Source organism: Bos indicus, chromosome 13 (genome assembly GCF_029378745.1).
Source record: "Bos indicus isolate NIAB-ARS_2022 breed Sahiwal x Tharparkar chromosome 13, NIAB-ARS_B.indTharparkar_mat_pri_1.0, whole genome shotgun sequence".
NCBI lineage: Eukaryota > Metazoa > Chordata > Mammalia > Artiodactyla > Bovidae > Bos > Bos indicus.
Genome location: NC_091772.1, coordinates 363,860 through 435,948, shown reverse-complemented (window position 1 = coordinate 435,948; position 72,089 = coordinate 363,860). Strand labels below are relative to the sequence as shown.

The window sequence follows — 72,089 nt, the reverse complement described above, 5'->3', positions numbered from 1 at the left end:
GTCAGATAAAAATAGACTTTGAAATAAAGGCCTTGAAAAGAGACAAAGAAGGACAGTACATAATGAGCAAAGGATCAATACAAGGAGAAGATACAATAATTATAAATACATATGTACAGAATCCCAGGGACGGGGGAGCCTGGTGGGCTGCCGCCTATGGGGTCGCATGGAGTCAGACATGACTGAAGCGACTTAGCAGCAGCAGTAGCAGTATACTGTTGGAGAAGGCCATGGCACCCCACTGCAGTACTCTTGCCTGGAAAATCCCATGGATTGAAGGGCTGGTGGGCTGCAGTCCATGGGGTCGCTAGGAGTCGGACACAACTGAGCGACTTCACTTTATTTTTTCACTTTCATGCATTGGAGAAGGAAATGGCAACCCACTCCAGCATTCTCGCCTGGAGAATCCCAGGGACTGGGAAGCCTGGTGGGCTGCCGTCTATGGGGTCGCACAGAGTCGGACACGACTGAAGCGATTTAGCAGCAGCAGCAACATTGGAGCACCACAATATGTAAGACAAATGCTAACAAGTATGAAAGGGGAAATTAACGGTAACACGATAATAGTGGGAGAATTTAATACCCCACTCACACCTATGGATAGATCAACTAAACAGAAAATAAGCAAGGAACATAAACTTTAAATGATACAATGGACCAGTTAGACCTAATTGATATCTATAGGACATTTCACCCTAAAACAGTGAATTTCACCTTTTTCTAAAGTGCTTATGGAAACTTCTTCAGGATAGATTACATTCTGGGCCAAAATCTAGCCTTGGTAAATTAAAAAAAAAAAAAAAAACAAAACTGAAATAATCTCAAGTATCTTTTCTGATCACAATGTGGTAAGATTAGATGTCAACTATAGGAAAAAGATCACTGCAGATGGTGACTGAATGACTGAACTGAACGGAACAGGAAAACAACAACAACAACAACAAACTATTAAAAATACAAAACATATGGAGGTTAAAAAACATGCTTCTGAATAGCCAATAAATCACAGAAGAAATCAAAATATACACAGAAACAAATGAAAATAAAAATACAACAACACAAAACCTATGGGATTCAGTAACAGCAGTGCTAAGGGGAAGATTCATAGCAATACAAGCCTACCTCAAGAAACAGAAGAGAAATCAAATAAATAACCTAACTCTACACCTAAAGCAACTAGAAAAAAGAAGAAATGAAGCACCCCAGAATTAGTAGAAGGAAAAAAATCATAAAAATCAGGGCAGAAATAAATGCAAAAGAAACAAAGGAGACCATAGCAAAAATCAACAAAGCTAAAAGCTGGTTCTTTGAGAAGATAAATAAAATAGACAAACCATTAGCCAGACTCATCAAGAAACAAAGGGAGAAGAATCAGATCAACAAAACTGGAAATGAAAATGGAGAAATCACAACAGACAACACAGAAATACAAAGGATCATAAGAGACCACTATCAGCAACTATATGCTAATAAAATGGACAACTTGGAAGAAATGGACAAATTTTTAGAAAAGTATAACTTTCCAAAATTGAACCAGGAAGAAATAGAAAATCTTAACAGACCCATTACAAGCACAGAGATAGAAACTGTAAGCAGAAATCTTCCAAACAAACAAAAGCCCAGGACCAGATGGCTTCAAAGCTGAATTCTACCAAAATTTAGAGAGGCAATGGCACCCCACTCCACTACTCTTGCCTGGAAAATCCAATGGATGGAAGAGCCTGGTAGGCTACAGTCTATGGGGTCGCTAAGAGTCGGACACGACTGAGCAATTTCACTTTCACTTTTCACTTTCATGCATTGGAGAAGGAAATGGCAACCCACTCCAGTATTCTTGCCTGGAGAACCCCGGGGATGGGGGAGACTGTTGGGCTGCCATCTAGGGGGTGGCACAGAGTCGGGCAACACCTATCCTACTCAAACTCTTCCAGAAAATTGCAGAGGAAGGAAACTTCCAAACTCATTCTATGATGCCACCATCACCCTAATACCAAAACCAGACAGAGATGCCACACAAAAAAGAAAATTACAGGCCAATATCACTGATGAACATACATGCAAAAATCCTTAACAAAATTCTAGCAAACAGAATCCAACAACATATGAAAAAGATCATACATCATGACCAGGTGGGCTTTATCCCAGGGATGCAAGGATTCTTCAATATTTGCAAATCAATCAATATGATACACCATATTAACAAATTGAAGGATAAAAACCATATGATTTTTTCAATAGATGCAGAGAAAGCCCTTGACAAAATTTAACACCCATTTATGATAAAAAGGAGAAGGCAATGGCATCCCACTCCAGTACTCTTGCCTGGAAAATCCCGTGGATGGAGGAGCCTGGAAGGCTGCAGTCCATGGGGTTGCTGAGGGTCAGACACAACTGAGCGACTTCACTTTCGCTTTTCACTTTCATGCATTGGAGAAGGAAATGACAACCCACTCCAGTGTTCTTGCCTGGAGAATCCCAGGGACGGGGGAGCCTGGTGGGCTGCTGTCTATGAGGTCACACAGAGCGGACACGACTGAAGTGACTTAGCAGAATGATAAAAACCCTCCAAAAAGCAGGAATAGAAGGAACATACCTCAACATAATAAAACCTATATATGACAAACCCACAACCAACATTATTCTCAATGGTGAAAAATTGAAAGCATTTCCTCTAAAGTCAGGAACAAGACAAGGGTGCCCACTTTCATTACTATTCAACATAGTTTTGGAAGTTTTGGCCACAGCAATCAGAGCAGAAAAAGAAATAAAAGGAATCCAAATTGGAAAAGAAGAAGTAAAACTCTCAGTGTTTTCAGATGATACGATCCTCTACATAGAAAACCCTAAAGACTCCACCAGAAAATTACTAGAACTAATCAATGAATACATTAAAGTTGTAGGGTATAAAATTAATACAGAGAAACCCCTTGCATTCCTATACACTAATAATGAGAAAACAGAGAAATTAAGGACACAATTCCATTCACCATTGCAATGAAAAGAATAAAATACTTAGGAATAAATCTACATAAAGAAACAAAAGATCAATATATAGAAAACTATAAAATGCTGATGAAAGAAACCAAAGATGATGCAAATAGATGGAGAAATATACCATGTTCATGGATCAGAAGAATCAATATAGTGAAAATGAGTATACTCCCCAAACAATCTATAGATTCAATGCAATCCCTATCAAGCTACCAATGTCATTTTTCAGAGAACTAGAACAAATAATTTCACAATTTTTATGGAAATACAAAAAACCTCGAATAGTCAAAGCAATCTAGAGAAAGAAGAATGAAACTGGAGGAATCAACCAGCCTGACTTCAGGCTCTATTACAAAGCAACAGTCATCAAGACAGTATGGTACTGGCACAAAGACAGAAACATAGATTAACGGAACAAAATAGAAAGCCCAGAGATAAATCCATGCATCTATGGACACCTTATCTTTGACAAAGGAGGCAAGAATATACAATGGATTAAAGACAATCTCTTTAACAAGTGGTGCTGGGAAAACTGGTCAACCACTTGTAAAAGAGTGAAACTAGAACACTTTCTAACACCATACACAAAAATAAACTCAAAATGGATTAAAGATCTAAATGTAAGACCAGAAACTATACAACTCCTTGAGGAAAACATAGGCAAAACAATCTCTGATGTAAATCTAAGCAAGATCCTCTATGACCCACCTCCCACAGAGTAATGGAAATAAAAGCAAACAAATGGGACCCAATTAAAATTAAAAGCTTCTGCACAACAAAGGAAACTAGAAGCAGGATGAAAAGACAGCTTTCAGAATGGGAAAAAATAATAGCAAACAAGGCAACTGACAGAGAATTAATCTCAAAAATATACAAGTAACTCCTGTAGCTCAATTCCAGAAAAATAAACAACCCAATCAAAAAATGGGCCAAAGAACTAAACAGACATTTCTCCAAGGAAGACATACAGATGGCTAACAAACACATGAAAAGATGCTCAACATCACTCATTATTGGAGAAATGCAAATCAAAACCACAATGAGGTACCATCTCACGTCAGAGAGAAATGCTGCTATCAAAAAGTCTACAAACAATAAATGCTGAAGAGGGTGCAGAGAAAAAGGTACCCTCTTACACTGTTGGTGGGAATGCAAACTACTACAGCCACTATGGAGAACAGTGTGGAGATTCCTAAAAAAACTGGAAACAGAACTGCCATACGACCCAGCAATCCCACTGCTGGACATACACACCGAGGAAACCAGAATTGAAAGAGGCACGTGTACCCCAATGTTCATTGCAGCACTGTTTACAATAGCCAGGACATGGAAGCAACCTAGATGTCCATTGGCAGATGAATGGACAAGAAAGCTCTGGTATGTATACATAATGGAATATTACCCAGCTATTAAAGAGAAAGCATTTGAATCAGTTCTAATGAGGTGGATGAAACTGGAGCCTATTATACAGAGTGAAGTAAGTCAGAAAGAAAAACACCAGTATAGTATATTAAGGCATATATATGGAATTTAGAAACATGGTAACAATGACCCTATATGTGAGACAGCAAAAGAGACACAGATGTAAAAAATAGACTTTTGGACTCTGTGGGAGAAGGTGAGGGTGGGATGATTTGAGAGAATAGCAGTGAAACATGTATGTTACCGTATGTGAAATAGATCGCCAGTGCAGGTTTGATGCATGAGACAGGGTGCCCAGGGCTGGTGCACTGGGAAGACCTAGAGGCATGAGACGGGAAGGGAGGTGGGACAGGGGTTCATGATGGGGAACACATGTACACCCATGGCTGATTCATGTGAATGTATATCAAAAACCACCACAATATTGTAAAGTAATTAGCCCCCAATTAAAATAAATATTTTTTTAAACAAAAAGAAATGGAAGCATTGATCCAATCTATTACAAAAGCCAAATAAGGAAGTGGATAAAAGCTTATGTAACAGAAAAAGGGCATTTTTATCTATGGATATTATCTCCTGTACTAAGCTTAAGCTAATCTCTCAACCCAGTTGGACAATGGAAGCAGCTTATGTATTAAAATAAGAATAAATATTCTCCAATAATAAAATCCTCACATGGGGGTTTCTTCACTTAAAAACTCGGTGCCTTGACTGAGATACTCACCAGCACTTGGCTTTGGGGAAAGAGAACCTGTTATATTAGAGGAAGATTTTATTGAAGTCTCTAGATTGTGAGTTTAGCAAGATCTTCAACTCTTTGAGTGCATGACATCTTTGTTTTTTTTTTTTTCCTTCTGAAAGAATGAGTTGGTTGAGAGATGGAAAGTGGAGATTTTAGGAAAATTCTGGAACCCCAAAATTATTTTTTGAAAAAAAAATTTATTTTGAAATCATTTCAAACTTACAGAAAAGTTGCAGGACGAGTACACAGGACTCCTATATATCCAACCAGATTCCTCAAGTTTTAGTATTTTGCCACATCTACCTTATCATCCTTATTGTAATTCTCTCTCTCTGTATATATGTAGACATATTTATTTTTTCCTGAGCCATTTAAAAGTTAGGTTGCACACAATGCTCCATTAATACATCAGTACTACCCTTTAATACTTTACTGTGGATTTGCTCCACCGTACAACCAATCAACAAATCAGAAAATTAACATTGGAGCAATTTACCTATGTAATTTATATGCCCCACTCACATCACTATTATTCTGATATCTTCTATAGGTCCAAGATCCAATCCAGAATCATGCATTTAGTTGTTACATCTCTTTATTCTCTTTCAATATGCAACAACTCTTTGGTCTTTCCTTGCTTTTTATCATCTTGACATTTTTTTTAAAGAGTGCAGATGCACACTCTAGAGCCCATTCTCTGCAACAAGAGAAGCCACCGCAATGAGAAACCTGAGCACAGCAATGGAGAGTAGACCCTGCTCACCACAACTAGAGAAAGCCCATGAGCATCAATGAAGACCCAGCACAGCCAAAATAAATAATTTAAAAAAGAAAGAAAATTGAAATAATGGAATAAGACAAAAAAATTACAAAGGAAAGCATAGGACTGACTTTTACCAAAGATTTTGAGTGGAAACGTTTATATTTTTGCAGGCAGAGATTTCTGAAAAAAAAAAAAGTACCCATACTGACTTCAGTTCAGTTCAATCACTAAATTGTGTCCGACTCTCTGCGACCCCACGAATTGCAGCACACCAGGCCTCCCTGTCCATCACCAACTCCTGGAGTTCACTCAGATTCACATCCATTGAGTCAGTGATGCCATCCAGCCATCTCATCCTCTGTCGTCCCCTTCTCCTCCTGCCGCCAATCCTTGCCAACATCACAGTCTTTTCCAATGAGTCAACTCTTCACATGAGGTGGCCAAAGTACTGGAGTTTCAGCCTTAGCATCCTTCCTTCCAAAGAAATCCCATGGCTGATCTCCTTCACAATGGACTGGTTGGATCTCCTTGCAGTCCAAGGGACTCTCAAGAGTCTTCTCCAACACCACAGTTTAAAAGCATCAATTCTTCGGTGCTCAGCCTTCTTCACAGTCCAACTCTCACATCCATACATGACCACAGGAAAAACCATAGCCTTGACTAGACGGACCTTTGTTGGCGAAGTAATGTCTCTGCTTTTGAATATGCTATCTAGGTTGGTCATAACTTTTCTTCCAAGGAGTAAGCGTCTTTTAATTTCATGGCTGCAGTCACCATCTGCAGTGATTTGGGAGCCCAAAAAATAAAGTCTGACACTGTTTCCACTGTTTTCTCATCTATTTCCCATGAAGTGATGGGACCAGATGCCATGATCTTCATTTTCTGAATCTTGAGCTTCAAGCCAACTTTTTAACTCTCCACTTTCACTTTCATCAAGAGGCTTTTGAGTTCCTCTTCACTTTCTGCCATAAGGGTGGTGTCATCTGCATATCTGAGGTTATTGATATTTCTCCCAGCAATCTTGATGCCAGCTTGTGTTTCTTCCAGTCCAGCGTTTCTCATGATGTACTCTGCATATAAGTTAAATAAGGTGACAATATACAGTCTTGACGTACTCCTTTTCCTATTTGAAACCAGTCTGTTGTTCCATGTCCAATTCTAACTGTTGCTTCCTGACCTGCATACAGGTTTCTCAAGAGGCAGGTCAGGTGATCTGGTATTCCCATCTCTTTCAGAATTTTCCAGTTTATTGTGATCCACACAGTCAAAGGCTTTGGCATAGTCAATAAAGCAGCAATAGATGTTTTCTATTTGTTTTATATAACTCTATATAGTTATATTATATAACTATAATCTACCTACATATATATATATATATATAACTGGCAGGAATCCACCAAATATTACCAGTGGTTTTCTTTTCATGGAAGATTACATAGGATTTTAATTTTCTTCTTCATAGTCTAGATTTCAGTCATTCTACAAAGAATATGATTTTCATAATAAAAATGCAATGACTTTTTAAAGTATATCAGTGTTCTATTAAGATGTCAAGGTGACTGGAAAATAAACAACATTAGTGTAGACATCAGAAGGCGGCAGAAAGTGTGCCCCCTGCTAGTTTTTAGTGGGATGTTATATAACTACTATAAGTGAAGTCGCTCAGTCGAGTCCGACTCTTTGCGACCCCATGGACTGTAGCCCACCAGGCTCCACGGTCCATGGAATTCTCCAGACAAGAATACTGGAGTAGGTTGCCATTTCCTTCTCCAGGGGATCGTCCCGACTCAGGGTCAAACCCAGGTCTCCTGCATTGTAGGCAGAGGCTTTACCATCTGAGCTACCAGGGAAGCTAGGCTGCTATTTAGAGAAAGGGAATGTCTCAAAATAGAGACTGGCACCAGGCCTTTCACCCACAACATGCATTTTGAGATAACATTGACGCAAGGTGAGTCTTCCTGGGCCATAAAAAGATTGACATGACTCTTGAAAGGCAGGTTTCCAAGTAAACATACAGTTTCATTAACATATATTAGGAGAACAATGTGTGAGTAAAACAAACTGTTTTGTTGAGCCCTTATCAGTTCTGAGTCTTAAGTAGAACCCACTTGAAGAAAGACAGTTCAGTTCAGTCCAGTTCAGTTGCTCAGTCGTGTCAACTCTTTATGACCCCATGAATCCCAGCACGCCAGGCCTCCGTGTCCATCACCAACTCCCGGAGTTCACTGAAACTTATGTCCATTGAGTCAGTGATGCCATCCAGCCATCTCATCCTCTGTCGTCCCCTTTTCCTCCTGCCCCTAATCCCTCCCAGCATCAGAGCCTTTTCGAATAAGTCAACTCTTCGCATGAGGTGGCCAAAGTACTGGAGTTTCAGCTTTAGCATCATTCCTTCCGAAGAATACCCAGGTCTGATCTCTTTTATTTATTTATTTCTGTTTTTGTTTTTTTTTTTTTCCTGGTCTCCTTCAGAACGGATTGGTTGGATCTCCTTGCAGTCCAAGGGACTCTCAAGAGTCTTCTCCAACACCACAGTTCAAAAGCATCAATTCTTCGGGACTGTGCTTTCTTCACAGTTCAACTCTCACATCCATACATGACGATTGGAAAAACCATAGCCTTGACTAGATGGACCTTTGTTGGCAAAGTAATATCTCTGCTTTTGAATATGCCATCTAGGTTGGTCATAACTTTCCTTCCAAGGAGTAAGCGTCTTTTAATTTCATGGCTGCAGTCACCATCTGCAGTGATTTTGGAGCCCCCCAAAATATGTCTGACACTGTTTCCCCTGTTTACTCATCTATTTGCCATGATGTGATGGGACCAGATGCCATGATTTCATTTTCTGAATGTTGAGCTTTAAGCCAACCTTTTCACTCTCCTCTTTCACTTTCATCAAGAGGCTTTTTAGTTCCTCTTCACTTTTTACCATAAGGGTGGTGTCATCTGAATATCTGAGGTTATTGATATTTCTCCCGGCAATCTTGATTCCAGCTTGTGCTTCTTCCAGTCCAGCGTTTCTCACGATATACTCTGCATATAAATAAAATAAGCAGGGTGACAATGTACAGCCTTGACGTACTCCTTTTCCTATTTGAAACCAGTCTGTTGTTCCATGTCCAGTTCTAACTGTTGCTTCCTGACCTGCATACAGGTTTCTCAAGAGGCAGGTCAGGTGGTCTGGTATTCCCATCTCTTTCAGAATTTTCCACAGTTTATTGTGATCCACACAGTCAAAGGTTTTGGCATAGTCAAAAAAGCAGAAATAGATGTTTTTCTGGAACTCTCTTGCTTTTTCCACGACCTAGCAGATGTTGACAATTTGATCTCCGGTTCCTCTGCCTTTTCTAAAACCAGCTTGAACATCTGGAAGTTCACAGTTCACGTATTGCTAAAGCCAGGCTTGGAGAATTTTGAGCATTACCTTACTAGCATGTGAGATGAGTTCAATTGTGCAGTAGTTTGAGCATTCTTTGTCATTGCCTTTCTTTGGGATGGGAATGAAAACTGACTTTTTCCAGCCCTGTGGCCACTGCTGAGTTTTCCAAATTTCCTGACATATTGAGTGCAACACTTTCACAGCATCATCTTTCAGGATTTGAAGTAGCTCAACTGGAATTCTTTCACCTCCACTAGCTTTGTTCGTAGCGATGCTTTCTAAGGCCCACTTGACTTCACATTCCAGTATGTCTGGCTCTAGGTGGTCGTGAAGCTCTTTTTTGCACAGTTCTTCTGTGTATTCTTGCCACCTCTTCTTAATATCTTCTGCTTCTGTTAGGTCCATACCATTTCTGTCCTTTATCGAGCCAATCTTTTCATGAAATATTCCCTTTATATCTCTAATTTTCTTTAAGAGATCTCTAGTCTTTCCCATTCTGTTGTTTTCCTCTATTTCTTTGAATTGATCTCTAAGGAAGGCAGAGTCTAGGGTTAATACATAGTTCATGAACATAGTTTAAGAAAAACATTTCCATAAGAAAAACACATTGGTTAACTCAAGGTTTGAGAAACGTTAAGTTCAGGTGGAACCATATGTCCTCATGGCAACACAAAATTTTAATAGAAACCTCCTTTTAATTTTGTATAGAGAAGGGAAAAAATTTGACACTTGTAGTTTGTTTCCTCCTGCCACTTAAAGAGAGAGAGATAAAAAATGTCTGACACTTGCAGCCTATTTCCTACATTTGGAGACCCCTAGCCTTCCTGCCTGTTACTCTCTCAAAAGCAAACCACAAAATCCATATGAACTTTTAAGAAACTTGGGGTCTGTGAAAGGCTGCTTTAGGCTATGCTCTTAATATCACTGCCTTTACCAATAGGTTAGAGCAAAGACCCAGCCTCCACACTGCTGACACTTGGTCCAGCTCATTCTTAGTTGTGGCTGGCAGGGGCAGGGGTCAGAGGGCTGTCCTCTGCATTAAAAGTTCAGCATCCTTGGCCTCCACCCACTAGATGCTAGTTCAGTTCAGTTCACTCAGTTGTGTCTGACTCTTTGCAACCCAATGAATTGCAGCACACTAGGCCTCCCTGTCCATCACCAACTCCCGGAGTCCACCCAAACCCATGTTCATCGAGTCAGTGGTGCCATCCAGCCATCTCATCCTCTCGTCCCCTTCTCCTCCTGCCCCCATCCCTCCCAGCATCAGTCTTTTTCTTTTTTTTTTTTTTAATTTTATTTTATTTTTAAACTTTACAATATTGTATTAGTTTTGCCAAATATCAAAATGAATCCGCCACAGGTATACCTGTGTTCCCCATCCTGACCCCTCCTCCCTCCCCATACCCTCCCTCTGGGTTGTCCCAGTGCACCAGACCCAAGCATCCAGTATCGTGCATCGAACCTGGACTGGTGACTCATTTCATACATGATATTATATATGTTTCACTGCTATTCTCCCAAATCTCCCCACCCTTTCCCTCTCCCACAGAGTCCATAAGACTGATCTATACATCAGTGTCTCTTTTGCTGTCTCGTACACAGGGTTATTGTTACCATCTTTCTAAATTCCATATATATGCGTTAGTATACTGTATTGGTGTTCTTCTTTCTGGCTTACTTCACTCTGTATAATAGGTTCCAGTTTCATCCATCTCATTAGAACTGATTCAAATGTATTCTTTTTATGGCTTAGTAATACTCCACTGTGTATATGTACCACAGCTTTCTTATCCATTCATCTGCTGATAGGCATCTAGGTTGCTTCCATGTCCCGGCTATTATAAACAGTGCTGCGATGAACATTGGGGTACACGTGTCTCTTTCCCTTCTCTTCAGCATGAGGTGGCCAAAGTACTGGAGTTTCAGCTTTAGCATCGTTCCTTCCAAAGAAATCCGAGGGCTGATCTCCTTCAGAATGGACTGGTTGGATCTCCTTGCAGTCCAAGGGACTCTCAAGAGTCTTCTCCAACACAACAGTACAAAAGCATCAATTCTTTGGCGCTCAGCCTTTTTCACCGTCCAACTCTCACATCCATACATGACAACAGGAAAAACCATAGCCTTGACTAGACGGATCTTTGTTGGTAAAATAATGTCTCTGATTTTGAATATGCTATCTAGGTTGGTCATAACTTTTCTTCCAAGGAGTAAGCATCTTTTAATTTCATGGCTGCAGTCACCATCTGCAGTGATTTTGGAGCCCAGAAAAATAAAGTCTGACACTATTTCCACTGTTTTACCATCTATTTCCCATGAAGTGATGGGACTGCATGCCATGATCTTCGTATTCTAAATGTTGAGCTTTAAGCCAACTTTTTCACTCTCCTCTTTCATTTTCATCAAGAGGCTTTTGAGTTCCTCTTCACTTTCTGCCATAAGGGTGGTGTCATCTGCATATCTGAGGTGATTGATATTTCTCCCGGCAATCTTGATTCCAGCTTGTGTTTCTTCCAGTCCAGCGTTTCTCATGATGTACTCTGCATATAAGTTAATAAGCAGGGTGACAATATACAGCCTTGTCGTACTCCTTCTATTTGAAACCAGTCTGTTGTTCCATGTCCAGTTCTAACTGTTGCTTCCTGACCTGCATACAGGTTTCTCAAGAGGCAGGTCAGGTGGTCTGGTATTCCCATCTCTTTCAGAATTTTCCACAGTTTATTATGGTCCACACAGTCAAAGGTTTTGGCATAGTCAATAAAGCAGAAATAGATGTTTTTCTGGAACTCTCTTGCTTTTTTGACGATCCAGCAGATGTTGGCAACTTGATCTCTGGTTCCTCTGCCTTTTCTAAAACCAGCTTGAACATCTGGATTTCAAAGTTCACGTATTGCTGAAGCCAGGCTTGGAGAATTTTGAGCATTACTTTACTAGCATGTGAGATGACTGCAATTGTGCAGAATGAAAACTGACCTTTTCCAGTCCTGTGGCCACTGCTGAGTTTTCCAAATTTGCTGGCATATTGAGTGCAGCTCTTTCACAGCATCATGTTTCAGGATTTGAAAGAGCTCAACTGGAATTCCATCACCTCCACTAGCTTTGTTCGTAGTGATGCTTTGTAAGGCCCACTTGACTTCACATTCCAGGATGTCTGGCTCTAGGTCAGTGATCACACCATCGTGATTATCTAGGTCGTCAAGAACTTTTTTTGTACAGTTCTTCTGTGTATTCTTGCCACCTGTTAATATCCTCTGCTTCTGTTAGGTTCATACCATTTCTGTCCTTTATTGAACCCATCTTTGCATGAAATGTTCCCTTGGTATCTCTAATTTTCTTGAAGAGATCTCTAGTCTTTTCCATTCTGTTGTTTGCCTCTATTTCTTTGCATTGATCGCTGAGGAAGGCTTCCTATGTCTTCTTGCTATTCTTTGGAACTCTGCATTCAGATGCTTATATCCTTTTCTCCTTTGCTTTTCACTTCTCTTCTTTTCACAGCTATGTGTAAGGCCTCCCCAGACAGCCATTTTGCTTTCTTGCATTTCTTTTCCATAGGGATGGTCTTGATCCCTGTCTCCTGTACAATGTCATGAATCTCTGTCCATAGTTCATCAGGCACTCTATCTATCAGATCTAGGCCCTTCAATCTATTTCTCACTTCCACTGTATAATCATAAGGGATTTGATTTAGGTCATACCTGAATGGTCTAGTGGTTTTCCCTACTTTCTTCAATTTCAGTCTGAATTTGGTAATAAGGAGTTCATGATCTGAGCCACAGTCAGCTCCTGGTGTTGTTTTTGTTGACTGTATAGAGCTTCTCCATCTTTGGCTGCAAAGAATATAATCAATCTGATTTCGGTGTTGACCATCTGGTGATGTCCATGTATACAGTCTTCTCTTGTGTTGTTGGAAAAGGGTGTTCGCTAGGACCAGTGCATTTTCTTGGCAAAACTCTATTAGTCTTGGCCCTGCTTCGTTCCGTATTCCAAGGCCAAATTTGTCTGTTACTCCAGGTGTTTCTTGACTTCCTACTTTTGCTTTCCAGTCCCCTATAATGAACAAGACATCATTTTTGGGTGCTAGTTCTAAAAGGTCTTGTAGGTTTTCATAGAAGCGTTCAACTTCAGCTTCTTCAGCATTACTGGTTGGGGCATAGACTTGGATTACTGTGATATTGAATGGTTTACCTTGGAAATGAACAGAGATCATTCTGTCATTTTTGAGATTGCATCCAAGTACTGCATTTCAGACTCTTTTGTTGACCATGAATCTATTCCATTTCTTCTGAGGGATTCCTGCCCGCAGTAGTAGATATAATGGTCATCTGAGTTAAATTCACCCATTCCAGTCCTTTTTAGTTCGCTGATTCCTAGAATGTCAACATTTATACTTGCCATCTCTTGTTTGACCACTTTCAATTTAAGTTGATTCATGGACCTGACATCCCAGGTACCTATGCAATATTGCTCTTTACAGCATTGGACCTTTCTTCTATCAACAGTCACATCCACAGCTGGGTCTTCTTTTTGCTTTGGCTCTATCCCTTCATTCTTTCTGGAGTTATTTCTCCACTGATCTCCAGTAGCATATTGGGCACCTACTGACCTGGGGTGTTCCTCTTTCAATATCCTATCATTTTTGCTTTTTCATACTGTTCATGCGGTTCTCAAGGCAAGAATACTGAAGTGGTTTGCCATTCCCTTCTCCAGTGGACCACATTCTGTCAGATCTCTCCACCATGACCTTCCTATCTTGGGTGTTATCTTAGTATAGTGTATTTTGTTTTAAAATATTTGAAGCTGGGGGAGGAGCTAAGATGGCAGAGGAGTAGGATGGGGAGAACACTTTCTCCCCCACAAATTCATCAAAAGAACATTTACACGCTGAGTAAATTCCACAAAACAACTTCTGAATACCGGCAGAGGACATCAGACACCCAGAAAAGCAACCCAAGTCTTTGAAAGGAGGTAGGAAAAAATATAAAAGACAAAAAAAGAGACAAAAGAGGGAGGGACGGAGTTCCTTCCCAGGAAGGGAGTCTTAAAAATAGAGAAGTTTCTGAATACCAGGAAACCTTCTCACTGCCGAATCTGTGCCGAGCCTTGGAAGCACAGAGGGCAACATAACAGGGAGGAAAAATAAATAAACAATTAAAACCCGCACATTGCGAGCCCTACAGTAACTCCCCCAGCGGAGAAGCAGTGCAGACACCTGCATCCGCCATTAGCAAGCGGGGGCTGGGCAGGGAGGAGCGGCGTGGGCTGCATTGCAAGGATCTGGCCTGAATACCCCGAGCGCTATCTGAGGAAATAATTTGGGCTGGCAAACCAGACTGTGGGATATCTACCACGCGAAAAGCCAGCCCTAACCTAAGACACCGCCAGGCCCGTGCATGGAACAAAGGACTGAACAGAGATAGCCGGCGGCAGACCATCCCCCTCTGGTGATAGGCAGCCAGAGCCGGAAGGGGACATTCGCAGCCCCAGAGAGACATTATCTATAAAACTGTAATCAGGCTTCTTTCTTAACTAAAACTTCTTGGGGGTCGGGACGGTCAACATCTGTCTGAGAAGGTGGGCTGGTGCACACCTTGATAACTGAGCAGTGGGGAGGCGATAAGTCGCAGCAATTGGGCACACCAAACACCTCATCACCTGAGCTGCTCGGATCTGGGAAGACGCAGGCCCAACTGAGAGTCTGAGCCTCTGAGGACTACCCGAGTGCCTGAACCTGAGCAGCTTGGACCTGGGAAGTACAGGCAACCCAGGGCCGGCCACGGATGGTTCCCGGCGGAGCAACCTAGAGCCTGAGCAGCGTGGGCAGGGAGGCTACACGCGCCGTGAACGGGGGTCAGACCCAGTGTGGCTGAGGCACTGCGAGCACACGCCAGTGTTATTTGTTTGCAGCATCCCTCCCTACCTCCCTTCAGCGCGACTGAACAAGTGAGCCTAAAAAAAAAAAAGTGTCCTCCACCACCCCCTTTGTGTCAGGGCGGAAACCAGACACTGAAGAGACCAGCAAATAGAAGAAGCTATAACAGAGTGAATTGCCTTGGAAGCTACAGACAATAGATTAAAACCCTGTGGTTAGTACTACAGACAATAGATTAAAACCCTGTGGTTAGTACCAACTACATAGGGAGGGGCCTACAGAACTTGAGAAATATAAGTCGGACCGAGGAACTAGCCAAAAATGAACTGAACCTGCAATACTCACAACAAAACCGGAGAAAGTCCTAGATATATTTTTACTATTTGTATGATCATTCTTTCTTTGTTTATTTATTTATTTTTTTAATTAAAAAAATTTTTAAGTCCTCTATTATTCCTTTAATTTTCACTTTTATAACTGATTACTTTGCAAAAAAAAAAGAAGTCCCTATTTTTTTTTAAAGCAAACTTCATATATATATCTTTTATAATTTTTTGACCTTTTTTTTTTTTTCCTTATTTTCTTTAACATTGTATTTTTGAAATTCCAAACTCTACTGTAGATTTTTAATTTTAGCTTTTTGGTATTTGTTATCAATTTTATACCTATAGTTTTTTTTTTTTTTTTATAATTTCTGTGACCCATTTTATTTTTTCTTTTTCTTTTTCTCTGTTTCTTTCTCTTCTTCTTTTAAATAACATTGTGTTGGGGGCCAGCATGAGGTACTCCGCCCATGGCAAAGGTCATGAGGAAGGAGGGTCGACATACGCAAAGGCGGGATTGAGTCTCAGGAGTCCCCCTGGAAATCCTCGAGCATCTACCCCCATTAACCAGAGCCTGCCTACTTTACTATTTTGTGCTCTCACCTACACCTCTGACTTTACGGGGGGCTGTCCCCCACCACCTCTTTCGGAGAAGGAGTTAACTTAGAGCTCCAGTTAATAATAATTCCTGGGCATGATAAGAGTGTTTTAACCTACAAACTCCTCTGAAGGTTCTCTAGCCTGCCTGACAGGCTTGTCTGGCCACATGTGATTGCTCACAGCCTCCCAACCATGAGAGGCACGAAATGTTTTAAACCTTCTAAAAAACAGGTTCCTTAGAAAAGTTAGAAAACTATTAGTATAAGTATAATGGGCTGATTATAAATTGTATTGGTGAAGGGTTTTTCATTTGTTCAGCCAATGTTTGTTGCTAAGACTCCACATCCCCTGCCCTTACACACATTAATGAATATATAGAAGAAATAAGTATTAACCTTTGATATTAATCATGTTAGACCTTAGGCTAAGTAAATTCTTTCCTAAAACCCACTACACCCTCACCCTATAGGAATGTAACTTTATTTGGGTGGCGTCTGTTTTAAGAATAATCACCCTTGGAGAAAAAAGTGTTCTGGTTGACTGACCACTGTCACAAGCAGAGGGTCATAAATTGTCAGCAGGCCCCCCTGGCCAGAAGATGATGTAACACCCCTAAGACCTCTGTATACATTTGTATGAAACACCTGACTTTAATAAAAGTCAAGACTGCTGTCCCCACGTGACTTTTGTATAACATCTCAGTGTATAAAAACAGACTCTAAAAAACTAAAGAATTGGGATCAGTTTCTTGAAATACTGGTCTCCCCATGTCGCTCTGTCTCTCACTCTGGCTGAGTCTCCATCTGGAATGCGGAACCCGCCATGCTTACTAATTATGCCTGGGCTTCTAAGATCTGACTGGGGAGGCCTCAGTGTCTCCTCTCCTTCGGGAGAACAGAAGGACACCTGCGGCCTAGGTAAGTGGTGCAAGCTTCTTGTCTTGAAGTTTTATTGGTCTCCCGCGTAAACCAAGCTACTCAGCCTCTTTTCTCCACTGAATTTTCCTACTGAGCTATCCTCATTCTATTACTCTTTATATCTTTGATGAATATTTAAATAGTCGCCTAAGCCGTCTCCCCTTCGAATACCCTGGATCAGCCGGGGCAGGACCCCGGCAAATTGTATATCTGAAATTCCAAACTCTACTCTAGATTTTTAATTTATGCTTTTTGGTATTTGTTATCATTTTTGTACCTGTATTTTCTTTATAACTTATATGACTTTGTTTGTTCTTGTTTGTTTGTTTGTTTGTTTTCTCTTTCTTTTTCTTCTTCTTTTTTTAACATTGTATTTTTGAAATTCCAAACTCTACTCTAGATTTTTAACTTTTGCTTTTTGGTATTAGTTATCAATTTTGTACCTATATTTTCTTTATAATTTTCACGACCTTGTTTGTTTTTGCTTGTTCATTTTTTCTCTCTTTCTTTTCCTTCTTCTTTTCTTTAACATCGTATTTTTGAAGTTCCAAACTCTACTCTAGATTTTTAATTTTTGCTTTTATGTATTTGTTACCAATTTTGTACCCTTAAGAACCCAATCTTCAGTACCCATTTTTCACTAGGGAGCGAGATTACTGGCTTAACTGATCTCTCTCCCTTTGGACTCTCCTGTTTCTCCACCAGGTCACCCGTGTCTCCTCCCTAACCCCTCTCTATTCTACCCAACTCTGTGAATTTCTGTGTGTTCCAGACGGTGGAGAACACTTAGGGAACTGATTACTGGCTGGATCTGTCTCCCTCCTTTTCATTCCCCCTTTTTATCCTCCTGGCCACCTCTGTCACCTCCCTCCTTCTTCTCTTCTATGTATAACTCGGTGAACAACTCTGAGTGGTCCAGTTGTGGAGTGCACATAAGGAAGACATTACTGGATAGCCCACTCTCTCATTGATTCCACCTCATCTCATTCGGGTCACCTCTAACTCCCTCCTCCTTCTTCTCTTCTCAATATAACACTGTGAACATCTTTGGGTGATCCTCACGGTAGAGAAACTTTTCATCTTTAACGTAGATGTTTTATCAATGTGCTGTATAGAAGGAGAAGCTCTGAAACTACTGTAAAAATAAGACCAATAACTGGAAGCAAGAGGCTTAAGTCCAAACCCTGACTCCAGGGAGCTCCTGACTCCAAGGAACATTAATTGACAGGAGCTCATCAAATGCCTTCATACCTGCACTGAAACCAAGCACCACACAAGGGCCAACAAGTTTCAGGGCAAGACATACCAAGCAAATTCTCCAGCAACAAGGAACACAGCCCTGAGCTCCAAGATACAGGCAGCCCAAAGTCACCCCAAAACCATAGACATCCCATAACTCTTTATTGCACATTTCATTGCACTCCAGAGAGAAGAAATACAGCTCCACCCACCAGAACACCGACACAAGCTTCCCTAACCAAGAAACCTTGACAAGCCACCTGTACAAACCCACAGAGAGTGAGGAAATGCCACAATAAAGAGAACTCCACAAACTGCCAGAATACAGAAAGGACACCTCAAACTCAGCAATTTAAACAAGATGAAGAGACAGAGGAATACCCAGCAGATAAAGGAACAGGATAAATGCCCACCAAACCAAACAAAAGAGGAAGAGATAGGGAATCTACCTGATAAAGAATTCCGAATAATGATAGTGAAATTGATCCAAAATCTTGAAATCAAAATGGAATCACAGATAAATAGCCTGGAGACACAGATTGAGAAGATGCAAGAAAGGTTTAACAAGGACCTAGAAGAAATAAAAGAGAGTCAATATATAATGAATGATGCAATAAATGAAATTAAAAACACTCTGGAGGCAACAAATAGTAGAATAACAGAGGCAGAAAATAGGATTAGTGAGTTAGAAGATAGAATGGTAGAAATAAGTGAATCAGAGAGGATAAAAGAAAAACGAATTAAAAGAAATGAGGACAGTCTCAGAGACCTCCAGGACAATATTAAACGCTACAACTTTCGAATCTTAGGGGTCCCAGAAGAAGAAGACAAAAAGAAAGACCATGAGAAAATACTTGAAGATATAATAGTTGAAAAGTTCCCTAAAATGGGAAAGGAAATAATCACCTAGTCCAAGAAACCCAGAGAGTCCCCAATAGGATAAACCCAAGGCGAAACACCCCAAGACACATATTAATCAAATTAACAAAGATCAAACACAAAGAACAAATATTAAAAGCAGCAAGGGAAAAAAAAAACAAATAACACACAAGGGAATTCCCATAAGGATAACAGCTGATCTTTCAATAGAAACTCTTCAAGCCAGGAGGGAATAGCAAGACATACTTAAAGTTATGAAAGAAAATAACCTACAGCCCAGATTATTGTACCCAGCAAGGATCTCATTCAAATATGAGGGAGAAATCAAAAGCTTTTCAGACAAGCAAAAGCTGAGAGAATTCAGCACCATCGAACCAGCTCTACAACAAATACTAAAGGATATTCTCTAGACAGGAAACACAAAAATGGTGTATAAAATCGAACCCAAAACAATACAGTAAATGACAACGGGTTCATACTTATGAGTAATTACCTTAAACGTAAATGGGTTGAATGCCCCAATCAAAAGACAAAGACTGGCTGAATGGATACAAAACCAAGACCCCTACATATGTTGTCTACAAGAGACCCACCTCAAAACAGGGGACACATACAGACTGAAAGTGAAGGGCTGGAAAAAGATTTTCCATGCAAATAGGGACCAAAAGAAAGCAGGAGTAGCAATACTTATATCAGATAAAATAGACTTTAAAACAAAGGCTGTGAAAAGAGACAAAGAAGGTCACTACATAATGATCAAAGGATCAATCCAAGAAGAAGATATAACACTTATAAATATATATGCACCCAACATGGGAGCACTGCAATATGTAAGACAAATGCTAACAAGTCTGAAAGGAGAAATTAACAATAACACAATAATAGTGGGAGACTTTAATACCCCACTCACACCTATGGATAGATCAACTAAACAGAAAATTAACAAGGAAACACAAACTTTAAATGATACAATAGACCAGTTAGACCTAATTGATATCTATAGGACATTTCATCCCAAAACAATGAATTTCACCTTTTTCTCAAGCGCACATGGAACCTTCTCCAGGATAGATCACATCCTGGGCCATAAAGCTAGCCTTGGTAAATTCAAAAAAATACAAATCATTCCAAGCATCTTTTCTGACCACAATGCAGTAAGATTAGATCTCAATTACAGGAGAAAAACTATTAAAAATTCCAACATATGGAGGCTGAACAACACGCTGCTGAATAACCAACAAATCACAGAAGAAATCAAAAAAGAAATCAAAATTTGCATAGAAACGAATGAAAATGAAAACACAACAACCCAAAACCTGTGGGACACTGTCAAAGCAGTCCTAAGGGGAAAGTTCATAGCAATACAGGCATACCTCAAGAAACAAGAAAAAAGTCAAATAAATAACCTAACCCTACACCTAAAGCAACTAGAAAAGGAAGACATGAAGAACCCCAGGGTTAGTAGAAGGAAAGAAATCTTAAAAATTAGGGCAGAAATAAATGCAAAAGAAACAAAAGAGACCATAGCAAAAATCAACGAAGCCAAAAGCTGGTTCTTTGAAAGGATAAATAAAATTGACAAACCATTAGCCAGACTCATCAAGAAACAAAGGGGGAAAAATCAAATCAATGAAATTAGAAATGAAAATGGAGAGATCACAACAGACAACACAGAAATACAAAGGATCATAAGAGACTACTATCAACAACTATATGCCAATAAAATGGACAACGTGGAAGTAATGGACAAATTCTTAGAAAAGTACAACTTTCCAAAACTTGACCAGGAAGAAATAGAAAATCTTAACAGACCCATCACAAGCGCGGAAATTGAAACTGTAATCAAAAATCTTTCAGCAAACAAAAGCCCAGGTCCAGACGGCTTCACAGCTGAATTCTACCAAAAATTTAGAGAAGAGCTAACACCTATCCTGCTCAAAGTCTTCCAGAAAATTGCAGAGGAAGGTAAACTTCCAAACTCATACTATGAGGCCACCATCACCCTAATACCAAAACCTGACAAAGATCCCACAAAAAAAAAAAAAGAAAACTACAGGGCAATATCACTGATGAACATAGATGCAAAAATCCTTAACAAAATTCTAGCAATCAGAATCCAACAACACATTAAAAAGATCATACACCATGACCAAGTGGGCTTTATCCCAGGGATGCAAGGATTCTTCAACATCCGCAAATCAATCAATGTAATACACCACATTAACAAATTGAAAAATAAAAACCATATGATTATGTCAATAGATGCAGAGAAAGCCTTTGACAAAATTCAACATCCATTTATGATAAAAAAAAAAAACTCTCCAGAAAGCAGGAATAGAAGGAACATACCTCAACATAATAAAAGCTATATATGACAAACCCACAGCAAACATTATCCTCAATGGTGAAAAATTGAAAGCATTTCCTCTAAAGTCAGGAACAAGACAAGGGTGCCCACTTTCACCATTACTATTCAACATAGTTTTGGAAGTTTTGGCCACAGCAATCAGAGCAGAAAAAGAAATAAAAGGAATCCAAATTGGAAAAGAAGAAGTAAAACTCTCACTGTTTGCAGATGACATGATCCTCTACATAGAAAACCCTAAAGACTCCACCAGAAAATTACTAGAACTAATAAATGATTATAGTAAAGTTGCAGGATATAAAATCAACACACAGAAATCCCTTGCATTCCTATACACTAATAATGAGAAAACAGAAAGAGGAGTTAAGTAAATAATTCCATTCACCATTGCAACGGAAAGAATAAAATACTTAGGACTATATCTACCTAAAGAAACTAAAGACCTATATATAGAAAACTATAAACCACTGGTGAAAGAAATCAAAGAGGACACTAATAGATGGAGAAATATACCATGTTCATGGATTTGAAGAATCAATATAGTGAAAATGAGTATACTACCCAAAGCAATCTATAGATTCAATGCAATCCCTATCAAGCTACCAATGGTATTCTTCACAGAGCTAGAACAAATTATTTCACAACTTGTATGGAAATACAAAAAACCTCGAATAGCCAAAGCTATCTTGAGAAAGAAGAATGGAACTGGAGGAATCACCCTACCTGACTTCAGGCTCTATTACAAAGCCACAGTTATCAAGACAGTATGGTACTGGCACAAAGACAGAAATATTGATCAATGGAACAAAATAGAAAGCCCAGAGATAAATCCACGCACATATGGACACCTTATCTTTGACAAAGGAGGCAAGAATATACAATGGATTAAAGACAATCTCTTTAACAAGTGGTGCTGGGAAAACTGGCCAACCACTTGTAGAAGAATGAAACTAGAACAGTTTCTAACACCATACACAAAAATAAACTCAAAATGGATTAAAGATCTCAACGTAAGACCAGAAACTATAAAACTCCTAGAGGAGAACATAGGCAAAACACTCTCCGACATACATCACAGCAGGATCCTCTATGACCCACCTCCTAGAATATTGGAAATAAAAGCAAAAATAAACAAATAGGACCAAATTAAAAGCTTCTGCACAACAAGGGAAACTATTAGCAAGGTGAAAAGGCAGCCTTCAGAATGGGAGAAAATAATAGCAAATGAAGCAACTGACAAACAACTAATCTCAAAAATATACAAGCAACTCCTACAACTCAACTCCAGAAAAATAAATGACCCAATAAAAACATGGACCAAAGAACTAAATAGACATTTCTCCAAAGAAGACACACAGATGGCTAACAAACACATGAAAAGATGCTCAACATCACTCATTATCAGAGAAGTGCAAATCAAAACCACTATGAGGTACCATTTCACACCAATCAGAATGGCTGCGATCCAAAAGTCTACAAGCAATAAATGCTGGAGAGGGTGTGGAGAAAAGGGAACCCTCTTACACTGTTGGTGGGAATGCAAACTAGTACAGCCACTATGGACAACAGTGTGGAGATTCCTTAAAAAACTGGAAATAGAACTGCCTTATGATCTAGCAATCCCACTGCTGGGCATACACACTGAGGAAACCAGAAGGGAAAGAGACACGTGTACCCCAATGTTCATCGCAGCACTGTTTATAATAGCCAGGACATGGAGGCAACCTAGATGTCCATCAGCAGATGAATGGATGAGGAAGCTGTGGTACATATACACAATGGAGTATTACTCAGCCATTAAAAAGAATACATTTGAATCAGTTCTAATGAGGTGGATGAAACTGGAACCTATTATACAGAGTGAAGTAAGCCAGAAAGAAAAACACCAATACAGTATACTAACGCATATATATGGAATTTAGAAAGATGGTAACAATAACCCTGTGTACGAGACAGCAAAAGAGACACTGACGTATAGATCAGTCTTGTGGACCCTGTGAGAGAGGGAGAGGGTGGGGAGATTTGGGAGAATGGCATTGAAACATGTGTAATATAATGTATGAGACAAGTTACCAGTCCAGGTTCGATGCACGATGCTGGATGCTTGGGGCTGGTGTACTGGGACGGCCCAGAGGGAGGGTATGGGGAGGGAGGAGGGAGGAGGGTCAGGATGGGGAGCACGGGTATACCTGTGGCGGATTCATTTCGATGTTGGGCAAAACTAATACAATACTGTAAAGTTTAAAAATAAAATAAAGTTAAAAAAAATTTGAAGCCATGAGATAGTTCAGAGGAAACATTACTCTGAAGTGTAAACATTTAATGTAGGTAGGAGCCCAGCCACTGTGTTTGAAAGGAACAGAGTCTCTATGTTGTCTCCTTCAAACCCCAGTTCGCTAATAATGTGCCATAGCTACCTCATTCTCTAGATGAGAAAACTGAGGCCCAGATTACTGAACAATGTAGCAACATAATCTAGGAGTGAGAGGGACAACCTGTAATAAAACCCAGCTTTCCTGATTTCCAAGAACAGGTCCTTTCTACTTCATTTGTGCTATTAAAATATTTGAAATTCTTAGACTGGAGATGAGAGTGATTGAAGCTAAGTTACATTGTATATTTGCAAATAAAGTTGTAGAATTTGTTTAGTAAGAGGGATAATCGTAAGAGTGGGTCTTAGGTGTTTACAGGAGTCTTAGAGACTGTGTAGTTTGCATCCCCATTTAAAGCAATCATCTCTAACAGAGGTCCAGCAAGACAGGCTCTGCTTAAATATCCCTTGCAAAGAGACCTTGGCTAATGAAGCACTTGTCTTACCATCTCATCATCCAACTGTGGTAACAATTGCGTTTAGTCAATGGAGGCCACTATTCACTTCTTCAGTGGTATAAGGCAAAGACTAAGAATTTGTATTTTAAAATGAGATGACATGGATTTGTAATTTCCACTCTTTTTAACTGAGATCCTCAATGGGCCTAAATCTGTTTCCTCATCCTCAAGATGAGATGTGCGACAGTACCCTGTCCCAAGTGATATGAAAATAAATGTAATAATGCAAATAGCAGACAAAACACCTTGCTGTTACATAGTGAGTGCAAAATAGATTAGTTTCTTTGTTAATATTTTTCTTACACTTTAGAATCTTTGGCTTTATCTGGATGCACCCCTTTACAAGAAAAAAAAAAAAAAAAAGAAGAAAGGATTTATGTTGACTCAGGCTCATCTGCTGGGATGAGGCTAACCAAGTTGAATCTGGGTCTTCTTTAAGCAAAGAAAGAGATTTAAGCTTTTGTTTTCTTTAATCAGCATTTTTGGAAACTAGAATCTTGGGAGGTTAGTTAAAGGTTATAAATCATGGTTTCAGAATTATATTTATAATAAACACATACTCTTCATTGTAGTCTCATCATTGAATTTTATTGTGGAATTATTGAATAATATAAGCACAGGAAGCATAAATTTGCCTCTCTGCATTGTCATAGTATAGAAATTATTGAATTTTCAATATCTCTTTCATATTGAGTACTCAACATTATATAAAATGAGCAATATAGGTTGTTGTTGGTATTGATTTTGATCCAGAAAAACCTGGACTTGTACTTTGCTTCAGTGTTTATTATCTTTGGGAACTTGCTGTCATTTTTTTCACCCATTTTTGCCTCAGTATCTTATCTCTAAAATGAAGAAAATGCTTCGTGGGGTAGTCTAGTGCCTGATACACAAGAGAGATTTATTGAGTAGTCACAGTGCAATAATAATCCAATTTGATAGGAAGATGAAAAGAGTATAGTTCTTAATAAGTGGAGAGGCCTTGGGATGTGACCTACCTGCTTTACAGACTCTTCAACTAGAATATTCTAGCGATCAACAAGAATATGAAGCAAAAGAGCTGAAATAAAATGTTCTTCGGTTACTAGGTATGTCCAGTGATACATTAAGATCAGCTTCCTAGCTTGGGGTTCCTAAAAGGCAGCAGCTGAGAGGACTTGTGTGTAGGTAGTTCATTCTGGAAAAGAAAATGAAGACAGTGAACGGGGGAGAGTGAAACAGGGGAGGAGCAAAACTGAGTCTTAGTTGTGCTAGTCTGGTTACCATTTATCCACTGGCTCCTATTGACTGGTGATCTAGGATTTCCTAACGGTATGTTAATTCTCCATATCATCACATGGTTGACGTCCCAGGGTGATGAAGCAGGGTCTTCTAAGTGTCTCAAGCAGCAAGGGTCAGAAAGGCAAGAGATACACTGGTGAAAGGTGTTGTATGGGGAATGACAAGGATCAAGGTGTTATCAGGATACGATTGTTTGCAGCAAGTTGCTGCACTGATGGCTGAAGGAAAAGGTAAGTCAAGAGGGTGTGAGAGAGAGTCCAAAAAATAAAAATCCCAAATTAGTAATAATTACTAATTTAGAACAATATTCTTTTGTAGATTTTCCAGCTCAGAGAGATAAGTTTACATCAGCCCATAGTAAATGGGGAATCCCAACAATGTGACATAATTCATTGTTTTGGGCATTGTAAAGAATCCAGAGCTGCAGAAAATACTCTCTGCTGTGTTTCTAATCATGTCTGTGTCCACCATTTTGGGAAACCTCCTCATTGTGGTAACTGTGGTCACAAGTCAGAGCCTGAGATCACCCGTGCATTTTTTCCTTATGTCCTTCTCCCTCACGGATGTTACCTACTCTTCCATTATTGCCCCCAAGTTGATTGTGGACTCCCTCTCTGAGAGCACTGCCATCTCCCTCAAAGGCTGCATGGCCCAGCTCTTCATTGACCACTTCTTCTGTGGAGTGGGGATCATCCTTCTTACTGTGATGGCCTACTACTGCTACATGGTCATCTGTAAGCCCCTTCACTACATGACCATCATGAGGCCTTGGATGTGCTGCCTACTACTGAGAGGGTCATGGTTGGGAGCACTTACCCATGCAACAGTACAGCTTCTCTTCATGTATCAAATTCATTTCTGTGGCCCTAATGTTATTAATCATTTTATATGTGATTTGTTTTCGTTGCTGAAACTGGCCTGCATGGACACCCACACCCTGGGCCTCTTAGTCATCCTCAACAGTGGAGTGATGTGTGTGGCCATCTTCCTCTTCATCATCACTTCCTATGTGGTCATTCTCTGCTCCCTGAAGTCCTGCAGCTCCGAAGGGCAGCATCTCCACCTGTGGCTCCCACCTCATGGTGATCTTCATGTACCTCGTGGTGATCTTCATGTTCTTTGTGCCTTGTATTTTCTTTTAGGTGAGGCCTGTGGCCACCTACCCCATAGACAAGGTGATGGCTGTGCCCTTTACCATCATTGCTCCCATGTTAAATCCCCTGATCTACACTTTGAGGAACATGGAGGTGAAAAATGCCATGAAGAAACTGTGGGTGAAACAAGGGGCCTTGTGTGATCATTAGCTTACATGCTAAGAGCAATTCTTTGTTACAAGGACAATGCGCTTTTACCCTCCCATTCATTCCGAACTGCTGAGGATACAGTAGTCACTGGCATCATTTAATCATGAAAATCAGGCTAAGACTCTGTAACCCTGTTACTCCCCACCTCTCCAGTGCAGTTTGTGTTCCATTCCTTTTCTCACAAGGCTCTGCCCACCTTCTCTTTCTCTCTCTACATTTTTCTCCTGCCTTTTGAATAATTCAAGCCTTTTATAGTTTGTGGCTTTTGCTTTTCTTACTCTGCCCACTCCTGAAATTCTCTTTCCCAGAGTTCTTCTTCTTTGGCTCTATTTTTTTTCTTCTTCTTTCAGATGAACTGTCATCTCCTTAGGCATTTTTCCTGATGATTTTCTTCTAGGTAACTCTTTAACTCTTCATCTGATTATATCTTTAGTATCAATGTCAGAAACTAAACTTTACCAATTATTTCTTGGCTTTTATTTTCTCTTTTCCCTCCAACAAATTTGTAATCCCGATAAGGTCAGATATTGTGTTTATTGCTTCATACTGTGCTTAACAAATATTGTTGAATGAATATAAGTCTAAAAGTAACTTGTTTTTTCTTAATACAAATTAATGCTAAAAAGTAGGGGTATGTGTGTGTGTGTGTATATATATATATATATATATATATATATATATATATACACACTCCTATATATATATAGGAGTTGGAATTATCTGATTTCATGTTTCCAAGTGTCTTTTCTGGAAACATTTGGAAGCAAGTACAATCTCAGATTAGTACTTTACTTAGTAGTTTACTATTTAAAAAGGACTACAGCACTGCCAAAATTCTCTGCTGCTGTTATTTCTCCCTTAAAGAGGCAGAATAAGAATCACTCACACTGGGAGTCAACATACTTTAGAATCTAGTGTCTATAGTTATGCCCTTTATGAGAAAAAGGTAACTCTATAGAGACCTAAATTTTTCTTTAACTGTGGGAAATTTTTTTCTTGCTGTTACATCATGGAGTTGGATTTGAAAATCCAAACGGTATTCCTTTTCCTCCAGATTTTGCTTTGTCTGTCACTAGAGAGGTACTGATCCCTTTTAAACTGTCTCCCTCACCTCCCTCACCTACATATGGGAAATCTAATGTCTTAGACTAAATTAGCATTCTGTTATAGTTTACTTAATTTAAAAAATACATAGTATAAATGATAGAAATAATTACAATATCAGTCAGTATTTGAAGTAAGGACAATATTTAAGCCAGTATTTATTTGTATACACAAAAACATGTGTATAAGGTACATATATCATGTTAATTATCCTCAGCTATTTTTGAAAACTATGAGGTCCATTTATTTACTGAAGAATATTTGCTTACTTTGTTAGAAGTGTCAGATACTCTTTAAGATCAGGGTACACATCCATGAATAAGGTGATGCTTCTCTTTTACCTTGGGGTTTACATTATAGTACAGGAGACAATACATTGATATGAAAATAGTCATGAAGTGTTAACTGATTGTCAGAAACTATAGTGGAATGGTGTATATGTGACCAGACAACTTTAATTAGGTGGACAAGGAAGCTTTTCTGAGAGGTTACTTCTAAACTGAGACCTAAATGATGAGACAGAATCATCCTTAAACACATCAGTGAGAAGAGCATTTCAAGGGACTACTGAAAAGCTTGTGAAAAACTTGTAAGTTAGAAGCCAGCTTGAATAGAAGAAGGTCAAGATAATCAGAAATGATTATCTGACCGGTTCTGACCAAGAAAAATGCCAAAAAGCAAAATGGTTGTCTAAGGAGGCCTCACAAATAGCTGGGAAAAGAAAAGAAGTGAAACGCAAAGGAGAAAAGGAAAGATATGCCCATTTGAATGCAGAGCTCCAAAGAATAGCAAGGAGAGATAAGAAAGCCTTCTTCAGTGATCAATGCAAAGAAATATAGGGAAAAAATAGAATGGGAAAGACTAGAGATCTATTCAAGAAAATTAGAGGTACCAAGGGAACATTTCATTCGAAGATGGGCTCAATAAAGGACAGAAATGGTGTGGACCTAACGGAAGCAGAAGATATTAAGAAGAGGTGGCAAGAATAAAAAGACTTACTGTACAAAAAATATCTGCATGACCCAGATGATCACAATGGTGTGATCACTCACCTAGAGCCAGACATGCTGGAATGTGAAGTAAAGTGGGCCTTAGGAAGCCATCACTACAAACAAAGCTAGTGGAGGTGATGGACTTCCAGTTGAGCTATTTAAAATCCTAAAAGATAATGCTGTGAAAGTGCTGCGCTCAATATGCCAGCAAATTTGGAAGACTCAGCTGTGGCCACGGGACTGGAAAAGAACAGTTTTCATTCCAATCCCGAAGAAAGGCAATGCCAAAGAATGCTCAAACTACCACACAATTGCACTCATCTCACATGCTACCCAAGGCATGCTCAAAATTCTCCAAACCAGGCTTCAACAATATGTGAATTGTGAACTTACAGATGTTCAAGCTGGTTTTAGAAAAGGAAGAGAAACCAGAGATCAAACTGCCAACATCCACTGGATCTTCAAAAAAGTGAGAGATTTCCAGGAAGAAAAAAAAAAAAAAAAGGAACAAACATCTATTTGTGCTTTTTTGACTATGCCAAAGCCTTTGACTGTGTAGATCACAATAAACTGGAAAATTCTGAAAGAGATGGGAATACCAGACCACCTGACCTGCCTCTTGAGGAACCTGTATGCAGGTCAGGAAGCAACAGTTAGAACTGGACATGGAACAACAGACTGGTTCCAAACAGGAAAAGGAGTACGTCAAGGCTGTATATTGTCACCCTGCTTATTTAACTTATATGCAGAGACGCTGGGCTGGAGGAACACAAGCTGGAATCAAGATTGCTGGGAGAAATATCAATAACCTCAGATATGCAGATGACACCACCCTTATGGCACAAAGCGAAGAAGAACTAAAGAGCCTCTTGATGAAAGTGAAAGAGGAGAGTGAAAATGTTGGCTTAAAGCTCAACATTCAGATAACTAAGATCATGGCATCCAGTCCCATCACTTCATGGCAAATAGATGGGGAAACAGTGGCTGACGGTATTTTTGGGGGGGGGGGTCCAAAATCACTGCAGATGGTGAGTGCAGCCATGAAATTAAAAGATGCTCACTCCTTGGAAGGAAAGTTATGGCCAATTTAGACAGCATATTAAAATGTAGAGACATTACTTTGCCAACAAAAGTCCATCTAGTCAAAGCTATGGCTTTTCCAATAGTCATGTATGGATGTCAAAGTTGGACTATAAAGAAGGCTGAGCACCAAAGAATTGATACTTTTGAACTGTGGTGTTGGGGAAGACTCTTGAGAGTCTCTTGGACTGCCAGAAGATCCAACCAGTCCATACTAAAGGAGATCAGTCCTGGGTGTTCATTGGAAGGACTGATGTTAAAGCTGAAACTCCAAAACTTTGGCCACCTCACTCAAAGAGCTGACTCATTTGAAAAGACCCTGATGCTGGGAAAGATTCAGGGCAGGAGGAGAAGAGGACAACTGAGAATAAGATGGTTGGATGGTATCACCAACTCAATGAACTTGAGTTTGGGTGAACTCCAGGAGTTGGTGATGGACAGGGAGGCCTGGCCTGCTGCTGTTAATGGGGTTGCAAAGAGTCGGACACAACTCAGTGACTGAACTGAACTGAAGATAATCAGTAGAGAGGAGGGAATGTGATGCAAGGCAAGAAGTGAAAATTTAACAGATGTCTTCTAATCAAGAAATCTGTTTTTTTGACTTTTAAATTCAAAATGAATTATCAGCATCAGAATAATTTTGATTAGAAGAATAATTAAAAATAAAATCCTTCATGTGTTTATGAATAACTCAGCAATTTGGCATCAAACATCTTTGAAAATGGGTTTCCCAGATGCTGCTGTGGTAAAGAACACGACTGCCAACACAGAAGACATAAGAGACGCTAGTTCAATCCTTGGGTCAGGAAGATCCCCTGGTGGAAGGCGTGGCAACCTACTCCAGTATTCTTGCCTGGAGAATCCCATGAATAGAGGAACCTACTGAATATAGGCTCCCATGAATATGGAGCCTGGTGGGCTCCATAGGGTCATAAGTAGTACAACATGACTGAAGCAACTTGGTATGCATGCATGCATCTTTGCACAGAGTGTCCATTTGATTTTGCTACATCATAACAGAGCATAATGTTGACTGGCTCCCTACAATATCTTAAAATTGAACATCTGGATTCACCTAATAATTATTTTTCTTGCCTCATGTCAAAGAAGAAAAAGCTGCTGACAATTTGTAAATGTTGATCTCTGTAAGAACTTTCTGATGATCATTTTTACTATTTTAATTATGAGAATTGGAAGGTTCATAATGAGATCCCTAAAGCTAAATAATATTTTTGGTAATTCTCCAGCATCAAAGTAGGTCCAGAATTTACATTTTCTGTTACAAAGTTAAGGCCATTCTGACCATTCTTGCTGAAGTTACTACCTGCAATTATACTCCACAAATCTCTTCTCTCTTCTGTAGGTCTCCCTAATTTCTTCACATGAAATAGCTTTATTCATTAAACATATCACTTTTCAGCTCACTGATCACCTTTTTTGTTTGGTTCTTTAATGCTCTTGTTTTGAAGCAAATCTTGGTCTTGCTGCTTTTTTTTAAAGAAACTCACTGTGGATAATTGACTGTAAATAATCTAACCTGTGTATAAGAATAGAAAATTTCACTACTATTTATGATACAAAGACATTACAAAGTAGGAATAAGGTAGCATTTTAATTTGAAGGAGAATATTGGTATAAAAAAAAAACAACAGTTGCAAACATTCAACTTCTTTGGAGACATTAAATAAGCTTACTTCTTATTTCACTCTGAAAATGTAAGCAATCTGAAGGGAACTTCCTTAGACTGTTACAACTATATCTACCAATTTCCAGCACCCATTCAGCTACCTTCTTAACTACTCTTAAAAGTGAATTTGTTAGCTATGCTCCTATGCAAAGCAATCAACCTCTTTATTGTACACTAGACATTATTTCCTTGTTTGCATGAGGTCTAAAAATAGCTTCTATATCTATTTTATCTACATTTCACTTTTTATTTGATAATTTTACATCAGCAAAGAAGCAAATCTGTTACATCCTTCATCTTTCAAGTAAAATCTTCCATTGATTCCTTTTCCTTCATCAGGTACTCTTTCATTTCATTCTCTCCTCTTTCTTACAAATCACAAGAGATTCTCTAACACTTGTCTCCCATTTCTCTTCTTCTGTTCTGTTTAAACCCTTTCAGCCACACTTCAGTTAAATTTTTCTTTTTTGGGTCACCAGTGACCTCTATGTTATTCAACATAAGTGTCATCACTCACTTCTCATCTTACAGAATCCACCAGCTGTGTTTCATCCCATCTTTCATGGCACACTTTCTTTGAGCAAAGATTCTTTGAGTTTGAGACCTGGAAATCCAAATTCTTCCATGGTATTTCCACTTGAATGACTAATAGCTTTCTTACACTGGTCCCAATGACAAAACATATTTTCATGGAAATTAATATAAAAATTCTAAAATTATATGCATGTGTGCCTGTCTTTAAATAAGTTTGGTGACAAAAGAAAAGAAGAATAGGAAACTAGATAGGAAACTAGATTTACTAATTGTAAGAACATGTCACAAAGCTTTAGTTTGTAAACTTTTTGCTATATTCCCATGAATAGAGAATCCTAAAGAACAGGATAAATGGTCCAGACTTGAGTCCTCTATATTTGTAGATTTAATGTAAGTGCTATAATGTAATTAATTAATGATCAGGATAGAATTTTAATCCCTCAGGAAGCAGGGACTACTGGATAAATTCTGAAAGAGCCATATGGTCACTTAACTCCCCCCCCACATCATCCTCTCATTTCACACAATCTTTGTGCTTTTTGCTCCTTGTGTCCTTCTCCCTTTTCTGATTTGTACAGTCTTTCTGAATTTACCCTCTTTCTATAACATACCTGTTACATTATCTGCCCCACCCCATCATCACAATATTATTTCTTATCCCACTCACTTCCTCTAGCTGAAGCAAATAATAAAGGATTAAACAAATCAGGACTTGGAATAAAGTAGAAGATGCTACGTGCATTTTGAAGTAGGAACCAGGGTTTCAGGATTAATTGCTGGAGTCCTGTTGTTGAGTCATAATTTAAAAAATATCCCCTCCAGGAGAGTGGTCCATGTCAGACGGCTATTCCATGTCAGGAAAAACATCTAAAATATCATTGAAAATATAATAGCATTTGTCCCTTAATACCATATGCAAATGAAATGTAGGCAATTATTAATATTTACCCTTCTGATGGATCACTGCAATACTGCTTCTTTCTGGGGTGTGTGACTAAGCATTAAAAATAGGTAGAATACAAGAGTGTATAGAGGGGCACACTCATTGATATAGACTTTCTGCAGGGACCTCATGAGCAATTTTCCCTCCAGCTTCAATTGCAATGCTACATCCCATCAGAGTAAACAAACTGTCAATATTTCTCTAAAAAAAATTTGAAAAGAGAAAAATTTCTTTAAGGTCTGGAAATTGTACGTTTAATTTTAAAATTATGGCATATCAAGATCAAATACTGAGAGAAGAAAAGCAGATTATGGATTAATGTATACATTTTTGCATGAAAAACATTCACACATAAAAGTTGTTACTGTTTAGTAAGCATGACTGTTGCTCTAGTTCCCACACAGTACATGCCTTTATGGATTGATGCTGTGTCTTATCCCAGAACTCATCTTTTGCATTTAGTAAATAAACAGACATTTCACCACAGTCTGCAAAGGGACTATGTTCTGTCCTAATTTATACAGTTTCTCTTTCTGAATATGAAGGGAATTGAAAGCACCTACAAATAGAAGCCCAGAAGAAGCCAAAAAAAAAAAAAAAAAAACCCTAACTGATTGGGGTCATAAAATTTTTACAAACACTTGAGTAAGTCAAACCATAAATAACTGTGTCTTGGAAAATTGTAATGATGGGAAATTTCCATACCCTGAAGGAAACTGAGATTCAATCCTAAGGTTCATGACCTCTCAGGGAAACCTCTTTAAATTCCACTTAAAGGTCAAGGAGGAAACTTTTGCACCTTTATGTTTTCATTGAGACCATGGTGAAGACAATGTTTGAGAATCAGTAGGGAAAATCCTTTACCAATCTCCCAGAATTGTAACATCTCTCTTAGATGTAGAAGTAAGACTTAGAAATTTTATATTTCACGTTTTGACCAGCTGTTGAATGGGTGTTTCTCCATAGAGAGAAGGATATTACCATTACCAGAATTTTCAAGAGACTGACACATGGTGAGATTTATAATTCACATTTTTGCATATTCACAGGTGACTTTAAATTGTAATGTAGTATGTAAAATTATGGGCATTTTGATGCAGGCTACCATGTTTAAGGCAAGCTGTGGTCTATCACTTGGTTATGTACATTTGGGCGAGTTCTATAAACCTTTTTGCCCTCAGAATGTTTATTTTTAATGGAGATTATATGTTCACATGGCCAAAGGATTTGGAAACAAATAAAATAATACATGTGAAATTAATTAGATAGGACTTGAAATAATTTAAGTGTTGAATATATAGCAGCTGTTTGAATACAAATATTTTTGGAGGGTTATGTGTTCCTATTCAAGTCTAATGAAATTATAGCTATCATCAGTTTTTTATCTTCAAGTTAAATCCAAATAACTATAAAATGCAACATCTGATTATTTTTGTTAGAGCTAGTTGATAGCATTTTATTTACTGTTTCTTGATATGTTATCATTTATCATTATTGTTTCTTAATTTGTTATCATTTAATTATTGTTTCTTTATATGTTATATTTATCATTCATTTACCCCTCAAACTAGTGCTTCAGATGAAAAAAAGTGGACTACATAATGCCTATGTAGAACTAAGATGATTTACTTAGAGAACTATTGATAGGTAATACAATAGTTCAGTTCAGTCCAGTTCAGTTCAGTTCAGTCGCTCAGTTATGTCCGACTCTTTGCGACCCCATGAATCACAGCACGCCAGGCCTCCCTGTCCATCACCATCTCCCAGAGTTCACCCAAACTCATGTCCATGGAGTCAGTGATGCCATCCAGCCATCTCATCCTCTGTCATCCCCTTCTCCTCCTGCCCCCTATCCCTCCCAGCATCAGGGTCTTTTCCAATGAGTCAACTCTTCAAATGAGGTGGTCAAAGCCTCAGCATCAGTCCTTCCAATGAACACCCAGGACTGGTCTCCTTGAAGATGGACTGGTTGGATCTCCTTGCAGTCCAAGGGACTCGCAAAAATCTTCTCTAGCACCACAGTTCAAAAGCATCAATTCTTCGGTGCTCAGCTTTCTTCACAGTCCAACTCTCACATCCATACATGACCACTGGAAAAACCTAGTTAATTTCCCACAAAAAGCACTAAAGAATGGTCCAGGAAAGGACATGAAGGGTAATAGTGTCTTACTCAACTGACAGAGTAGAATCTTCTGATTTTAAATTTGCTCATTTAATTTTCTCTATGTACACTTGATGTCATAAATAACATTAAATTTCTGCTGCAGAGTTGTTCAAGAATATTTTATTTAAATGGCTGAAGTCTCTAACTGCCTTAGTGCTAGTTGTTGTGGCTTTTTCTCTCTCTTTATATGAACTAAATCACTAAGACAACAGAAGGAAAAAAGGCTCAGGCGTCCGTCAGGAAGAACACAGGTAGGAACAATGAAAGGCTATTTTTCTAAATTCCCAAGATAGTAAGTATATATAAGTTGAGACTTTTGGGGAAATTAGCAGAGCAATTTTGAGGGGAGAGTAAAAGATCTGAAATCTGAAGAGAACACATTTCTCAGGCCATAAAGGAAAATAATATACTTAAATAGATAAAAAATTAAACTATTATTATTAAAGTAAATAACAATGCTGGATAAAATGCAGTGAATTCAAGGAATTTAACTTGGAAGGTAATTAGAATGGGTTTTTAATCTATCAATTTAATATTAAAATATAATTAGAAAACTGCATATAGTGACATTCCTTATTACTAATTTCTCATATAATTTTGAATATTATATTTATTTTATAATGCTATTATACAAACTATTATATAATAGTTACATCAGCTTTAAATTAGGCACAGAAATTTCTATATTATTTTCAGAATGATCAATGCTAGAATAATGTTGCTGCCAAAATGAATGGGAAGGAAACAGTGAGTAATGGTAAGAGCCAGGAGGCAAAATTTCCAGGGTCCCAGGTCCAAAAGATGGTCCAGAGCCCTCAGTTCATGGTGTAAAGGGCCGTCAGCAATCTTCTGTGAATCTCCAGCGTCTGAAGAATATGGTTGTCAGGGAAGGGAAGTCCGTGAGATATTTTCTCAGGAATATGAACAGAACAAGCTGTTTCCAAGAAAAACATATGAAGGGAAAACTGATAGGGAGGGCTAGGCCTATGATTTGGCTATCTGTGGATTCTTTACAGCAAGAAAATACTTACAGTGCATAACTTAACTTCTATGTTATGTTAGCATGTTGGTTCCACCAGTACAAATTAATTACATTGGATAAGTAATAAAATTACCCTCAAACATTGTCTTTTCCTGAACAAATATTTAGGTGATAAATAACACAATGTTGTGGGTTCCAAAATTGATTTTTAATGTTAATTTTTCTTATTATTATTTCAAAATGCATGTTAAAATAAAAAGTTTCTACTATCTTCATACATTATTAATGAATAGGGTTGCTACAATTTTTCATTTAGCACGCTGTAAAAATTCACCAAGTATGTCCTTATGTTATTAATTAGTGTTTTATTCATAGCATATCTTGTTATTAATTTATAGTAGATTGAGTTGCATAAACATCTTATTAACATTTTAGATATTTGTAATTTTTTAATAAATGAAATATCATCTTCCATAAAACTTACATCACTTTATTTCACTCTTAGAATAATTTTTAGGGTTGGGATTACTTGTATAAAAAATATAGTCATTTTTATGACTCTAAAAATATTTGCTAAAACATTTTCCCAATTAGATAATATGAATGAAGCTGTTTCATTGCAATTTAGAAGACATTGTTTTTTAAAAACCAGACTTAGAAATCTATTTTATTCTTATGATAGATTCTTCAGTGCACTTTGTATGTGAAAACATTATTAAAAAAAATAAAGCTTATATCAATATTCCACATCTTCATGTGGAATTATACATTATAAAGCAGTTCATAGTAACTGTCTTATTTGACTCTCATAGGTCAACAGCTTGAACAAATGGTACTCTATTTTATCAGAGAGGATTCAAAAGCTTTGTGGTTTCTTCAGTGACACATGACTATAAATCTGTAGCTTCTAGATATTTTATATTGGAAACTGAACAATTATTATATTATTTTAATTAACTTTTCATTTTGGAATAATTTTAGATTAATAGAAAAGTTACCAAGATAATACAGAGTTTCTATCCACTCCTCAGTTATTTTCCCCAGGAGCTATCCCACGTTGAAGATATGGAAGGGTGGCGGTGAGGAGATACCCCTCGTCCAAGGTAAGGAGCAGTGGCTGTGCTTTGCTGGAGCAGCTGTGAAGAGATACTCCATGCCCAAGGTAAGAGAAACCCAAGTAAGACAGTAGGTGTTGCAAGAAGGCATCAGAGGGCAGACACACTGAAACCATACTCACAGAAATCTAGTCAATCTAATCACACTAGGACCACAGCCTTGTCTAACTCAATGAAACTAAGCCATGCCCATGGGGCAACCCAAGACGGGCGGGTCATGGTGGAGAGATCTGACAGAATGTGGTCCACTGGAGAAGGGAATGCAAACCACTTCAGTATTCTTGCCTTGAGAACCCCATGAACAGTATGAAAAGGCAAAATGATAGGATACTGAAAGAGGAACTCCCCAGGTCAGTAGGTGCCCAATATGCTACTGGAGATCAGTGGAGAAATAACTCAAGAAAGAATGAAGGGATGGAGCCAAAGCAAAAACAATACCCAGCTGTGGATGTGACTGGTGATAGAAGCAAGGTCCAATGTTGTAAAGAGCAATATTACATAGGAACCTGGAATGTCAGGTCCATGAATCAAGGCAAATTGGAAGTGGTCAAACAAGAGATGGCAAGAGTGAATGTCGACATTCTAGGAATCAGCGAACTAAAAAGGACTGGAATGGGTGAATTTAACTCAGATGACCATTATATCTACTACTGTGGGCAGGAATCCCTCAGAAGAAATGGAGTAGCCATCATGGTCAACAAAAGAGTCCAAAATGCAGTACTTGGATGCAATCTCAAAAATGACAGAATGATCTCTGTTCCTTTCCAAGGCAAACCATTCAATATCACAGTAATCCAAGTCTATGCCCCAAGCAGTAATGGTGAAGAAGCTGAAGTTGAATGGTTCTATGAAGACCTATAATACCTTTTAGAACTAACACCCAAAAATGATGTCCTTTTACTTCTAGGGGACTGGAATGCAAAAGTAAGAAGTCAAGAAACACCTGGAGTAACAGACAAATTTGGCCTTGGAATACGGAATGAAGCAGGGCCAAGACTAATAGAGTTTTGCCAAGAAAATGCACTGGTCCTAGCAAACACCCTTTTCCAACAACACAAGAGAAGACTCTACATATGGACATCAGCAGATGGTCAACACCAAAATCAGATTGATTATATTCTTTGCAGCTAAAGATGGAGAAGCTCTATACAGTCAACAAAAACAACACCAGGAGCTGACTGTGGCTCAGATCATGAACTCCTTATTACCAAATTCAGACTGATATTGAAGAAAGTAGGGAAAACCACTAGACCATTCAAGTATGACCTACATCAAATTCCTTATGATTATACAGTGGAAGTGAGAAAAAGATTTAAGGAACTAGATCTCATAAATAGAGTGCCTGATGACCTATGGTCTGAGGTTCATGACATTGTACAGGAGACAGGGATCAAGACCATCCCTATGGAAAAGAAATGCAAAAAAGCAAAATGGCTCTCTGGGGAGGCCTTACACATAGCTATGAAAAGAAGAGAAGTAAAAAGCAAAGGAGAAAAGGAAAGATAAAAGCATTTGAATGCAGAGTTCCAAAGAATAGCAAGAAGAGATAAGAAAGCCTTCCTCAGCGATCCATGCAAAGAAATAGAGGACAACAACAGAATGGAAAGACTAGAGATCTCTTCAAGAAAATTAGAGATACCAAGGGAACATTTCATGCAAAGATGGGCTCGATAAAGGATGGAAATGGTATGGACCTAACAGAAACATAAGATACTAAGAAGTGGTGGTAGGAATACACAGACGAACTATACAAAAAAAGATCTTCACGACACAGATAATCATGATGGTGTGATCACTCATCTAGAGTCAGACATCCTGGAATGTGAAGTGAAGTGGGCCTTAGAAAGCACCACTACGAACAAAGCTAGTGGAGGTGATGGAATTCCAGTTGAGTTATTTCAAATCCTGAGAGATGATGCTGTGAAAGTGCTACACTCAGATCCGATCAGATCAGATCAGTCGCTCAGTCGTGTCCAACTCTTTGCAACCCCATGAATCGCAGCTCGCCAGGCCTCCCTGTCCATCACCATTTCCTGGAGTTCACTGAGACTCACATCTGAGTCAGTGATGCCATCCAGCCATCTTATCCTCTATTGTCCCCTTCTTCTCTTGCCCCCAATCCCTCCCAGCATCAGAGTCTTTTCCAAAGAGTCAACTCTTCGCATGAGGTGGCCACAGTACTGGAGTTATATGCCAGCAAATTTGGAAAACTCAGCAGTGGCCACAGGACTGGAAAAGGTGAGTTTTCATTCCAATCCCAAAGAAAGGCAATGCCAAAGAATGCTCAAACTACTGCACAATTGCACTCATCTCACACGCTAGTAAAGTAATGCTCAAAATTCTCCAAGCCAGGCTTTAGCAATGCATGAACCGTGAACTTCCTGATGTTCAAACTGGTTTTAGAAAAGGCAGAAGAACCAGAGATCAAATTGCCAACATCCACTGGATCATCGAAAATGCAAGAGAGTTCCAGAAAAACATCTATTTCTGCTTTTTTGACTATGCCAAAGCCTTCGACTGTGTGGATCACAATAAACTGTGGAAAATTCTGAAAGAGATGGGAATACCAGACAACCTGACCTGCCTATTCAGAAATCCGTATTCAGGTCAGGAAGCAACAGTTAGAACTGGACATGGAACAGCAGACTGTTTCCAAATAGGAAAGGGAATATGTCAAGGCTGTATATTGTCACCCTGCTTATTTAACTTATATGCAGAGTACATCATGAGAAACGCTGCCTGGATGAAGCACAAGCTGGAATTAAGATTGCTGGGAGAAATATCAATAACCTCAGATATGCAGATGACACCACCCTTATGGCAGAAAGTGAAGAAGAACTAAAGAGCCCTCTTGATGAAAGTGAAAGTGGAGAGTGAAAAAGTTGGCTTAAAGCTAAACATTCAGAAAACAAAGATCATGGCATCCGGTCCCATCACTTCATGGGAAATAGATGGGGAAACAGTGGAAATAGTGTCAGACTTTATTTTAGGGGGCTCCAAAATCACTGCAGATGGTGACTGCAGGCATGAAATTAAAAGATGCTTACTCCTTGGAAGGAAAGTTATGACCAACCTAGATAGCATATTGAAAAGCAGAGACATTACTTTGCCAACAAAGGCCCGTCTAGTCAAGGCTATGGTTTTTCCATTGGTCATGTATGGATGTGAGAGTTGGACTGTGAAGAAGGCTGAGCACCGAAGAATTGATGCTTTTGAACTGTGGTGTTGGAGAAGACTCTTGAGAGTCCCTTGGACTGCAAGGAGACCCAACCAGTCCATTCTGAAGGAGATCAGCCCTGGGACTTCTTTGGAGGGAATGATGCTGAAGCTGAAACTCCAGTACTTTGCCACCTCATGCGAAGAGTTGACTCATTGGAAAAGACTCTGATGCTGGGAGAGATTGGGGGCAGGAGGAGAAGGGGACGACGGAGGATGAGATGGCTGGATGGCATCACTGACTCCATGGACGTGAGTCTGAGTGAACCCCGGGAGTTTGTGATGGACAGGGAGGCCTGGCGTGCTGCAATTCATGGGGTTGCTAAGATTTCGGACACGACTGTGCGATTGAACTGAACTGAGTAATTATCATCTAACATTGCTAGTAGTATATTTGTCAAAACTGTGGAATGAACATTGATTATATTACTCTTATAGAAGCACAAGATTTTAATCATGTTTCACTAACTTTGCCATGGCTATCACTTTTCTGTTCTAAGAATCAATCCAGGACAGCACAGCACGTTTAATTACCTTTTAAATAATTTCTAATCATAGACCTTGTGATCATAAACTTTGCGGACACTGTCCTCTCCATTGCCTAAGTATTAACAGTAATTTTGGAAATTCCGTTTATCTAAAAAAAAGAGCAGTTTGATCTGTTCATATTTAATGTGCATTTGATTCTAAAACAGTATTTCTTAGAAACTTCCCAGATTAGGGAAATACAGAGCCTAAGAATTACTTGTTAGATTAACACAGAGCCTTGCTGTTCCTCTCCACTGTTTTTATTATTTGATTTTCTTTGTACAATGACACTACCTGAAAAAGATTTGGACTCCTGAGGATCTGGGCTTCCTAGCTGATGCTAATGGTAAAGAACCTGCCTGCCAATCCAGTAGACAGAAGAGATGCAGGTTTGATCCCTGGGTTGGGAAGATCCTCTGGAGAAGGGCACAGGAATCCATGACAATATTCTTGCCTGGAGAATCCCATGGACAGAGGGGCCTGGCAGGCTACAGTCCATAAGGCCACAAAGAATCAGAAACAATTGAAGCAACTTAGCACCCACATATGCACACATGAGGATCTGAAGAGTATAAAATTGTATTCAGGAATTATTAAAGACTTAAAAGTGTTACAAATTTAAATGATACCATATCTTCATTGTGGTAACCAAAAAACTATTTTATATTTGTGAATGTGTAAAAGGATGAGTAAAGATATTTGTAACCCTAGATCATGGTAAAGCACAAATTAGGAGTAAAAGGATTATCATTTCTGTTCTGTGTTAAAGGCTCTGGGAGGATGTTTGCACTTATGGCAAGTATCTCCAGTACATCTAACTGCATTAATGGCTTTATCAATATCAATATTGCCTTATCTGATTCTTCAAAGGACCTTATCAAGAGGTATTGTTATTATACACAATTACAGAATAGAATCTGAGCTCTTGAGAATTTTAAGTAACTTTTCTCATCACATAATATAACTTAGTACAAGAGCTTTGATTAGAACCTAGATCTCTATGAATCTTGACCTGATGTCTTTATTTCATTTCATTGTCTCTGCATATACTGATAGTTTTTACTCTTTAATATATAGTCATTAACTTATCCAATGATCTTATAAGGTTTGTTTCATGTTCTTGTTTGCTTGATGACATGGTTGAATATGGAGTTCAGAGTCCAGGCGCTGTTTAGGAATGTCTAGTATCCTAGTGCTGCACTCAATATGCCAGCAAATTTGGAAAACTCAGCAGTGGCCACAGGACTGGAAAAGGTCAGTTTTCATTCCAATCCCAAAGAAAGGCAATGCCAAAGAATGCTCAAACTACCACACAATTGCACTCACCTCACATGCTAGCAAAGTATTGCTGAAAAGTCTTCAAGCCAGGCTTCAGTAATACATGAACCATGAACTTCCAGATGTTCAAGCTGGCTTTAGAAAAGGCAGAGGAACCAGAGATCAAATTGCCAACATTCACTGGATCATCAAAAAAGCAAGAGAGCTGCAGAAAAACATCTACTTCTGCTTTATTGACTATGCCAAAGCCTTTGACTGTGTGGATCACAATAAACTGTGGAAAATTCTGAAAGAGATAGGAATACCAGACCACCTGACCTGCCTCTTGAGAAACCTGCATGCAGGTCAGGAAGCAACAGTTAGAACTGGACATGGAACAACAGACTGGTTCCAAATAGGAAAAGGAGTATGTCAAGGCTGTATATTGTCACCCCGCTTATTTAAATTATATGCAGAGTACATCATGAGAAACGCTGGGCTGGAAGAAGCACAAGCTGGAATCAAGATTGCTGGGAGAAATATCAATAACCTCAGATATGCAGATGACACCACCCTTATGGCAGAAAGTGAAGAGGAACTCAAAAGCCTCTTGATTAAAGTGAAAGAGGAGAGTGAAAAAGTTGGCTTAAAGCTCAACATTCAGAAAACGAAGATCATGGCATCCAGTCCGACCATCACTTCATGGCAGATAGATGGGGAAACAGTGTCAGACTTTATTTTTTTGGGCTCCAAGATCACTGAAGATGGTGACTGCAGCCATGAAATTAAAAGACGCTTACTCCTTGGAAGGAAAGTTATGACCAACCTAGATAGCATATTGAAAAGCAGAGGCATTACTTTGCCAACAAAGGCCCGTCTAGTCAAGGCTATGGTTTTTCCATTGGTCATGTATGGATGTGAGAGTTGGACTGTGAAGAAAGCTGAATGCTGAAGAATTGATGCTTTTGAACTGTGGTGTTGGAGAAGACTCTTGAGAGTCCCTTGGACTGCAAAGAGTTCCAACCAGTCCATTCTAAGGGAGATCAGTCCTGGGTGTTCTTAGGAAGGAATGATGTTAAGCTGAAACTCCAGTACTTTGGCCACCTCATGCGAAGATTTGATTCATTGGAAAATACTCTGATGCTGGGAGGTTGGGGGGCAGGAGGAGAAGGGGACAATAGAGGATGAGATGGCTGGATGGCATCACCGACTCGATGCACATGAGTTTGAGTGAACTCTGGGAGTTGGTGATGGACAGGGAGGCCTGGCTTGCTGCAATTCATGGGGTCACAAAGAGTTGGACAGAACTGAGCGACTGAACTGAAGTACTCTGGAAAGAATTTGTTTTGAAGTAAGTAAATACGTGTTGTATATACATCTGTATATTTTCTAGTTTTATTCATATTTTCAATCATTTTTGTTAGCAATCAGTGTCATTCATAAAAGTCAACTCATTTTTAATTATTTCAGAAAGCCCAATTATTCTTTTACATCCCTATTTAACAAGCATAGATAGTATGTATATGTACACACACACACACACACATTTGCCACTTGACTGATGCATTTCTCATATATACAATGAAGGACACAATCATATTTCCCTGGTTGTTTAGCAGTAAAGTATCCACCTGCCAACGCACGTTCAATCTCTGCATTGGGAAGATCCCCTGAAGAAGGAAATGACAACTCACTCCAGGGTTCTTGTCTGGGAAATCCTATGAACAGAGGAGCCTGACAGGCTACAGTCCATGGGGTCACAAAGAGTCAAACATGACTGAGCGACTAAACAACAAAGGACAGTCATTCTTCAAAGCTGTGTCTTGCTATAAGAAACGAAGTCAAAAGTTGGAGTAATATTTGGATGACTAATGGAAAAGCTTTCTGTGAGTAAGCTGCTTGGCTTTTTAAGTGAGAGAAGAGTCACTAAAATCAGTAAGGGCATTTTATCATAAGCAGCAATTTCACATTTTCCAATTTGACCCTCATTATAATTGTATGAAATGGGTAGGGATGTTATATGTGAATCTCCATACATTACAGTAAGTCATATACATTTGAAACAGACACACACTCGTGAGTACTGCTTGATCTGATTGGGCCACTTTGAATAAATTCTTAGCAATGAATAAAGCCTCAGGCTCTGGCTATAGTCAGCATTCTGTTTCTATTCTTACCTATGTAGTTACTGTCAGTTTGTATCTAAATAATCCAGCGATTACCTTCTGATTCTACATAATTGGCTCTGTGTCCTTCATCAAGAAGCATCAGTCAAACATGAATACAGGAATCAGGTTATAACCTCTACAGTGAATGGCGACTCTAGAGAAGCCCCTCCTGCTCTGAAGCTCTTGCTAGAAAAATTTTTGCTTCTTTCCCTGTAGAGTCAGTCACTTTCATGCTGGAGTCAGAGGTTCTGGGTTAAAACTCCAGAGCCAGCATCTGTTATTTCTTTAATTTTATTTCTTTAAGCATGGACTTCCTACCAGTAAAACTGGGTAATAAGATCTAACGTGGACTGTTTCCTAGCCACTTAACTCTGAACAACTGCTTCCTTGCATTATTTAACCTAGTCATCATAACAGTACATATTAGTAGGTATTACTTATTTTTGTCAGCTTCTCATTTTTAAATAATGAGTGAAAAGAAAGCCAACTTAACACATGGATATTTATTATGTATTAGTCTACAGCAAGGTGTGTTCCCAATGATCTTTCTTTCTTTCTTTTTTTTTTTTTTTGAAGAATGAATTAGTTGATTTTAAAGTCTCAGTTTTTTTCTAGATTTTAAAGAAATAACTAGGAGTATAGCCATGATCCAAGAACTTCTTCAGGTTTGTCTTATTTCTCCTTCTATCTGTAGATAAGGAAGTCACCTGATCGTGGATGGCATGCAACCCCCCCTTCTCCCACCCATGCACATGGCAGGCATGACCAATAAACTGCTCTTTTCCTTTACTCAGAACATGGATTGGGCTTCAGAATTCTTCTCACAATTCACTCCAGGAACCCACTACTATTAACATATGACCAGAGTTGGCAGTTGAGATAACAACTATTTCTTACCCCCACCCCAGGTGGATCCCTACCCTTCTCTTACATTGAAGCTGTATCTTAAAACATTTAACAGTTTATCTAAACTTCAATTCTTCCTGGTATCCCCCTACCACCTTCAACAAATTTCTAGCTTTGCATTCTTAATGAAAAAGCAAGCACAAGAACATAAGTCAATTTTTCACATGGATGCACCAATTTGTTGATAACTATGATGACTCTCAAATCTGGTCTGAGGCACATTTGTCTTTCTTCTAACTGTAGATTCTACATGCTCACTGTGGTACCTTTCACCTTTTCCTTGGAAATTATGCAAAACCAAAGCTTTGTAACTGAGTTTGTCCTCCTGGGGCTTTCACAGAATCCAACCATGCAAAAAATAATGTTTGTTGTATTTTTGTTCTTTTACATTGAACTGTTGGGGGCAACTTGTTAATTGTGGTGACCATCAGTAGCAGCCCAGCACTCCGGGGCTCCCCCATGTACTTCTTCCTGGCTTTTCTGTCCTTCCTGGATGCATGCTTCACCTTCATCATTGTCCCAAAGATGATTGTGGACTCTCTCCTTTGGAGGAAAACTATTTCCTTCGAAGGCTGCATGACCCAGCTCTTTGCTGAACACTTCTTTGCTGGGGTGGAGGTGATTGTCCTCAGTGCCATGGCCTATGACCATTACGTGGCCATCTGCAAGCACTTGCACTATTCTTCTATCATGAACCACAGACTCTGTGCCTTTCTGATGGTAGCCTGGACAGGGGGCTTTGTTCATTCAATGATACATATTATCTTCACTTTCCAGCTGCCCTTTTGTGGCCCTAATGTCATCTATCACTTCATGTGTGACTTGTACCCATTGCTGGAGCTTGCCTGCACTGACACTCACATTTTTGGCCTTTTGATAGTCACCAACAGTGGGTTTATCTGCATCCTAATCTTCTCCTTGTTGCTTGTCTCCTATGGGGTCATCTTGCTGTCTCTGAGAACACATAGCTCCAAAGGGCAGCAGAAAGCCCTCTCCACAGGAGGATCTCACATTGCTGTTGTGGTTTTGTTCTTTATCCTGTGCATATTTATGTATGTATGACCTCCATATTCTTTCTCCTTTGACAAAATGGTAGCCATATTTTATACCATCTTAACTCCCTTGTTCAATCCTTTGATTTACACTTTGAGGAACAAAGAAGTGAAAAGTGCCATGAGGAAAGTGCGGAATAGGATAATGATGGTTTCTAATGAAAAATAAAACATTTAAGGTTGAATAAAAAATTCAAAATTTCATATCAGACAAAAATTTTATATGGATGAGCATTATTTGACAGGGGTTGACTGTGTGGATCACAATAAACTGTGGAAAATTATGAAAGAGATGGGAATACCAGACCACCTGACCTGCCTCTTGAGAAACCTGTATGCAGGTCAGGAATCAACAGTTAGAACTCGACATGGAACAACAGACTGGTTCCAAATAGGAAAAGGAGTATGTCAAGGCTGTATACTGTCACCCTGCTTATTTAACTTATATGCAGAGTACATCATGAGAAACGCTGGGCTGGAGGAAGTACAAGCTGAAATCAAGGTTGCTCAGAGAAATATCAATAACCTCAGACATGCAGATGACACCACCTTTATGGCAGAAAGTGAAGAAGAACTAAAGAGACTCTTGATGAAAATGAAAGAGGAGAGTGAACTGAACTGAACTAAGAGAGAACTTACTGAACTGAACAGTAAGTAATGTAATATGATAAAGAAAGTTGGCTTAAAGCTCAACATTCAGAAAACTAAAATCATGGCATCTGGCCCCAACACTTCATGGCAAATAGATGGGGAAACAGTGGAAACAGCGCCTGACTTTATTTTTCCAGGCTCCAAAATCACTGCAGATGGCGATTGCAGCCATGAAATTAAAAGATGCTTACTCCTTGGAAGGAAAGTTATGACCAAGCTAGACAGCATATTAAAAAGCAGAGACATCACTTTGTCAGCAAAGGTCCATCTAGTTAAGGCTATGGTTTTTCCAGTGATGTATGGATATGAGAGTTGGACTAGCTGAGTCCAGAAGAATTGATGTTTTTGAACTGTGGTGTTGGAGAAGACTCTTGAGAGTCCCTTGGACTGTAAGGAGATCCAACCAGTCCATCCTAAAGGCAATTAGTCCTGGGTGTTCATTAGAGGGACTGATGTTGAAGCTTAAACTCCAGTACTTTGGCCACCTGATGCGAAGAGCTGACTCATTTGAAAAGACCTTGATGCTGGGAAAGATTGAGGGCAGGAGGAGAAGGGGACAACAGAGGATGAGATGGTTGGATGGCATCACCGACTCGATGAACATGGGTTTGGGTGGACTCCGGGAGTTGGTGATGGACAGGGAGGCCTGGTGTGCTGCGGTTCATGGGGTTGCAAAGAGTCAGACACGACTGAGCAACTGAACTGAACTGAACAGTAAGTAATGTAATATGATAAAAAATAGCATAAATTGTAGGAAATAATTTCGTTTTCATTTCAGTCTTAGATCACTTATGAACTCTGATTTGGCAATTCAATATCCTCAAATGAAAATTAAGAAGACTTGAATTTTATGCTTACTTACAATCTAAAAGTAAAAAAAGAATGAAAAAAATTACTAAAAGAATCACTTCTTGCTACTCATTTGATATTTTGGGAAATATTTCTGGAGGGAAGACAAAATTGTCTTAGAGATTAGGTTTTACTAATCTCTTTAGTAAACTTTTTGCCCAACCTAATGTATCTGCTGTACAACTGAAATTAACAAAACATTGTAAATCAACTCTATTTAAAAAGTAAATTAATAAACAATAGAAAGAAAAACATTAACATATTAATGTTTCAGATTTGCCAAAGAACTGTAATTATTGCTCACATTAGCCCTTTGATATAGATGATAACTGTAATTCACACTTTGAAAGTGAAAGTGCTGTCACTCAGTCATATCCAACCCTTTTGTGACCCCATGGACTGTTGCCTACCAGGCTCCTCTGTCCATGGGCTTTTCCAGGCAAGGGTACTGGGGTCGCTTGCCATTTCCTTCTCTAGGGGTCTTCCCGACCCAGGGATTGAACCCTGCTCTCCCACATTGCAGGCAGATGCTTTACCATCTGAGCCACTAGGGAAACCAGTTCACAAGTTGATATAATACAAACAAGAGTAGTTAACCACACATATTTCATCTACAGGCTTTCAACTGCCTTCAAAGACTTCCAGGCCTCTAGAAGAGATGGAGTTAAGCAAAGTTTATGCAGAAGCGAACAAAATTACCTCAAATCAAGTCATATGAGTTGAAGTTTAACCAGTTGTCCCCAAGGCTTGATTTTTCCCTTGGGCTTTGAGCAAGGTAGCTCATTGCATATCACTTGGGACTGGTTTGGAAGAAATAGTTTCCTTGGAGCTCCTGAGGCTTAAAGCCTACCTTAAGCATTTGCAAACTCTTGTGTGAATTTCTATAAATATCCAGTAAAAATAAAACACTTAGCCTCATGATTTTTCACACACACACACACACACACACACACACACAGAGAGAGAGAGAGAGAGAGAGATACAGTGGGAAGGAAGCTGGCCACAGAGGCATTTATGTCTCAGAGTGTAGGAATAATTAAGTTTCCAAGAACTGAATTAAGACATTCACTCCATTTTCAGAGCATTCTCTCTGCTCCAATACAGACCTTGCTGTTCTGTCTGACCCAGTGTTTCCAGGAAGGAGCTGTGTAAATTATGGCTACATGAAGAGTTCCCTTTCTCCATAAACTCTTTACATCCCATCATCACTTGTGATAGAAGGCAATGATAAATCTCAATGAAGTATAGTTTGTGTATTTTATTTAAGCTTCACATAATTGACCTTCTAAGTAAATGAAAGTTGAAGATATGAAAAATACACTCTGTTGGAAGTCATCTGGTTGTAAGAAAAGAGGTAAGTTTCTCAATCTGTCTGAAATATTTTCTTCTGTGCTGTTCTTAGTCTCTCAGTTATGTCTGACTCTTTGTGACCCCATGGACTATAGCCTGCCGGGCTCCTCTGTCAATGAGATTCTCCAGGCGACAATACTGGAGGGTGTTGCACTCTTCCAAGGGATCTTCCCAACCCAGGGATTGAACCCAGGTCTCCTGTATTGCAGGCAGATTCTTTACAATCTGAGCCCTAAACACTGATCTCTTGGAATCTATATTCAGTGTGTCTTCCAATAAATGACAGAGCTCTTGGGGAGTGTTTCTACCAATGAAGAATTATGGTGGTTCAGGCTTCCTAGGCCTTCCCTGGACTCAGCACATGGCTGAACTACCTCTCAAAGGCACCTCTGCTCACAGAGGATGCAAACCATGGAATGAAGGTCAGCTTGGCAGAAATTTCTCTCTTGGTGAGCTCCTGGTTTAAAGTCTATGGTCAGTCCTGATGCTTCTGAGACAGAGTATGAAACTGGGCTCCACTTTCTACACACCTGGGTTTTCAGGATCCTTGACAATCCTTGCGATGACACACAACAACACTCTCTCTTTAATTGGGGTAAGTGATGGCATGGTTGTTCAGGAAGAAAGAAGCTGAACTGTGGGATGAAATCTCAGATAAAATGACTTTCTCTAAGATGTTTTCTCTCCTTCTCACTCTATGTCTTTCTATATCCCATCCCCGGCTCTTTCCCTGTACCTGCTCACTCCTCTCTCCTGTTCTGACTGCATTAGTCTGCTTCTTTCCTCCTCTTCACTACTATCCAGTTAGATCTTTATTTTTATTTTTTGCTTTAATATTAGCCTCAGCATGCAGTTTAATGCACTTGGTTTTGGAGTCTGGACAGAAATTTGAGATACCAATTGCCATCCTTCTCTCATGACTCATGATTTTTCTTTTCTAAGATGAAATCTATGTGATGATTAGAATTTGATTTTTTATATTAGATGTAGGGTGAATGCTGACAGAGAGGCTATGTAATAACATCCCTTTCTAGTTCTAGCCTAAGTGTCTTAATTAAAACACTCTGTATCACAGATCATGCTTTGTAACTAGAAATGGATGAATCACATGGCCAATCCAGTTACCTTGCAAAAAAAATTTATGTCAAATGAAATAGCACAAGCAAAAACTTGTTTGAATGATAAGATTATGGAAAAAGAATAATATTTAATCCTGGATTGCCTTATTCAATCATATATATACACACACACACACACACACACACATATATATATATACACATACACATATATATGGAACATAGGAGATAGAAGCAGATGGTTATTTAACTTAGGAAGAATGGAAAAAAATTGGCACCAAATATCCAAATATATTTGAGTTGGTTAACAGTCCAGTAGGTAAAAGTAAAATGTAAGGATCAAGGAAGGGAAAAGACCTTCTACTACCATGATGCCCTCCCAAATCAAAAAGGCAGGGTGGTCCAGAAAAGTTTGGAGATAATGGCTGAATTCAATAATAAAATTCTCAGGTAGAATTGATTTAAACTACTGCATACATCCTTCAATGATGCTTACCTGTTTTTATGTCCCAAACCTTCTCTTTGCTTACTTAAAAAAAAAAAAAAAATAGAATTAGTTGAACTGGAATCATGGTTGTCTGTGACCTACCCAGAATTTGTCTCTTAAAACGTTTGGATTTAATAAGAGTGCAGTTTTTAATGATGGGAGCATCTATTTTTCCTGAAGCAATGCATCTTCCCTTTCCAAAAATATTTCATCACTCTTCTATCCTAACTCCTCCTCTTCTCACAGCAAAGGGCTCCCTCTCTTTTGTTTTATCCCCTACTGGAAACCTAATGTATTAAAATTAAATAATCACTGATTTCTTTTCTTTTTTTTTCATAATCAGCAGAGAAAATTTCAACTTCCAATCAAAGTTTGTAATTACTGTGATATTTCTAATTTCTCATAGTGAACTAATATTATTTTAGCTCAACTGCAAGGAAAACCTAATTGTATTTAGATGTGTAACTTTACTAGAGTTAAATAGTTTGATTTACTGATACTGATATATTTATCTTACTTAGAGAAACCCTTTATAAACTTTTTGAATATTTAATTTTCAGAAAACTTTGTTGGAAATTGAAGTTTAACTCAATTAAAGCCATAATTTCACTTATTTCCCATGTTTAAACCTTTAACGACCAATCAACTTATTTTCTAGGATCTTTCTGATATGGAGTTAAAATTCATTTGGTATTATTGCAGAGTTGTGTGTAGTTTTTCAATGATTAAGAATCTTACATAGAGAAATGGTATCCCTCCAATGTCAGTGTGAGGAGGTTGAAGACGTCTTTTCATGCTCTATAAGTTGACTCCAAATATGAGTAGGTTCTCAGTACACATTTGATGACTGAGTTGATGGTGTTATTGATCACTAAATAACTGATGATTAATCAGAAAGAGGAAGTGTACATTAAAATTCACATTAAAATGTGTTTCATTTGACATTAAAATTTAAAGGCATGCTTGACTAAAACGGAAACAGGAGTTTAAAATTGATAGAGTGTATTGCATAATGTTGAAAAAAAAAAGAGCTCAAAACTTAAAGATATCAAAAATTAAACAGACTCAACATACAAAATTCAAAACAAATGAAACATAATAAATTAAAATATACAAAAATGTTATACTCTATTGCTAATCAAAATGTATATTTCATAAAATACATATTTCATAATTTTAATTGTTAACTAAGCAAATATAATAATGCATCAAGTTAATTTTTTATTTATAATTTGTGCCATATTGTTATAGTTTTAGAAACAATGGAAAATAACCTAATTTGTACATAAAAATATTTCACGTGTGTGTGTTTACATACATATATGTAGATATAGATATATATAGATATATGTCTTTAAACCCAGCAGAATGTGTAAAGAACTGACTTTTACTTCCAGTTTATGGGCTCTCCTGGTGTCTCAGATGGTAAAGAATCTGCTTGTATTGCAGGAAACCTGGGTTTGATCCTTGGGTCAGAAAGATACCCTGGAGAAGGGAATGGCAGACCACTTGCCTGGAGAATCCCATGTATAGAGGAGCCTTGTTGGATTCATGGAGTCACAAAGAGTCTGGCAGGACTGAGTGACTAAAACAACCATGGGATTGGTTAAGTATGAATTTTTGAAGGGCACTTTTCTCACCCTGTAATACATTGCAAGCTTTGGAAATTTTATTATGCAGATATACCCATACAGTAATTAATTTTCTAATAAATAGTGAAGCAACCAAGTTGAAAGATTATTTGAGAATAGTGTCAATAATTATGGGCTTCCCTGGTGGCTCAGTGGTAGAATATGCTTGCAATGCAGGAGATGTGGGCTCTATTCCTGGGTCAGAAAGATCCCCCAGAGAAGGAAATGACCACCCATTCTAGTATTCTTGCCTGGAAAATCCCATGGACAGAGGTGCCTGGTGAGCTACAGTCCATGGGACTTAAAATAGTGATATTTATATTAGCAATCCCCTGGGCATATATTTGATTAAACTGTTTTTTTTTCCTCTAATTTTATTTTATTTTTAAACTTTACATAATTGTATTAGTTTTGCCAAATATCAAAATGAATCCACCACAGGTATACATGTGTTCCCCATCCCGAACCCTCCTCCCTCCTCCCTCCCCATACCATCCTTCTGGGCTGTCCCAGTGCACCAGCCCCAAGCATCCAGCATCATGCATCGAACCTGGACTGGCAACTCGTTTCCTACATGATATTTTACATGTTTCATTGCCATTCTCCCAAATCTTCCCACCCTCTCCCTCTCCCACAGAGTCCATAAGACTGTTCTATACATCAGTGTCTCTTTTGCTGTCTCGTGATTAAACTATTAAAATAAGCACAAGCTATATGAGAAGAGTTTATTAAAAATATTTTAATTAAGGTGAAAATTTGGCAAAACAAAAAAATAAATGGTAGAATTTATATTTTAAGATTTTGATATGTTAATTTTGGGCTCCCCTGGTGGCTCAGCTGGTAAAGAATGTGTCTGCAATGAAGGAGACCTGGATTTGATATGTGGGTTGAGAAGATCCCCTGGAGGAAGGAATGGCAACACGCTCCAGTATTCTTGCCTGGAGAATACTATGGACAGAGGAGCCTGGTGGAGTCCATGGTGTTACAAAGAGTCAAGCATGACTGAGTGACTAACATCATGTTTATTTATAATTGCTAAGTAAATAATTACACTACAAATACTGTTTAGCTAACATAGAAAAGGCTTGTAAGTTAAAAAAGGAAAATCAGAAAATATAATAAGATGATTGAAATTATATAGATATATGCATATAAGGAAAAAGTAAAGGAGAGCAAGGAGATGTATTTTTATGTTGAATTTCTGAAATACATTTTTAAACTTACATTTTAAAGAGATAAAAATGGAAAGAATGCAATCTTCTAGATGATAGTGGTAGGAGAATCAGATATGAAGGAGGATAGTACATGGGTTACAGAAATATAGAAAGTGAAATAACAGGTTGAGTCCACAGAATGTGAAATTTACTACCATGCATCTAACATATGTAAGGGTTTATATCAAATATATAGCAATTTTCCAAAATATTGCTAGCCTCAATGATTTGCTCAAATATCTCATGTGCCCTAACTGGCAATACAGGTAAACTTATAGCTTCAATGAACCTAAAGATGGAAAAATAAGCTTTTTTCTTAAGTATAACCCAACAAAGATACTGAAGAGATCAGGAATAATGGCTACAAACTGTTGTTCAAATTAAGAAATGTATTCACTCAGAAGAGAATCTCCAAATATATTATTTCTAAATTATATAAGGATATTATTATCAGTGGTTGATGTGCATACACATTATATACATATGCATATGCTTAATAATGTATCTATTAGATTCTCTGTCATATAAAGAAAGAGTATTAAGACATTAAAATGATCTGATTAAGATAATAAAGCAAATTCACTAGTTTTCAGATCATGGCAGAATGCACAATCACTTGAAAGCTCCCCCCAACCAAAAAAAAAAAAAAAAAATTGGCAACCCATAAGAAGACCTTGAATCAATGCCAATGTTTAAAGCATGTCAACATTAAAAAAAAAAAAAAAAAATTCTTGAGTGAGTATAGTGTATGAAAACTTTGAGAAACACCAAGTTATATGTTTGATGAAATTTGAACTCTAAAATAGCAATTCTGCATCCATATACATTGCAATTGCCAAGTCACCATTTCTCCAACTTTTTTTTTTTGCAGATGAACCACTTCTCAGCTGTGCCTGTTCCACATTCACCATAACCATGGAGATGAACAGTAGTGTTAACGAGTTCATACTGCTTGGGTTAACACAGAATCTACTAAAAGAGAAAGTAGTATCTGTTATCCTCTTATTTCTATACCTTGGGACTCTGTTGGCAAACTTCATAATTGTGATGACCATACAATATAGCCAGACACTTCAGAGCCCCATGTACTTCTTCCTTTTCTACTTATCCTTTGCTGATGCCTGTTTTTCGACAACCACTGCCCCTAGGTTGATTGTAGATTCTGTATCTGAGAAGAAAGCCATCTCCTTCAATGAGTGCATGACTCAGATCTTTGCATTTCACTTCTTTGGGTGCATGGAGATCTTGGTACTTGTCCTCATGTCCTTTGATCGCTATGTGGCCATTTGCAAGCCCTTGCAGTACACAGCCATCATGAGCCAGTGTATCTGTGACACACTAGTGAAACTGGCCTGGGTGGGGGCCTGTATCCATTCTTCAGCACAGATTCTCTTGGCTTTGAAATTACCCTTCTGTGGCCCCAATGTTATTGATCACTATTTCTGTGATATACAACCTTTGTTGCAACTTGCCTGTGTGGATGCTTATGTCATTAACCTACTCATATGTTTAACATATGCATGGTGAGTTTCCTGTTGCTGCTTATCTCCTATGTTTTAATCTTACATTCTCTGAGTAACTGTAGCAGAGAAGGAAGAAGGAAAGCCCTTTCCACATGTACCTCCCACATTATTGTTATTGTCTTATTCTTTATACCATGTATATACATATATGCTCGCCCTTTAACTGTATTTCCAGTGGACAAGATGGTGGCTGTGTTTTACACTATTGTGACACCCTTGCTCAATCCTCTGATTTACACTCTGAAGAATGCAGAAATCAAACAGGCCATGAGAAAGTTATGGTGCAACAAAGTCTGACTCGAGATGGCAAAGCAGAAGATGCCAACTGCTAATTCTGTCAGAGTTTAAGTATAATTGGATTGATGGAAAAGAGAAAGTGTTCTCATTCTATTGTGGACAATATAGATGTGTTCCAGTGGGGCATTTAGGGGAATAGGCAGAATGAGCACCCAGTAAAATCTGTATTGTTTTAACCAATGTCTCAGAGAAAGAACTTGAAGTTCCATCATCTTTGTCGGGGCACAAGCCCATTCCTCACGTCTGCTGTCTACTTTGATGTTTCTGCTTGTGAGTCACATCCTGTTCTTTCTATAGGTTTAACTTCTGGTTTTGTACATTATTGTTTTTCTGTTGTTGTTGTCATATTTCTTATCCAAGTTTAAATAGTTCGTCCCTGATTTCTATCATCCATTTTGTTGGTAAACTGCCGGGAGCCAGCGAGAGACATTCCACTCGTGAGAAAGGTCATGAGGAAGGAGGCTCGGCATATGCAAAGGCAGGATTGAGCGTCAGGAGTCCCCCCGGATATTCTCGAGCATCTACCCCCAAAAAACCAGAGTCTGCCCTACTTTATTGCTTTGTGCTCTCACCTTTGACTTTACTGGGGGCTGTCCCCTACCACCATCTCGTTCTCTCTGACAAAGAGTTAACTTACAGCTCCAATTAATAAAGTTCCTGGGCAACTACGATTGTTTAAATCCAAACCCCTCAGATGGCTCTCTAACTCGCCTGACAAGTTTACCTGGACTCCTACAACTATGCATATGATTGTTTACAGTCTTCCAGCCTCAAGAGGCACGGGAAACTTAAGATATTCAAATAGCTTAGAGCCTCTCAGAGAGTTAGAAACTGTCAGAATAAACTAGTAAAGGATTTCATTGATGAGCCAATGTTTGTTGCCAAGTTCACATCCCCTGAATTGTATCCTTGAATATGTATTAATTAATAGTTGGTATGTAGAAAAAATAAGTAGTGGCCTTGGTGTTGGTAACTTTAGACCCTTAAGGTAATAAATTCTTTCCTTTGTTGTAAACCCATCACACATCCGCCCTATAGGAATGCAATTTTATCTTCGGAAGATGGTGCCAAACCTTAAAATAATTACTCTTAGGGAAAATAAGTCTTACGGTTGATAAGTCTTTGTCAAGAGTCATAAAATGTTAATAGGCCTTCTGGCCAGAAGATGATGTAAATCACCTAAACCATTTGTGTATGATAAATTTGCAGGAAAGAAACCCTGGTTTTTGATAAGGATCAAAGACTGCTGACTTTGCATCCCCTATTATCCTGCATGTGTAACTTAGGGTATAAAAGCCCCTGTTGAAAATAAAGCTACAGGCCTTGCTCACCAACACTTGGTCTCCCCATGTCATTCTTCCCCTTAACTACCAGCTGAGTCTCCATCTGGAGCGTGGATATCTTCTGCGACCATTTATTTGCCTGGGCTTCTAAGACCCACTCGAGAAGGTGTCTAAGGTGGGGCACCTTCCGCTATTCGAGAGGGTGCCTGCGGCCTCCGTGGTCAGAGCTAACCTGGTGTCACGGGTTATATTGATTTTCCGCATAAACCAAGCTACTCAGCTTCTTTTCTCCACTGAATTTTCCTACTGAGCTATCCTCATTCTATTACTCTTTATATCTTTGATAAATAAATAAATAAATAGTCGCCGAAGCCGTCTCTCCTTCGAATACCTTGGATCAGCCAGGGCTGGACCCCAGCAGGAAACGAGCTCTGGAACTACTGGGTCTGTATCATATACTTTCTGGCTCAAGAGTCAATAGCATAATGTCACACCCAGAAACCTATCATCCCCAAGGAACATAAATATCAACTAGTCAAGCCTCCTTTTGGTGCTTGTCTCCCCTCTATAATACTCTTAAAAATAAGCTTTTCCTTTGGCTAACTATGTACAAGGGAAATAACATCTCACTTCCTATTCAAATCGAATAATTCTAGTTATAACAAAGGTATTCACTGTATTGATACATAATTTCTCTGTATATACATTAATACATTTTGGTCATCATGATTATTATTTTCATATTTCTTGGTTTCTTATACATATCTGTTTTTGTATTTTAAGTTCATGTACACTTCCCTAATCTTTGGTTACTTATGAATGGATGACCATTTTATAAAGCTGTTCAGTTCAGTTCAGTAGTTCAGTCGTGTCCGACTCTTTGTGACCCAATGAATCGCAGCACACCAGGCCTCCGAGTCCATCACCAACTCCCGGAGTTCACCCAAACTCATGTGCATAGAGTCGGTGATGCCATCCAGCCATCTCATCCTCTGTCGTCCCCTTCTCCTCCTGCCCCCAAAACCTCCAAGCATCAGGGTCTTTTCCAATGAGTCAACTCTTTGCATGAGGGGGCCAAAGTATTGGAGTTCCAGCCTCAGCATCAGTCCTTCCAAAGAACACCCAGGACTGGTCTTCTTTAGGATGGACTGGTTGGATCTCCTTGCAGTCCAAGGGACTCTCAAGAGTCTTCTCCAGCACGACAGTTCAAAAGCATCAATTCTTCAGCTCTCAGCTTTCTTCAAAGCCCAACTCACATCCATACATCACCACTGGAAAAACCATAGTCTTGACTAGATGGACCTCGATTGGCAAAGTAATATCTCTTGAATATGCTATCTGGATTGGTCATAACTTTCCTTCCAAGGAGTAAACGTCTTTTAATTTAATGGCTACAATCACCATCTGCTTGTGATTTGGGAGCTCCAAAAAATAAAGTCAGCCACTGTTTCCACTGTTTCTCCATCTATTTGCCATGATGTGTTGGGGCCAGATGCCATGATCTTAGTTTTCTGAATGTTGAGCTTTAAGCCAACTTTTTCACTCTCCTCTTTCACTTTAATCAAGAGGCCCTTTAGTTCTTCTTCACTTTCTGCCATAAGAGTGGTGTCATCTGCATATCTGACGTTATTGATATTTCTCCTGGCAATCTTAATTCCAGCTTGTGCTTCATCCAGGCAGCGTTTCTCATGATGTACTCTGCATATAAGTTAAATAAGCAGGGTGACAATATACAGCCTTGACGTACTCCTTTTCCTATTTGGAACCAGTCTGTTGTTCCATGTCCAGTTCTAACTGTTGCTTCCTGACCTGCATGCAGGTTTCTCAAGAGGCAGGTCAGGTGGTCTGGTATTCCTATCTCTTTCAGAATTTTCCACAGTTTATTGTGATCCACACAGTCAAAGGCTTTGGAATAGTCAATAAAGCAGAAGTAGATGTTTTTCTGCAGCTCTCTTACTTTTTTGATCATCCAGTGAATGTTGGCAATTTGATCTCTGGTTCCTCTGCCTTTTCTAAAGCCAGCTTGAACATCTGGAAGTTCATAATTCATGTATTACTGAAGCCTGGCTTGAAGACTTTTCAGCAATACTTTGCTAGCATGTGAGGTGAGTGCAATTGTGTGGTAGTTTGAGCATTCTTTGGCATTGCCTTTCTTTGGGATTGGAATGAAAACTGACCTTTTCCAGTCCTGTGGCCACTGCTGAGTTTTCCAAATTTCCTGGCATATTGAGTGCAGCACTTTCACAGCATCATCTTTCAGGATTTGAAATAGCTCAACTGGAATTCCATCATCTCCACTAGCTTTGTTCGTAATGATGCTTTCTAAGGCTGGCTTGACTTCACACTCCAGGATGTCTGGCTCTAGGTGAGTAATCACACCATCGTAATTATCTTGGTCATGAAGGTCTTTTTTGTACAGTCTTCTGTGTATTCTTGCCACCTCTTCTTAATATCTTCTGTTTCTGTTAGGTCCATAACATTTCTGTCCTTTATCAAGCCCATCTTTGCATGAAATATTCCCTTGGTATCTCTAATTTTCTTGAAGAGATCTCTAGTCTTTCCCACTGTATCTTTTTCCTCTATTTCTTTGCATTGATCCCCGAGGAAAGCCTTCTTATCTCTTCTTGCTCTTTGTTGGAACTCTGCATTAAGATGCTTACATCTTTCCTTTTCTCCTTTGTTTTCCCCAACATCAGGGTCTTTTCAAATGAGTAAGCTCTTCACATCAGGTGGCCAAACTACCAGAGTTTCAGCTTCAACATCAGTCCTTCCAATGAACACCCAGGACTGATCTCCCTTACAATGGACTGGTTGGGTCTCCTTGTAGTCCAAAAGACTTTCAAGAGTCTTCTCCAACACCACAGTTCAAAAGTGTCAATTCTTCTGCATTCAGCTTTCCTTATAGTCAAAGTTTCACATCCATACATGACCACTGGAAAAACCATACCCTTGAGTAGACAGACCTTTGTTGGCAAAGTAATGTCTCTGCTTTTTAACATGCTGTCTAGATTGGTCATAACTTTCCTTCCAAGGAATAAGTTTCTTTTAATTTCATGGCTGCAAACACCATCTGCAGTGATTTTGGGGCCTAAGAAAATAAAGTCAGCCACTGTTTCCACTGTTTCTCCATCTATTTGCCATAAAGTGATGGGACCAGATGCCATGATCTTAGTTTTCTGAATGTTGAGTTTTAAGCCAACTTTTTTACTCTCCTCCTTCACTTTCATCAAGAAATGTGTTTTATGACCGGGTGTAAATTTGCTTTATGCCTTGGTGTAAATGATATTTCTTCAATACTTCTCCAGTGCTGATCCTGACTTGGCCATGGTTATATCCTCGGCTCCCAGGCAGGAAATGACTATCAGATGATTTCCCAAGAATTTTACATTTTCACAGAACATGATTGCTAAAATATACAAAGGATTAAGTGCTTTTGTAATTTTGTGATGCTTTTCTAGGTAGTTAGTCAAATTATTTTTAATGGCTGAAGGTGTAATTGAAGTCAGTTAATCAAATATTATCTACAGAAACTTATACACTGAAAAAGCTACATTTTAGCTCTCTGGGCATTGAATTGAAGTTTAAAGATGTGAACTGAAGTACTTTAATACCACTCCTGAGCAGCTGTGGAACTTTGGGCATAAAGCAAATTACTTATCTCTTGTTAGTCTTTTTTGTGCATAAATTGACAATAGTTGATTGTAGATGGACTCTGCAGTATCACCTTCCAAATCCCTCAACAGTGCATATAAAGGGAAGAATCTAATTTACAGAGGTCAAGATTTAGCAAGTGGGAGGAACAGGACTTATAGCATTCCAAAGACTTCCAAAGTGAAGGTAGGTGGAATAGAGGTCTAGAGAACCAATGCAAAGTGTTAAGTATATGTTTAAAATACAGACTAGAATTCCTTCCCCTTTGTGAATTTAGATTCTAGAGGAGGAGAGAGAAATTGCTAATTACAATTATAATCATGCAAGTGGATATTGGCAAATCCCCTGTAGAAGGAAATGGCAGCCCACTCCTGTATTCTTGCCTGAAAAAAAACCCATGGACAGTCCATAGAGTCGCAAAGAGTCAGACACAACTGAGTGACTAAACACACACACAAACAAGTGGCTATCATGTTTCATTATGCTTATATGTATTATAAAAAATTAAAAAGTAACATATTGTAAGGAAGATCATTAGTGCTAGGGTGCAGTCTGCAATTTTAAATGCATGATCAAGATAGTCTTCATGAAGGACATATTAATTGAATAAATATTGCAGGAGGATAACAGAGTCATCCATGAAGACAGCCACATGAAGTCATGTGTCCAGTGGGTTCAGGAAACAGTAAATTGGCCAGTAAAGTGGGAGCTCAGGAATAGCAAGAGATACAGTCCCTTCACATGGTGCCTGACAGGTTGCATTAATGACTCGTTGCTGATGAGAGTGAAACTGAGAAATATTAGACAGCTCTTATCAGAGAAAAGAGCAAGACTTGACATATCTATGACAGGGTCACTGTGACTGCTCAAAAAGGGCTGACTGGGGTGAAGTTGGGGCAACAATTATAGAATTAGGGAGATGGGTTAGGGAGTGAATTTCAGTGATCTAGCTGAGAACTAAATGTGACTTGCTCTGAAATGTTGAGTTCTGGATATATTGTGAAAGCAGAACCAGCATAATTTTGTGTCAAACTGGATGTGGGTAGGAAGAGAAAATTGAGGAGTTACTTAAAGTTTTTGGCCACAGATATTAAATTCATAAGAAGGGGCTTCCCTGGTGGCTCAGATGATGAAGAATCTGACTGCAATGGGAGAGACCCAGGTTTGATTCCTGGGTCTGGAAGATCCCCTGGAGAAGGGAATGGCTACCTATTCCAGTATTCTTGACTGGAGAATTCCATGGACAGAGGAGCCTGGTGGGCTACAGTCCATGGGGTCACAAAGAGTCGGACATGACTGAGAGACTAATACTTTCATTTTCACATTGATAGGATGGAGTTACCATCAACTGAGAAGAGGAATCCTTCTCTAAGAGAATAGCATGGTGGTGAGGATGGGGTGATGGTGAGTGGAACTGGAATCAGGAGTTCATTTTTTACATTTAAAATGTGAGAAGATTATTAAACAACAAAGTAGAGATTTGGACAGACAGGTACATATATGAGACTCAAATTAGGGACCATGATCTTGGTTGCTGTTATACATTTGTGAACATTCAGCAGTTCAGTTCAGTTCAGTTCAGTCTCTCAGTCATGTCCGACTCTTTGTGACCCCATGAACCGCAGCAAGCCAGGCCTCTCTGTCCATCACCAACTCCTGGAGTCCACCCAAACCCATGTCCATTGAGTCAGTGATGCCATCCATCCATCTCATCCTCTGTCGTCCCCTTCTCCTCCTTCCCTCAATCTTTCCCAGCATCAGGGTCTTTTCAAATGAGTTAGCCCTTCTCATCAGGTGGCCAAAGAATTGGAGTTTCAGCTTCAATATCAGTCCTTCCAATGAACACTCAGGACTGATCTCCTTTAGATAACATTTAAAGCTATAGGCCTGAATGTATATATTGAGGTAGTATACATTGACAGAAGGAAAAAGGGGACTTGGACTAAGCCCTAGGGTACTGAAAACTAACATAGAAAATAAAGACAGAATCAACAAAGGAGAATGAAGAGTGACCTGTCAAGTAGGAGGAACATCAAGAAAGCAAAGTCAATTGAAACCCAATGAAATAAGTGTATCAAGAAAATAGCAATTAATTTAGCAATGGATTTATCAAGGTAAAAGTCATTGCCAAAGAAAGTTTGTTAAGATAGAGTGTTGGGGAAGCCTGCCTCATTTTGGCTTGAGATGGAGTGAGAAAAAATGAATAATATAGAGGAAGTATAAAAACTCTCCTGACACATTTTGCTAGGAAGGGAAAGACATTAATGGAAAAAAAAAAAAGTATCTGGAAAGAGAGTAGAGTTTTAAATAATGACATTTTGAGATAACACACACACACACACACACACACACGATGTTTCATGCCTTTGGAAATGATCTTACAAAGAACAAATGTTGCTAAGGTGGAGTGTTAGTCACTCAGCCATGTCTGACTCTTTGCAACCCCATGGACTGTAGCCTGCCAGACTCCTCTGTTCATTGAATTCTCCAGACAAGAATACTGGAGTGGTTGCGAGAGGAGAATTATCAGACCATTGTTCTTACATGGCAGGAGGAAATGAGATCTGGTACACAAGTGGAAGTATTGGCTTGAGATAGTAGAACTGAGAGTTCACAGGGATCTGAATTCTATATCAGGCAGGGAGGCTGATTATGTGGGTGCAGATACAGGAGGTGAGCAGACAGAGTGAAGTGAATTTGCAAAGATTATTTCTAATTGCATTAAGCATTCCCTGAACTAAAAGGTAAGGACATTGATTGAGACTCAAGAAAGGGAAGAAGGTTTCAGGATTTTAAAGACAGAGGAAAAGATGGGAATATTGCTCTAGCATATATATCCCTTTATCACTGAAGGTCCTAATAGTCCTGTAAGCACTTTAGAACAGTAAGAGAAGAGATGGAGACTGAAACTGCAGTGTGACGGTTTACCAGCTTCGACTCACTTGATATCCAGGTCAAGAACTTAAGGAGAGATTGGTCAGTGTAGTCTGAAATACTACTCACAGGATGAATCACAATTTGGTGAAAAATTCACACAGTCTATTAGCACTTATCTGAAGATAGGCAAATCTATAAAATTTCTAGGTGAAATATGAAGTTGGATTTAGCTCACTATTTTAGTTGAGCACCACCTTGTGGGAAGATAGCATAAGTGTCAAATTAACCAAAGGGTTGTAGAAACTGCAGAAATCATCAGTAAACAGATTATCCTAATCTGTGCAGAGTTTGGATTGTGTGATTTGTCTCCCTATCTGTTTAGGAAATAATCCTGGGACCTGATATTTATCTGAACATTTATCATAGTATTGTCTTAGCTTATTTGTCCTCATATGTGACAAATTCTCCACTTTAAGTTGCAGGATATAAAATCAACACCCAGAAATCCCTTGCATTCCTATACACTAATAATGAGAAAACAGAAAGAGACATTAAGGAAAAAATTCCATTCACCATTGCAATGAAAAGAATAAAATACTTAGGAATATATCTACCTAAAGAAACCAAAGACCTATATATAGAAAACTATAAAACACTGGTGAAAGAAATCAAAGAGCACACTAATAGATGGAGAAATATACCATGTTCATGGGTCAGAAAATCAATATAGTGAAAATGAGAATACTACCCAAAGCAATCTATAGATTCAATGCAATTGCTATCAAGCTACCAATGGTATTTTTCACAGAGCTAGAACAAATAATTTCACAATTTGTATGGAAATACAAAAAACCTCAAATAGCCAAAGCAATCTTGAGAAAGAAGAATGGAACTGGAGGAATCAACCTGCCTGACTTCAGGTTGTACTACAAAGCCACAGTCATCAAGACAGTATGGTACTGGCACAAAGACAGATATATTGATCAATGGAACAAAATAGAAAGCCCAGAGATAAATCCATGCACCTATGGGCACCTTATCTTTGACAAAGGAGGCAAGAATATATAATGGAGAAAAGACAATCTCTTTAACAAGTGGTACTGGGAAAACTGGTCAACCACTTGTAGGAGAATGAAACTAGAACACTTTCTAACACCATACACAAAAATAAACTCAAAATGGATTAAAGATCTAAACGTAAGACCAGAAACTATCAAACTCCTAGAGGAGAACATAGCCAAAACACTCTCCAACATACATCACAGCAGGATCCTCTATGACCCACCTCCAAGAATACTGGAAATAAAAGCAAAAATAAGCAAATGGGACCTAATTAAACTTAAAAGCTTCTCACAATAAAGGAAACTATAAGCAAGACAAAAAGACAGCCTTCAGAATGGGAGAAATAATAGCAAATGAAGCAACTGACAAACAACTAATCTCAAAAATATACAAGCAACTCCTGCAGCTCAACTCCAGAAAAATAAATGACCTAATCAAAACATGGGCCAAAGAACTAAACAGACATTTCTCCAAAGAAGACATACAGATGGCTAACAAACACATGAAAAGATGTTCAACGTCACTCATTATCAGAGAAATATACATCAAAACCACAATGAGGTACCATTTCATGCCAGTCAGAATGGCTGCGATCCAAAAGTCTACAAGCAATAAATGCTGGAGAGGATGTGGAGAAAAGGGAACCCTCTTACACTGTTGGTGGGAATGCAAACTAGTACAGCCACGATGGAGAACACTGTGGAGATTTCTAAAAAAACTGGAAATAGAACTGCCTTATGACCCAGCAATCCCACTGCTGGGCATACACACTGAGGAAACCAGAAGGGAAAGAGACACGTGTACCCCAATGTTCATCGCAGCACTGTTTATAATAGCCAGGACATGGAAGCAACCTAGATGTCCATCAGCAGATGAATGGATGAGGAAGCTGTGGTACATATACACAATGGAGTATTACTCAGCCATTAAAAAGAATACATTTGAATCAGTTCTAATGAGGTGGATGAAACTGGAGCCTATTATACAGAGTGAAGTAAGCCAGAAAGAAAAACACCAATACAGTATACTAATGCATATATATGGGATTTAGAAAGATGGTAATGATAACCCTGTATGCAAGACAGCAAAAGAGACACAAATGTATAGAACAGTCTTTTGGACTCTGTGGGAGAGGGTGAGGGTGGGATGATTTGGGAGAATGGCACTGAAACATGTATAATATCATATATGAAACGAATTGCCAGTCCAGGTTCGATGAATGATACAGGATGCTTGGGGCTGGTGCACTGGGATGAACCAGAGGGATGGTATGGAGAGGGAGGTGGGAGAGGGGTTCAGGATGGGGAACATGTGTACATCTGTGACAATTCATGTTGATGTATGGCAAAACCAATACAATATTGTAAAGTAATTAACCTCCAATTAAAATAAGTAAATTCATATTAAAAAAATGTGTAGAGAACGTAGAGAACTCTGTAGTAATAAGCTTTTCCTTTTTCCTCCAAGTTAAAAGTCTTTCTCACTATTTTTTTTTTCCCCTAAAGAGTCTGAACAGAAGTGTTGTACTTCAGTTAAGAATTCTATGAATACTGTATTTGGCAAATTCTCCACATTTCAAAACAACTTAAATCTGGCAGAAAGCTAGTATTACTCCCCTAAGAGCAGTCCCTAGAACACTATTTATTCCTGATTTTATCCCACATATTTGTTGCTAATTATTCTTATAATGGGGGTTGGGGACTTCCTTGATGGATCAGATGTTAAACAATCTGCCTGCAATGCAGGAAACCAGGGTTCAATCCCTGGGTCTGGAAGATCCCCTGGAGAAGGGAAAGGCTACCCACTCCAGTATTCTGGCCTGAGGAATTCCATGGATTGTATAGTTCAGGGGTTGCAAAGAGTCAGACATGACTGAGTGACTTTCACTTTCACTTCACTTTAATATCCCACTTATATCAATGGACAGATCATCCAGAACTTATGATTAGGTTATGGTGAACTCTTCCTCATTATAGAAACAATGCATTTTTGAATACTATACCTGGTGCCCAGTGACTTAAACAGTTTTCTATTCTGATGGGTAGGAAACCACAACTATTACAGGTACTGTGTGAGTTCCTAGGATTGCTTCTTCTAGGAACTAATTTTGCCTAATATCCTAAAGATACTCAACATCCTTAAGATCTCAGCTCTCCACAGTGTTCAGTTCAGTTCAGTTCAGTTCAGTCGCTCAGTCATGTCTGACTCTTTGTGAACCCATGAATTGCAGCACGCTAGGCCTCCCTGTCCATCACCAACTCCCGGAGCTCACTCACACTCACGTCCATTGAGTCGATGATGCCATCCAGCCATCTTATCCTCTGTCGTCCCCTTCTCCTCCTGCCCCCAATCCCTCACAGCATCAGAGTCTTTTCCAATGAGTCAACTCTTCGCGTGAGGTGGCCAAAGTACTGGAGTTTCAGCTTTAGCATCATTCCCTCCAAAGAACACCCAGGACTGATCTCCTTTAGAATGGACTGGTTGGATCTCCTTGCAATCCAAGGGACTCTCAAGAGTCTTCTCCAACACCACAGTTCAAAAGCATCAATTCTTCAGCACTCAGCTTTCTTCACAATCCAACTCTCGCATCCATACATGACTACTGGAAAAACCATAGCCTTGACTAAATGGACCTTTGTTGGCAAAGTAATGTCTCTGCTTTTCAATATGCTATCTAGGTTGGTCATAACTTTTCTTCCAAGGAGTAAGTGTCTTTTAATTTCATTCTAAAGTTAGTGGTCATCTATTAATATTAATAATTGATATTAGATATTAATATCAATACTAAAACTATATAAAGGTCCTCATCTTATTTTTCCTGCCAAGTAAACAAACATTGTATTTTCGCTTATCATTTATGCTATTCAAAACAGATTTTCTAGTGAATGTTCATTTCCCATGTGCTGTTTAACATGAAAGAATGCTAAGCAGAGTTTAGTTGTTTTCTTTCTTGCATATTAAAATTGCAATTATCACTTTAGAGATAATGAAGCAGGCACTGGGGTTCAATCAGACTCACTTATTTATAGAAAATAAAGAATGTATCTTTTTGCTGTTTTTATAAAATCAAGTTAATAATAAGAATCTCTGTGCCTTTGGATAGACTAGAAAGTTACTAACAGTTCAGGCTTCTGGGAGTTCAGACTCCTGCCATAACTGCCATTCTCTGAGCTTGTCTGTGATTCTTTTTCTTTTAATCTATTAATTTACATTAAAAAACATTCTCTATTGCCTTCATGTTGTCTGTTTACTCAAAATATCTGCTTTCACATGGCTCATCAAGGTAGCAATTCTTTCTTCGTGTATCTTACAATATTCTCCCCCTTTTCTCGGGTGTATGGGGCTTCCCTGGTGGCTCAGACGGTAAAGTGTCCGTCTGCAATGCAGGACACCCGGGTTTGATCCCTGGGTTGGGAAGATCCCTTGGAGAAGGAAACGGCAGCCCACTCCAGTATTCTTGCCTGGAAAATTCCATGAACAGAGGAGCCTGGTAGGCTACCGTCCATGGGGTTGCAAAGTGTCAGACATGACTGAGCTTCACTTCACTCGGATGTATCCAATTCCCTATTCAGAATTCCAGAAAGGAAATCTGAGGAAACTTGCATTAAGTCATTGGTCAAACCATGTAGTAACTCCCCAAGAAGGTGTTATCTCTGGTACAATCTGCTATGATATAGAAGAGTTGGTGGGGAGGATAATGGGGTAAAAATGTATATATCTAAGGCAATTTATCAAGTTTATTTAGTATGGACCATTACCCATCATGCTGGGAAAAATGAGGGAAACATTATAGTAACTAATCAAAAATTTACCTGGACATTTTAAGTAAATGTGACTTGTTTTTTATTTTTTCTAGCTTTTTTGAGAGACTATTGACATATGACATATGTAAGTTTTGTGATGATTTGGTACAAGTATATATTGGAAAACGAGTATCACAATAACTTTACTTAATGCATTCACTCCAAATACTATTATGGGTGTGTATATGTGTGTGCTTGTATTTGGTGGTAATATATAAGATCTACTCTCTTGATAACATTCCAACATATAATCAGTTCAGCTTAGTCACTTAGTCATGTCCAAGTCTTTACGACCGCATATACTGCAGCACACCAGGCTTCTCTGTCCATCACCAACCCCCAGAGCTTGCTCAAATTCATGTCCATCGAGTCAGTGATGCCATCCAACATATAATACATTATTGTTAATTACAGTCACCATTCTACACATTAGATCACCCAAACACTTATTTTTTGGTGAGAATTTCTTTTCTTTGATTAATATTGCCCTATTTCTCCTACTTCCTGCCCCCTGGAAACCACCATTATAGTATTTCTATAAGTTTAGCTGTCACAGATTCTTCATGTGAGAACACATGATTTGTCTTTTTCTGTCTGACTTATTTTACTTAGCATAATGCCCTCAGGTTCCAGCCACATTGTTGCAGAAGGTAGGGTTTCCTTCTTTTATATTGCTTAAGAGTATTCCACTGCATATGCACACCACATTTTATTTTTCCATGAATCTTTTGATGTACACTTAGGTTGTATCCATATTTGGCTATTGTGGATAACACCACATTAAACATGGGGGTAAAATATATTTTTAAGACTTTTTTTCCCCCTGGATATATATCCAGATGTAGAATTGCTAAATCATATGGTAGTTCTCTTTTTAATTCTTTGAGGAAACTTCATACTTCTTCCATAGTGGTTACATTGATTTACGTTCCCACCAAGAGTGCACAAGTATTCCCTTTTCTCCACACCCTCAAACAAAACCTTGTTTCTTATAACCCTTCCTCTAGGAAGACTTGAACAATTTTAGGAGTTTTAAATTTGAGTAAGTGTGATGGATTAATGGAGACTGATTAGTCTGCACAAAGAGGGAGCCCTGGCACTTCAGGTTTCTTCTGCACCATTCTTTAATCCTAGGATCTCAGAATCTCCGTACAAGCTCACACATCAAGTGATCTTCTCTATCCCACTGTTGCAATCATGTTCCTTGTTCCTCTTCCATAATGCCCTCTGTCTCCCTTTCCTATAGATCTGGTCTTATTTAGGCTGGAGGAAGGGAAATACGGCATACAGTAATCACTAGTGTCAGGGAATAAGGGAATCATACACTGCTGTGTAGGTTAGTTTCTTTATTCATTTTTTATTTTGCATGAGCTGGAAGAAGGTGTGAAAACATTCAAGTCAACAGTGATAAAAAAGATAGGAAAGGAAACACACATAAAAAAACAAATTTTGCTGTATAACCTTCCCATGTCAGTTTATAAACAGAACCATTCAAGAGTTCTAGTAGTCTCTGATTCACTCTTTCTATACCATCAAATTTATCATTAACTTGTCATTCTGACAATGTCTTATCAAATAATGTTTTAACTTAGTGACAAATATGACTGATTTTTTCATATTGTTAAATCATTTACTTACTGTTTTGTATTTATATTTTATTACCATCTAACTGTGTCTTTTACAAATATATGTTGCTTATTCAATGTCCATGCTGACCATATCATATTTTTGTTGTTCAGTCACTAAGTCGTGTCCAACTCTTTGTGACCCCATGGACTACAGCATGCCAGGCTTCCCTGCCCTTCACTATCTCCTGGAGTTTGCCCATGCTCATGTTCAGTGAGTCAGTGATGCCATGCAACCATCTCATCCCCTGTCACCCCCTTTCTGTCCTGCCCTCAATCTTTCCCAGTATCAGGGTCTTTTCCAATGAGTTGGCTTTTTGCATTAGTTGGCCATAATATTTAAGCTTCAGCATCAGTCCTTCCAATGAATATTCAGGGTTGATTTCCTTTAGGATGGACTGGTTTGGTCTCCTTGCTGTCCAATCAGCACATTACACTGATACACTTGGGGTGTGTGTGTCTGTGTGTGTGTGTGTGTGTAGATTATATAGGAATTTCTTTAATTTTTTTTTTTTCTAAAAGACTTCAACCGTTTTAAAGAAAACTACACTGAGAATTCTATCACCTTTAACTTAGTATTCTTTGCTACAGTTCAGGTATATTGATAACAAATCTAGATGCTAAATTTAAACTAATCTAAATTTAGCTAATAAATTAAGGTCAACTTCTAATGAATTAACATCAACTTCTAATGAATTTACTAACAGAGTAATTATTTTGATTATTTTATGTGTCTGTTGCTGTGTAACAGATTACCACAAAGTAATATCCTAAAATAGCACCCATTTACTGTCTCACAGTGTTTCTTGTCAGGAGTTTGAGTAAGTTTCTGTCATCAGTGAGGTCAAAATCAAAGATCTACTGGGCTGGGCTTTAATCTGCAGCTTTTTTTTCAACAATCTGAATGAACCTAATTGCTTTTAGGTTCATTCAGATTGTTGTCAAAATTCAGTTCCTGTAATTATAGGACTGAGGCCCTGATTTCCTCGCTGGCTTTCAGCTAGGGGTCATTCTCAGCAGGTTAAAGTCCCTGAATTTAACACTTTGTCTTCAAACACAGCAATCGTGCATGTAATTCTTCCTGATTGCACTCTGAATTTCTGTAATTCCTCCTGTTATCAGCCAGGGAAAATTCTCTGTTTTTAAAGAATTTATGGGATTAAATAGAGCTCAAATGTGACTCAAAGTTAATTGATTAGTAACCATATTACATTTTTGGAATCCCTTATGACATGTAATTTAACATAGATGTGATATATTGCCATACTTAAAGTCCGAAGAGTTGGGGCAGGGAATCTTGAATGGCATTTTGGCATTATGCTTACCTCAGAGATAAAGGAGTCTTTTTAAAAATCATAGCTTTAGCAAGAGAATCAGAGAATGTATCATTCCATATTTCAAAAGGATAGCTCTATTATTTCTATTAAGTATGTCATCTTTCTATTCTCTATCAAAATTTTATCCATGAGAAAAGATAACATTCCCTTCGACATGGGAAGGAGCCTTGGAAGATATATGTGACATTTTAATATCAATTTATTTTTTTTTCCTGCTCCACATTTATTGGGGCCAGAGAGGCCAGGTGTTTTCCTTTCAAATACTTGGAAAAATATAACACAACAGCAATTTCTTAAATACAGAACAAAACTTTCTGGATCATGAATCAACAGAGATGTAATAGCCTATAGATATCCACTGTAACAGTTTTATAAAATGTCATTCATCTAAGGCATTCTGAAACACTTTCAAACCACACATATACACATATTCTATATACATGAAGGTATCCATTCATGAACAGACATGTGTAGGGAAGGCTAAAGTAATACACATTTAGATTCTATGTACTTTTTAAGAGACAATTTGGGGTTCTAAGAAACATTGATTAACATTCAAACCAACATAGATTTTCAAACCTGAATGGGTAAGATTTTTGTGATGCCAGCTACAAGAAAATTTATACTGTGAATTGTTAGTTTTTTCAAAGGCCTCTTTCAGACTAGAGATTTCAAGTCAGGAGCAAACATTCACGGCATGAACACAGGATGCCTAAGGTTCTAAAATTTGCTTCCATATGGT

The 72,089-nt window shown here is 38.7% G+C and overlaps 3 pseudogenes; all 3 read left to right on the top strand.

The window, feature by feature from the left end:
* The first annotated feature begins 25,957 nt into the window (after nucleotides 1-25,957).
* Nucleotides 25,958-26,900, top strand: LOC109567572 (olfactory receptor 4C6-like; annotated as a pseudogene).
* Nucleotides 26,901-45,865: 18,965 nt separating this feature from the next.
* On the top strand, nucleotides 45,866-46,806 carry LOC139186374 (olfactory receptor 4C15-like; annotated as a pseudogene).
* A 7,779-nt stretch (nucleotides 46,807-54,585) lies between these two features.
* LOC139186373 (olfactory receptor 4C11-like) lies at nucleotides 54,586-55,852 on the top strand (annotated as a pseudogene).
* The last annotated feature ends 16,237 nt before the right edge of the window (nucleotides 55,853-72,089 follow it).